Here is a 71353-nt window from a genome sequence, read left to right on the forward strand (position 1 = left end):
AAAAAACAAAAGCTAAATGATAGAACTTAAATACGACACTGGAACACTCTGTGGCTCACAGTCATATGCCATAGAAATGATTCCTTTTTCTTCCATGTCATAAATCAGGACAGTTCTGTGTTCATTTTACATTTCTGGTCTTTTGTTCATTCATTTGACTATTTATTAAGAACCTAGTATGTATCAGGTAAATTCTTGGAGCTCTGAAATAAACAAGATAAATATAGTCTTACTCCCATGGGGATTATATTCTAATGGTAGAGAATCAACATAAAGTGAAAAATAAATTAATACATTAAGATGTAAACAAAGAAGGTCCTTTAACTTGTCCCGCATTTTAGGTTTACCCAGACCCCTAGAACACATGCACTCTTCTAAGAAAATGCATGGGACTCTGTGCAGGGTAGCACTTAACATTTCCTTCCATCTCTGGGTCTCTGAACCCTTGTTCTCTTGGGCTTTCATGTGGGACATTGTTCTCTTCTGTCCACTCTCAGTTTCTTGTTTGTTAATGCATCCTCCAGGGGAGTACATCTGACCCTCCAGCAACAGCCACCCTGCTCTTCCAAGGTCAGGAAGAAGGAGCCTGGGGCCCCTTCTTAGATCCACACCTTTTTCTCTTCTCCCTGGGGTTGAGCGTGCCTACCTATGCCAAGCTGGGCTGACAGTTAAAGTGGAAAAGACACCATTTATACCCTTCAGGAACCCTCCGTTCAAGGATGCAAGAGGCTTCTTCTCTTGAGATTTCTCCAGGGTGCTATGAAGAACCACTTCACAGAGGATTCACAGCTGACTGCTCCAAACTCCAAAATAAATCAATGCCTCTATTCACCATGGATCTCCCAAGCTCCAAAGAAAAATAAATGCTTAAGTGAGCATCTAAAGCTCATGAGTCCAGGAGTTCCCATTGTGGCCAGAGGTAACAAATCCAACTAGTATCCGTGAGGATGCAGGTTTGACCGCTGGCCTCACTCAGTAGGTTAATGATTTGGTGTTGCCATGAGCTGAGGTGTAGGTCACAGACACAGCTTGGATCTTGCGTGGCTGTGGCTGTGACTGTGGCCTAAGGGCAGCTGCAGCTTACATTCGACCCCTAGCCTGGGTGCGCCCTAAAAAAAATTTTTTTTAATGCGCTTGAATTCAGCCCCACCCCTCTGAGCGCTGCTCTGTCGAGAAGCTTCCTTTCCTGATCTTGGCAGCCCATCTGGATGTGACCCCAGGAAACCCCTTAGGGTCAGAAAAACATCTGAGTAAGAAAAGGCAAAGCGTGGGAGAGGGAGGATGAGCCTCACCAAGGAGCCCCTTGGGATTCCACCTCCTATGGCAAGAAGAACAAGGCCAAAGAATAATTTGTTGCTGCCCAACATCAGAAATGCTTCTTTTCAGGACAGCTCCATGGGCTGACACCCAAAAGTGTGTCTCTGTGAAGCACCCAAAGATGCCATCAGGCCCTCCAGAGTTAGCAACCACGTGGAGCACCCTGAAGCGCCCTCATAGGTCCAGCCAGACTCCTCTTGACTTTCACACATAATAGCTTTTCCCAGTGAGTCATAGTTTCCTGCTTTGCAATGATGAGCCCTCGATGTAAACTGTTCTGAGAAAGAGAGAAGCTTTGACTTTTTTAGCTTTATTTTGTTTTAATCTGGGAGGAGGGAGGGTACATTGGTGACCAGTCCTTAAAGGACTTCCTCTCAGCTCTGAGAGGACTCCCTGGTGGCAGAGTCCTGAGATTTTTTTGTCCGTATCTGTCGTCCATGTCATCATGAACTTTGGGATTTATCAAATTGGAGTGATAACACTTGTCAGTCTTTATCTTACTAAATAATTTATAGAGGTCCACATGGGTGATTTTTAATGACAAGAGAAGAAATAAATTGAAACGACAGGACAGGATAAGACTATTCAAGGGGAATGGAGTTCCCGTTGTGGCGCAGTGGTTAACGAATCCAACCATAAGGAACCATGAGGTTGCAGGTTCGATCCCTGGCCTTGCTCGGTGGGTTAAGGATCTCGAGTTGCCGTGAGCTGTGGTGTGGGTCACAGATGCGGCTCGGATCCCGCGTTGCTGTGGCTGTGGTGTAGGTCAGTGGCTACAGCTCTGATTCGACCCCTAGCCTGGGAACCTCCATATGCTGTGGGAGCGGCCCTAGAAAAGGCAAAAAGACAAAAAAAAAAAAAGACTATTCAAGGGGAGGAATCACTTTAGGAATGATTTTTGGAGGGAGAAGAGGACACATAGACGGTATGGTTTTAGTTTGTTGACTGAGTATCTTTATCCTATGAAGGAGGTTACATTCCATCCCTTGTGGGCTAAGAGTGTCTTGATGACTATCATTTTACAGGAAATTTTGAAATCAACAAGTGAAAGTCTTACCCACTTTGTTTTTTTTTCAAAATTGTTTATTTTTGTTTGCCTTGCTGTATAAATGATAAGATCCGTTTGTCAATTTCTGAAAAACATCCTGCTCAGATTTTGATAGGGATTGTGTTGACGCTACAGTCAACAGAACATATAGAGATGTTCAAATTCACTGGTCATCAGAGAAAAGCAAAGCAAACTAACAATTATGTTGGTAAAATTAGAAAACTGAGTAAAGGCCCATGTTAAGGAATACAGTAATGTGGGAATCTTCAAACACTGCTTTTATTTTACTTATTTATTTATTTATTTTGTCTTTTTAGGGCCACACCCACAGCATATGGAGGTTCCCAGGCTAGGGGTCGAATCAGAGCTGTAGCTGCCAGCCTACACCACAGCCACAGCAACGCGGAATCCAAGCCGCATCTGCGACCTACACCACAGCTCACAGCAATGCCGGAACCTTAACCCACTGAGCAAGGCCAGGGATGGAACCCTCGTCCTCATGGATGCTATTCGGGTTAGTTAACTGCTGAGCCACGACAGGAACTCCTATGCATGTTAATTCTGAGTCAGAATGCAAGCATAATTTGTTTTGGTTAATTTTGTTTTTGAGATTGAATAATTATAAACAAACTCCTCTCTAAAATATATCGTATCAACTTAAAATCACAGGGACAGTACATAGCTGTCCTTGTTTTGCCTCACCTTTGCCAACAGCACCCAGAAGTGTATTTTTAAAGACTGGGAGCTAGTCTTCTAGGTATTCTGTGAGTATTCAGGAAATTTATGCAGTAGCCAATCAGAAGATCTAGACAAATCTGTTTGCCCTGCTGGCAGAGATTTCTACTTTATCACCAGCCCACTGCCCAGATTCTGATCTCACTTGAAGTCTAATAAAGGTTGGAGCTCCAGGCAAGTGACACAGTTAGCTCTGTCCCACTGCACTCTCCCCAGGCATGTCCCCACACTTCAGGCATGAAGTTCTTGCCTCTGGCTTTTGCTGCTGTCTTGTTCTGGCCTCAATAAAACTTAAGTAACCTGAAATTCTCCATGTTGAAAAGAGTAATGGAAGGGAGAAGAGACAGAATCAAAAGCACTAGATAGAGCTATTTTTATGGGTTTTTTTAATTACTCAATGAATTTTATTGCATTTATAGTTGTACAACAATCATCACAACCAGATTTTATACCATTTTCACACCAAACCCTCAGTGCATCCCCCCCACCTTCCAACCTGTCTCATTTGGAAAGCATAAGTTTTTCAAAGTCTGTGAGTCAATATCTATAGATACAGCTATTTTTAAAAGGAAGGAAAGGAGTTCCCATCGTGGCGCAGCGGAAACGAATCCCACTAGGAACCATGAGGTTGTGGGTTCTATCCCTGGCCTCATTCAGTGGATTAAGGATCCAGCATTGCCGTGAGCTGTGGTGTAGGTCGCAGAGGCGGTTCTGATCTGGCGTTGCTGTGGCTGTGCTGTAGGCCAGCAGCCGTAGCTCCAATTAGACCCCTGGCCTGGGAACCTCCATATGCCGTGGGTGCAACCCTAAAAAGACAAAAGACAAAAAAAAAATAGATCTGACTTTGGAATTATTTAAATATTTTACTTAAGGTAAATAGGCAAAATATGTATTGAATTGATGGCATAATCACAAGTAGAAGAGCTATCTGAGGTAATAGGAAATAATTTCTCCCATTTAGCTTGTAAAAGGAAAATATTAGAAAAAATAAAATACAAAGTAAAAACAAAATTAAAACATAAAAAACTCCATCAATAGGGCTTAACTAAAGTACTGTATATTCTATATGTAAAGCTATATAAAATTAAAAAAGAATAATGGAGATCTACATTTTTGGAAGTGAGAAAAAACTCTAAGATATTAAATGTTAAGAAGGAAGCCGAAGAACCATAAGTACAAGATTATACAATTATTTATTTTTTTTATAAATTATTAATATCATAGAGTAAATTTGGCTTTTTTTTCCTTTCAGTGTATAGTTCTGATTTTGGAGAGACAGCAGTGGATGTTGGCCTGAAGCAAGATCTTAATTCGCTCAGGAATTGAACCTGGGCAGCCTGGATGAAATCCAGGAATCCAGAGGCTAAAAGCAGAGTTGCCCTGACTCTCACCCCCTGCTGAAAGCAAGAATGTTTCAAGGAGGCAAAGATTGTAAAAACAAGTATAAGGTTTATTGTTAGAAACCCAGCACAAGAGGAGTTCCTGTCATGGTGCAGCGGAAATGAATCCAACTAGGAACCATGAGATTTCGGGTTCGATCCCTGGCCTCGTTCAGTGGGTTAAGGATCCAGCATTGCCATGAGCTGTGGTGTAGGTTGCAGATGTGGCTCTGATCTGGCGTTGCTGTGGCTGTGGCGTAGGCCGGCAGCTGTAGCTCTGGTTAGACCCCTAGCCTGGGAACATCCACGTGCCGCAGGTGCAGCCCTAAAAAGCAAAAAAAGAAGAGAAAAGAAAAGACAAGACAGCACAACAGGTGAGAAAACACACAAAGAATTTGTCTATTTACCTAAGACAGAAATAAAGCAGTAATATACTCCCAAAGGAGGGAGGGTGCAGATGTCCCCTGAATGAAGAGCACACCAGAGAAATGACTTAAACCACTTCTATGGGACAGTTCTGGGTCTTCGCCGTCCTTTGGCCAATTATCTTGTTTTATCTTTCACACCTGACCAGATCCGGGGCCCTCCCCCAATCTGCCTGCACATCTTTTGGCCAAGATGGATTCCAAGGCAAAGCATGGTGGGAAGGTTATCTACACTTATCACGGCCTGGCAGCCCCTCTCTTTTTGACCCAGAGCAGTCTCTCTGCACACATGTAGTCAGGGTCTCCCTGACCCTGAGGATGGGGAGTACATCTTGGTCTTCTGTCCCAGCACAGCTCAGCCCCTCTTTGGATCTTGTCATTACCATTGTTTCACAAGGGCACAGAGACAAATACCAATTATTTGTCTTGTGCCTGTTGTTATTTCTGTCTTGAAGTATAAAGAGGTGGCTGGTTGTAAATATTTGTCCCAGAGCCCAGCCTCAGGAAGCATAAATAAGAGGCTAGTTGGACCAATCTCCTGCCTTAGGAAGTGTAAATAAAAGGCTGGTTGCAAATGTCTATCCTGGAGCCCATCTATCTCCTGTCTCAGTTCTTTGAATGTTCACATCTTTAGATTCATGTAACTGATAGGGATGGGGTAAGAGAGTTACACAGGTAGTTGTAGAAGTCCCAATAAGGGACCATAGATAAGAGAGGGAAACCTAGGGATTTGGGAGATGACCATAAATTAATAATCACTCAAGAGGGCCATCAAAATGAGGCAGCCTTGCTTGACAGGCAGCATGAGATATGCTTCAGGTTATTGGGGGGGGGGGGTGAAGCCTGCATTCAGGTTGAGACCAAGGGCAGGAGTTTAAGGACCACCCTTCTGCTGATTTGAATAAGCACCAAGGCAGTCCTCGTTTGACCCTATAGGGTCAAAATACTCTCTTAGCAGATACCAAGGAGGAGCTACTACTAGAAGAAAGAGGAAGAGGTGGTCTTTTCCGACCCCCACCCCCTTGGATTATAAATCTGTAGCCCACCCAATCCTCACAGCAGAGCCTCCTTGCCTGCCCTCTTGCATCTCTCACAAGTGTCCTATCTTAATGAATCTATTTCTTGCCTATCACTTTGTCTCTCACCGAATTCTTTCTGTGCGGAGACACGAAGAACCTGAACCTCCCTAAGTCCAGACACCAGATGAGGGATTCTAATTCAAAAACCATGGGTTCAAGTCCCAATCTGGGTTCTGGCCAGGTTCAAGTCATAAGTGCTGTCAGTTTCATAACCAGCACCACAAACAGAGCATTAAATAGTTTCATCACCCAAAAACGTACCAATTTCTCTTCAAACTCTCATCCTACCGTAACTCCTGGCAACCAATGATTTATTTTTCATCACTATAATTTTGGCTTTTCTGAGGCTGTCACATAAATGGAATGTTTGAGACTAGCTTCTCTCACTCAACGTGCCTTTGAGGTTCATCCCAGTTTCCACACATATCAATAACCCACCCCTTTTTACTGCTAAAAGTATCATATTCTAGGGATATAGCACAGGTTTTTTTTATCCTTTCATTCCCTGAAGGACATTTGGCTTGTTTGGCTGACACAAGTACTGACTGTAGTGGAGTTCCCATCATGGCTTAGCTGAAACAAATCTGACTAGGATCCATAAGGATGCAGGTTCCATCCTTGGCCTCATTCAGAGAATTACAGATCTGGCATTGCTGTGGCTGTGGTGTAGGCCAACAGTTACAGCTATGATTTTACCCCTAGCCTGGAAGCCACCATATGCCACAGGTGTGGCCCTAAAAAGACCAAAAAAAAAAAAAAAAGAAAAGAATCTGACTGCTTGGGTCACTGCAGAGGCATGGGTTCGATCCCCAGCTGGGCACAATGGGTTAGCAGATCCAGCGTTGCCACAGCTGTGGGGTAGGTGGCATCTCTGGCTCAAACTCAGTCCCTGGCCTGGGAAATTTCATATGCTGTGGAGTCAGCCATTAAAAAAAAAAAAAAGTACAACCTGAGAATTGAGAGTTAAGTTTTATTTGGGACAAAATGAAGACTTAAGCCTGGAAGGCAGCATCGCAAGAAACCACTTCTAGGAGAGGAGGGTGTTAGCTAAGATATACAGGAGTTTTGTAACAGAGGGCAGGGAGTCAGAACAAAAGAGTACTGTTAGTCAAAGAAAACTAGACATCTCAAGTTCAAAAATGTAGTGCTTTTCTGTGTATGGGAGTATTGCAAGGGGCTAGGCTCACTGAAATCCTTCCTTTGAGAAGCATCTCAGCTCTCTGGAGCAAGTACCCTGTGCTTTTCACATCCTGAGGGCTCACCATCACGAATGACTGCAGTCCGATGGCTGCTGAGACGGCAGGTATTCTTTGTTCCTTCCTGAGTTCCCTCAGGGCTCACCAGCTCAGAGGTGGCTGCAATTGCTGAAGACTGTGACATCTTTATTTACTGCTATAGGAGGCAATATTGTATTTCTCACCAGCAATTTGTGTTGTCAGGAGTTTTTGTTTTAGCAACTCTTATCAGTGTGCAGTGATTTAATTGTTTTTCAAATTAACAGAATTTTAAATGTATATTATATAATGAGTGTAATTAAAACAAAATACCAGTGCATAAAAGGAAGATATGTAAAAATATGCAAGCAATTGAAGAAGCTATAAAAGGAACACCAAAATTAACTTTTTTTAATTTAGAAAGCATAGACAAAATGAGAATAGTTTGCAACAGCCCCAGATTCCTCCCTGAAGGGAACAGCAAGCAGGGTAGTGTAAGGGGAAATCATATACAAATTTAAATAACAGCTTTACACTGGGAACTATGTTGGGTCACTTATGATGAATTATGATAATGTGAGAAAAAAGAATCTATGCATGTATGTGTAACTGGGTCACCATACTGTACAGTAGAAAATTGACAGAACACTGTAAACAAGCTATAATGGAAAAAAATAAAAATGATTATATATATAAAGAAATAATAAAATAACAGCTTTAATTCTCCCTGTTGAAAACAAGGGAAGAGACTTAGCCTCCCCTTCCTTTTCTTAGAGCATTTTCTTTAGGAAAGTTGCAAATTTTTTTTCTCTCTCTCTCTTTAAAATGAATGTAAATCTTTTTAAACTTTAAATGGGCCCCTTGAATACTGTAAACCAGCTATAATGGAAAAAAAGTAAAAATCATTAAAATAAATAAAGAAGTAAATAAATTGACCTCCTGACAGATTTACGACCCAGGAATGTCTTTCTTAAGGACCTGGGAGCCATCCCATTGAAATGTAATCATCAAGGAAGACGGTGCCCTAACACCCCTTTTTTGTGGGAAGGTAGGAGCCTTCAGCACATTCCTTGGGCTCCTCACTCCAAACTGCAAAATACCTTTGGCCACAAAGATATGAGAATTTTGTTTTTCCTTTGGATGAAGCAAATTAGCAAACACAGATGGCCACTCTAATTATCAGGTGAATCTAGGATAAATTATGCGTGGAAAATGGTGCTTTCAGCTCCTCTAACTTCAGGGCTAGTTACCATTTATCTTGAGAACATGTATATAGTGGGTTATATCTGCTTGGCTGCATAAATACCTAAGATTCCTGTCTTTGCAGTCTCTTAGCAGATTGCCACATGCTTCACATTTTGTTTTAATGCTTACTCAGTGACAAAATTGTTTTCTTTCTCTTCTACCTTTGTGGAAAGTCTTCTGGGATGAGAGGAGGTTTTGTTTTTAATTATATTTCCCCCAACAAAAGCAAATGCCATGGACTGTGCATGCAGGTCAGAAAGAAGAATTTTCCAGATTCAGAGCAAGATGAAGAAAAGACAAGTTTATTGAGGCAAGGAACACTGTTAACACAGTGGGCTGACTTCCTGATAATGAAAGAGAGCCTCGAGATAAAGAATAGTTTAAGATGAGAGATGTGGGAGTTTTCATTGTGCTTAGCAGGTTATGAAAGCAACTAGTATCTATGAGGATGTGGATTCAATCCCTGGCCTCACTCAGTGGGTTAGGATCTGGCATTGTCGTGAGCTGTGGTGTAGGTCACAGATGTGGCTCAGATCCTGTGTTGCTGTGGCTGTGGCACAGGCCAGCAGCTGCAGCTCCAATTCAACTCCTAGTTTAGGAACTTCCACATGCTGCAGGTGCAGCCATAAAAAGAAAAAAATTTTAATGTACTCTCTGTTTACTTGAAACAAATAGACTGTCAAGATGGGTTTATTCAGTTTCAGCACAAAATTGCAATTCAGAGCCTGCAGCCATGGTGATTCATGTACAAGTCCACCCCCAGCAAGGGAAGGAGAATGCTTTTATAAAGGAGAAAAGGAAGTTGGGAGGGCTATAGTAAACAAAGGATCATGGCTTTTCACTGGCTGAGCCCTTGCCAGGAGAAAAGAGGAAACTTTCTTCTACCTGTTGGGCTCTGCAACAATCATAGGGCACGAGGGCTCCCCCTCCTGGTCTCCCAAATCTATTCAACTGAGTTCTCTATTTTTTTTTTTTTTGTCTTTTCTAGGGCTGCTTCTGCTGCATAAGGAGATTCCCAGGCTAGGGGTCTAATCGGAGCCATAGCCACCGGCCTACACCAGAGCCACAGCAATGCAGGATCTGAGCCGCATCTGCAACCTACACCACAGCTCATGGCAACGCCGGATCCTGAACCCACTGAGCAAGGGCGGGGATCGAACCCGCAACCTCATGGTTCCTAGTCGGATTCGTTAACCACTGCGCCACGACGGGAACTCCTCTATTAATTTTTTACATATCTGAACCATCAGCATCAACATCACCTGGGAATATTTTAGAAATGCAAATTCTCAGGCCTGCCCAAGACCCAATTTGTATTTTAACAAATCTTCTGGGTGACTCCAGGGCATGCCAGATTTTGAGAACCACTGGATTAGGCAAACAGATGAGAGAACCATCAGTAAAATCTAAAGGGACCTTACAGGAGAATGCATATGTAAGTGGGTGGAGAGAGAATTACTGCACTAAACTGATCACTCAAGTGTCTCTGAAATAGCAAATTAAAAACTCCTTAAAGAGACAGTGCTTTGGAATAGTTGTGTGAGAAACCCATTGGACCCTCTCCATCCTTATCATTTCATTGGTGAAAATTTTTAAAACAATCACTTAAAGTCTCTGCAGGGAAAAAAATTAAACAAAGTCCCCAGAAATTTACCTAAGGGTATGCATTCAAGAAATCCTCTTTAATCTCAGAGAGACAGTGAGACTATGACAATGGGGATAGCATTTACTCCCTACACACACATAGGTCAGGTCCAAGTACTCCTGGCGGGGCAGCTCAGAAGAGAGTGACCTTTTTTCCCCACCAGCCAGAGTCGTAAGGTCTGGTGTCACAGTTTCACCCAGAGAAGGGTGCCTCTCATCCCAGCCTTCACCTCAGCTCTATTCAAAGCAAGCACAGTCAAGATGTTTGGGCCTCATTGTAATGTATTAGCATCCTAAATGACACACCTACCAGTGCCATGACAGTTGATGGTTGCCATGACAACAACCAGACTAGCCCATTCAAGGACAGCAGAGGAGTGCAGTATCTGACCTGGTCCAAACCAAAACCCCTGTTCTCAGATAACTCATGAATATTCCTTCTACTCTTTCCAATTCCCTCCCTTTTACCTCAACCCTCCTAAATATTTAGTGTCACTACCAAATTGGGTTGGGAAGTTGATTTGCAAACAAGATTCCCACATCTCCAGTCTTTGGCCATTGAATAAAGCTTGTGCTGTCCCAGTTTCAATATTGGCTGCATGAATCCAATGGGGAGAAGAAGTCTCAGTCTGGACTAGGACACTTGTGTGTCCCATCAACTAATTCAGTACCAGTCTGTGTGTGTGTATGGCTTTCTGTATTTAGGTTACTGATATCCAACTAGATTTGGACTTTTGAATGGTTATCTTATAAGTGGAAGTTCTCAGGCTAGGGGTCAAATCAGAGCTGCAGCTGAGGTCTACGCCACAATCACAGCAACGCAGGATGTGAGCTGCATCTGTGACCTATGTCGAAGCTCGCAGCAACACTGGATCCTTAACCCACTGTTTTTTATTACAGGGGGTCTCAGCCAAAAACTGAAAAGGGTAGAGGGAAAATTCTCTTTCAACCCCATAGAATAATCACAGATGAGTTAAGACAGAAAGCAAGTTCTGAGGCCGGGGCCAAACCCAGGCCACAACAGTGTCAATGATAGATCCTTAAGTGCTAGGTCACCAGGGAGCTCCTATGATCATTTTTAACGACTGCATAATGTTCCATTATATTCTTTAGTCTATTGCAACCATGTTTGACCATCCATTAAGTTGCTTTTGGTTTTCTGCTATTGCAAACAATGTTGAGACAAACCTCTCTGTATATTCGTTTAATTATTTCCATCATACAAAAGTCCAAAGAACAGGGTTTCTGAGTCAAATGGCAGACATTTAAGACTTCTGATGCCAAACTACTCTCCAAAAGCAAAATTCCCAACAATGGTTCAACAACATTAAAGCACACTAGCTTCCCCACACCCCCACCAACACTGGCTGGAAGGTATAGTTTCAAAGATGGGTGCTGCGTACTGGTGCTCTTTGCCTCTTTCTCCACTGACAGCCTAGAATACAGGTGCTTGATAAATCAATCCAGGCTACAGTCTAGTAGATGCTCTGATCCAATATGACTGTTCTGGGTGTCAAAGAACTCTCCTTCTGGTTCACTGCCCTGGATGCTGGCATCGTGTAGACCCTATAAAGGCAGTAGCTCCAAGCACATTACACAGAAGGCCCTCACTCTATCAAACCACCATCTGCTCCCAGGCCATCCATTCAGCCAGGAAGCTTCTGCTCCTGGTCTGTACAGCCCTCGGATTCCTGGTGACCCCAGGTAAACTGGATGAGGGAGAAGACAGATGGGACTGGGGGCCAGGAACACTAAATCTTTGCTTGGCTGACAGACAAGCCAGGTTGAAAGCAGACAGGGCTCATCTCAGTGGGTTCCAACCTAAAGTTGGAATCTCCCAACATCCACCACTGGCCTCAATACCCCATACCCAGCCACCACCTTCTACCACCCTGTACAAAAACACAGTTCCTGGAGTTCCTGTTGTTCCTGTTGTAGCTCAGCAGGTTAAGAACCCGACTAGTATCCATGAGATGTGGGTTCGAGCCCTGGCCTCGCTCAGTGGGTTAAGGACCTGTCACTGCTGTGAGCTGCAGCATAGGTCACAGATGGGGCTCAGATTTGGCATTGCTGTGGCTATGGCGGAGGATGGCAGCTGCAGCTCCAATTCAACCGCTAGCCCGGGAACTTCCACATGCTGTGGGTACAGCCCTAAAAAGACCAAAAAAAAAAAAAAACCAAAAACAGTTCCCAAAACTTTTTCCCTGTTCTAAAACAAGAATCAGCCCCAAGGAGTTCCCGTCGTGGCACAGTGGTTAACGAATCCGACTAGGAACCATGAGGTTGCGGGATTGGTCCCTGCCCTTGCTCAGTGGGTTAACGATCCGGCGTTGCCCTGAGCTGTGGTGTAGGTCGCAGACGCAGCTCGGATCCCGCGTTGCTGTGGCTCTGGCCTGGGCCGGTGGCTACAGCTCCGATTCGATCCCTAGCCTGGGAACCATCATATGCCACGGGAGCGGCCCAAAGAAATAGCAAAAAGACAAAAAAAAAAGAATCAGCCCCACCCTGGTCCAAAATATCTTCCTTCACTTTACATGTGCTCCCTACATCGAAGCCCCTAAGGTGCTAAGAAAGTGTCTCTCTTGACCATTTTCATCCTCTGAGCTCAGGCCGGGGGTAGTGCTCAGAGAAGAGACTAAGCCCTAGGGGAAGACACTGGGGCTCCATCCCCATGCTCATCGGAGGGCCGGCAGGGAGGACGCAGAAGCCTCTTAGAGGGCAAGTTCACACAGGGCGGCAAACAAGGTGCTCAGCTCAAATCTTGGGGCGAGAAGAGACTGAAGAGCCAGAGAGAGAGAGAAATCAGAAAGCCAGGCCAGGAGCATGAAGAAGCCAGAGGAGAGAGGAGTGGAGGGGTCTGCTCAGAAGATGCCTGTGCTGTGGGCCCAAGGCAGACACAGAGCACTGAGACAAAGCCCACTTTTGACCAGAAGGTGGTCCCCCGTAACTGTGTACAAATGCAAAATATGCTGTCAGTAGCAACCACCATTTTCCCTTTGATGCTTCTGGAGAATGAGTTGGCTTTTTCTTTTTTTTTTTTTTTTTTTTTGCCCCGGGTTGACTGACCTTTACAGTTTTATATTCCCTGAGAACAAATGCAGCAGAAACCCCATTAAAAGGAGAGGATGCAGGATGAGTAAGAATAGCCCTAATTCCAGGAGTTCCTGCTGTGGCTCAGTGGTAACAAATCAAACTAGTATCCATAAGGATGCAGGTTCGATCCCCAGCCCCACTCCAGTGGGTTAAGGGTCTGGTGCAGCAGCAAGCTGCAGTGTAGCTCGAAGACAAGGTATGGTTCTGGCGTTGCTGTGGCTGTAGCAGGTGCAGCGTGAATTCAACCCCTAGCAGGGGAACTTCCTTGTGCTACAGGTTCAGCCAACAAACAAAAAAAGAATAACTCTAATTCCCCTTTCAAGGGTTCAAGCTCCTCCTTGACAGTGAAGGGAGGCTTCCCAGCCTGTATTTTCAATCCACACATTTTGTGGGTACCCACGATAGCAACATTACAGTTCTTAGCTGGCTGCAAAGATGCAGATAGTGGCAAAGACAAAGAGCTCCTCAGCGTTACCAGGGCCGTCCAGGGGGTGGGGGCCGGAGGAGGGGTTCTGTCGCCTGTTCAAAGTCTTTCTCAACCTTCATTTGCATGATTTCTCAAGCTCACATCTGAGAATAAAAAGCCCCAGCCGCACAGCCATCCCTAGATTGTTGCTAACCTTGAATTTTCCCTCTTTTCCCCTTCCTTGCAGCCAGTGGGGGTGGGACAAGTTGTGGGCGCAAGGTCCCAGGACACTGCAGGATGCACTGTGACCCCCGGGAGAAAACCATGTTCATGCGTGACAGGAACAAACAATGTTGTGTCAAAGACTTCTTCATACCAGAGCCCATGGTGCCACCACCTGTCCACAGACCTAAGAAGCCATGCAGAACGGGCACCACCAGCCAAACCCAGAAGTAAAATGACACGGCAAAAAAATAATCCCTGTCATCTCCAAAGATTCAAAACACTATCACTTCCCCATAAATTATGAGGGCATCCTCCTTCTGGGGCTTCAAGTTATGACCAGCCTCAAAGCTCCAGTTTTTTATATCACTCCGTCATTCACTCAATAAATAGTTCGGAGTGCGTAGCTAGCCTAGAGGAATGACTGCCATGGGGACTCATCCGTGGGGTATGTGTCAGCCTGGGTCTTCCAAGAGACAATGCCAAGACAGAATTAGACTTGCAAAGATTTACGAGGGGAAATGGATTTATCCGGGATGGAGGAAGGTGAGAGGGAGCAGGAGTTGGCAAGAGCAGGCAGGGAGAGGCTTCAGACTGTGGTGCTGGTGTGATACCTATAAAAGGAGAGATCGACAGGAGTTCCCTCATGGTGCAGCAGGTTAAGGATCCAGTGCTGTCACTGCAGCAGCTTGGGTCACTGCTGTGGCACGGGTTCGATCCCTGGCGCAGGAACTTCTGCCTGCCATGGGTGTGGCAAGGAACCGAGGGAGGGAGGGAGAAAGGGAGGAAGGAAGGAAAGAAGAGGGAGAATTGGGTAGTAGAAGAAGCCTGAGGCTGCAGATCTAAGAAAGTCTCAGCCAGGCCTGCAGAGAGGCCCAGAACAGGAACTGCTCTTCAGAGGAGCCCCACCCAGGGCAGCGCTGGCCAGGCTCTTGAATCCCACCTGGTTCAGTCACCAGCTGGGAGCAGCCCCTGGAGAACATGGCCTTGGGGTGAACACCACTGCAGCTCTGGAAGCATGGCAGCTGGAGGCTCTCCACCACCTGCCCCGTCAAAGCAGCGCTCCTCAAGGGAGATCTGAGAGATGCCACCCACGGCGGCCACCGAGCACAAGGAGAGAGAGAAAGGAGCTGAGGTCTGGCCTGGCGCGTAGCCTGACTGATGAGATACTCATTTACCCGTTGATGTAATAAAAAGGACAAAAGACATGGATCCAGCATGGGTAATACTCTGACAGCAAGGCTGCAATCACGCTGGTGACACAAACGTGCCCAGTGTAAAAGTAGGATAAGCCTTGTTGGAAAGCCAAGTGGAAACAAGTACAAAGAAACAGGGCCTCTTTTTGTTTAATCCCGTTAACACCACTTCTGGAACTCTAGCCGATGTGAGTTATTCAAAAGAAGCAAAAAATGAAGAGTGTGAAGGTCTTCAATGCAAAGTTATTTTTGGTAGTTACAAGGGCAAGACATGGGGAAATTCTAAATGATGAACTGTTATAAACTAAAAACATGTATAATATGCGCAAATGAAAATGTTTATAGAATAATGATACGGACTAATAGCTTTATTCGAAATAGTTTATGGGGAGTTCCTGTTGTGGTGCAGCAGAAACAAATCCAACTAGGAGCCGTGAGGTTGCGGGTTCAACCCCTGGCCTCGCTCAGTGGGTTAAGGATCCGGCACTGCTGTGAGCTGTGGTGTAGGTCGCAGATGTGGCTCGGATCTGGCATTGCTGTGGCTTTGGCGTAAGCTGGCGGCTACAGCTCTGATTAGACCCCTAGCCTGGGAACCTCCATATGCCGCTGGGTGCAGCCTTAAAAAGACAAAAAGACAAGAAAATAAGAAAAAGTTTATGGAGTTCCCATTGTGGCTCAGCTATAACAAACCCAACCAGTATCCATAAGGATGCAGGTTCCATCCCTGGCCTTGTTCATTGGGTTAAGGATCCATCCAGCACTGCCTGAGCTGTGGTGTATTCCGGCCGCTTCAGCTAGGATTCTATCCCTAGCCTGGGAACCTCCATATGCTCCAAGTGCGGCCCTAAGGAAGAAAAAAAAGAAGAACTTCAGTGAGTCTGGACACCAGTGATTCTAATTAGAAAACTGGGTTCAAGTCCCAATCTGTCTTTTGGCTGGGTTTTCAAATCGTAAGTGTTGTCAGTTTCAAAATGACTCAGGACTGTGAGAGCTATGTGTTCTGATTTGTTCTGAATTTAAAATTGTTTTTACAGTAAACATTTTAACAGAGAAAATTATTTAGCCAATGTTATATACCTGCATTCTCACTGACTTGTTCAAAATAACTGCCCATAACTATGCACATCTACATTAAACTTTAGTTATTTAAACACATATTTTTAATCTATAATTTTAATCTGACTCTACAAAAAAAAAAAATCCACCCCAGCCCTAAAATGTTGACTAGCAATAACCAAACCATCTTCAAGCAGAAAGAGATTATATCTGCTTATTTCCCATCTTGCATTGTCTCCCCTATTCATCCCTCGACACAAAACCTAATTTGCCTAAGGCAGAAGCTTTGCCTAATTCCATGTATGCAAGGGCCAATTTTCATAGGTAATAACAATGATGAAGGTTCTTGGGGAGGTGGAGGTAACTGAACCCTGCCCAGGTTAGGGTGGGGAAGGAAGTGGGGGGAGGGGAGAGAGTGAGGCGGGAAGGGGGAGGGAGTGGGGGGGAAGGGGGGAGGGAGGAAAGGAAGGGGGCACTAGTTGTTGCTTCCTTCTCTGGAGGTAATTTGTAGGTGCAATCCAAGCATGGAAAAGCTGCACAAAAAAAAGATCCTGCCATGTTTAACACAGGGACAGGCCTCTGTGAAGACAAGGGTCAGCTCAGGGTCACAAGTGTTCTCAACACAATGGGGACATGGCCAAGTACCCACGGCCCGCCATCACAAGCTCACAGGCTGTCCATAGTCCTATAAGGCAGGAGGGCTGGCCATGTACTCCATTTTTGCCTCATTGCTGGATCGTTTTCCTTAGGTAGGGGCTTCATTTCTACAGCCAGGTGAGTGTCACTGCAGAAACCTAGCTTTACAACAGCTAGGCATTCACCCATTCGAGAATTTATTAAATACTTAATGAGCACCAACCATGGGTCAGGAACTGCTTCCCCACACCGCAGTAGCAGGGAACGTTCAAGCACAAACTCCTTACTTTCAAGCAACGGACATTATGGTTGGGGAAATCAAACAACAAACACAAAAAGAAGGAATGTATAATACCAGATCGTAATTGCTGCCGTAAAGAAAACACAGCAATTCGATGGAAAGAAATACCTTTGACATGGTGGTCAGGCCAGACCGGCCCTGAGAACAGCCTTCAGAGCAGCGGACCAAGCCGTGCAGAGGCTGAGCAGGCGTGAGCTTGTTTGGCGGGAGGAAGGAAGGCTCCTGGGACTAGAAATAAGGACAGAAGGAAAACGGTGACAGGTGAGCTTGGAGGCCAGCTCCCATAGGCAAGCATTAGCAATGGGCACATAACAAAGGCCTCCCGCTCGTCACGCTAACGGCCCAAATCTCCAATTGCGAACGCTACAATAAAGCGCGCCTTTGGCGATTTACAGGCTGTGGATCCTTTCACCCGGAGCCCGCCCGCCCTTATAGGCGTCGACCCGTTTATTTTCTTGGCCCTTTACCGCCATCTGCTGGCGATATTCGGAATACCCACGCCGTGGTCAACACAGGGGCCTAAGGCCAAGGGTAAAGGGGACACTCCCGGTGGTAGCCACTGTCCAGGACCTTAGCAAAGCCTTCCTAATTCCTACTGCTGCCCTAAACTAAATTCAGATCAAGGTTCACAATGCACTTTACGAGATACACAAAGATGAGCCTTGGGGCATGCACACCCACAATCCTTCCTATTCTCAATTCTCCAGCTTCAGGGCGTTCTGCATCTTAGCAAAATGCTCTGGAAGCAGCCAAATGGCCTGTTCTGCCATCAAAGGTGTCACCACCTCTTCAGATCCCTATACACCTATTCTTTCTCACTCCTGACACCTTCCAATACTCCAACAAGGCGGGTGGACAGACAATAGAGCAGGGTTCTTTCACTGTCCAGTGCGCCCCCTACCGCACTGCCCCAACTGAGCTGATTTGGAATCCTGATCATCCTAATCTGCCTAAAGCAGTAGCTTTGCCCAAATTCCAGGATTCAAGGGCCAACTCTTAGCTAATAATAAGGATGAACTTTCACAGGAGGTGGAGGTAACTGTACCCACCCCTGCAGACTGTATGCTGTGACTGGTGATTAGGGGACAGAGTAACTGAAAACTGACACACATGAGAAATACCCTCAAATAATAGGATCTGGACTCTCCCCACAAAATGGCATCACCCCAGATCTGCACTCCTGCTGAGCCATGGGTGACTTCCCTGGCCCCTGGCCCCCGGCCCCCTCCCATCCACCTGACAACGGTGAGAGAAGGAGGAATTCCCCTGCAATGGCCAAGACCATGAAAATGCCTTTAGTTAAGGATCCTGTGTTGTCACTGCTGTGGTGTGGGTTTGATCCCTAGGCTGGGAACTTCCACATGCCATAGGCTCAGCCAAAAAAAAATAAATTAATTAAACAAATAAATAATTTTTTTAAAAAAAGAAAATGCACTGCTGAATAGCACAAGGAACTATATCCAGTCACTGTGATAGAACATGATGGAGGATAATGTGAGAAAAAGAATATATACTATATATATGTATGGAGTTCCCATCGTGGCACAGTGGTTAACGAATATCTGACTAGGAACCATGAGGTTGCAGGTTCGATCCCTGGCCTTGCCAAGTGGGTTAAGGATCTGGCATCGCCATGAGCTGTGGTGTAGGTTGCAGATGCGGCTCGGATCCAGCGTTGCTGCGGCTCTGGTGTAGGCTGGCGGCTACAGCTCCGATTAGACCCCTAGCCTGGGAATCTCCATACGCTGTGGGAGTGGCCCTAGAAAAAGGCAAAAAAAAAGTAAATAAATAAAATAAAATCCAATAGAAACCAAAAAAAAAAAAATTGCCTTTTTTTGCTATGCTTAGCTGTACTGGGGTCCATTTGGCTCCTGGCAGTCCCAAACCAAGCTGCCAAGGTCATCCTTGTTTGCCGTCAGGTTTTATTGAGCCAGCCACTCTGAAACCAATTCTACCATGTAGTTGGGCTTCTCCCACCCACACTAGGAACTCCATGAGTCTGAATGCAAGGCTTGAGATAGATACACCCACTAGGAGCCACCTCCCAGACAAAGGGGAAGGTTATTAACGTGCAGAGTAAATGTGCCTGGGTCCTCAACTCCCTAGCAAGGCTCTATGCCCCAAGGTCACTAAGCAAGCCAGTTCCCACTATAGCTACACCCTGGGCTCAACCAGGCCCTAATGGCCTCAATTCAGGACTTGTCCACCCTCGCACCTGAGATGAGGTCCCCTCTCCATAGGATTTCACCTAAGGTGCCATCACCCTTCCAGAAGACTCCACAAAGAGCCAGCATCACCTAGGACCCCACCATGAGCTGGGACCCTAATTTGGACATGGGCCCAAAAGAGACCCTGCTTCATGAGCGCCCCATGCAAGCTCTCTCCTTCCTCACAGGATCGTCTGTCTGCCCATTGCACTTCCCGCCAGCTGACACCCTAGGACCACTGCAGCAATTAGACTTCGGGCGACTCCAGCGCTTCTTGGGAAATTGGGAGCCCCAGAGGCGGTCAGCACTGTTGCCCACCCTTTAACTCCAGACAAAGTCCATTCCTACCGCGGCTTCTCAGGAAACTCCTGGGCACTGGCCAAGAGCAAAGGCAAACCCAGCTTTATTGGAAAAAAAAAAAAAGAATTGACGAGGAATCCCTACCTGGCCCAAGCAGTAGCACCAACCAGGGAGGGTGGGGGGAGGGAGGAAAAAAAGAAGGAAGGAGGGAAAGAAGGAGGAGAGGAAGGGAGGGATTACAGACCAGGGTCTTGGAAGGAGAGAGCTCGAGGCTCCAGGGTGGGGAGGAGACCGGGGAGGGAGAGGCGGCTCATCTAGAAGGGCAGCAGCTCCTCCACAGGGATGTTGAGGATGACGTCCATGTCTGGGGTGCACCTGGAGGGAAGAGCAAAGAGGGGTGTGAGAGCCAAGCAGACGCACCAGAGCTGCGGGCTGGGGAGCCCGCCCTCAGGGGGAGCCCTGCTTTTTGGAACACTGGTCCCCACTTGTGGAGCCCCATTCCAAAACTCAACCTGTGACCTCGCAGTGTGAACACCACACACACGAACGCACACATGCACGCACGCACGCACATCACAATGGAAAAGGAATTGGTTGGTTGGGACTCCTGTTCCCCTACAGAGGTCTGAGGTCAAGAAGGAGCAGGAAGTCAGGTCTGAAACACTGGACCCCTCGAGTCAAGCACACTCTTTGGAGCCAGAAAGACTGGTCTGGAAGCCTGGCTCGATGTCACCTTGAGCACATACACTGCTGCTCCTCTCTGAGCCAGAAAGACTGGTCCGGAAGCCTGGCTCGGTGTCACCTTGAGCACATACACGGCTGCTCCTCTCTGAGCCTCCCTCCTTCAGTCAGCACATGCGTAACAAGCGACAGACCCCCAGTGAGGCTCAGTTTCCTCATCTGTCAAATGGGGAGGGTCCGCCCTCAGTCATGGAGGGGAAGATGAAATGAGACCAAGCTGCCGTGTGATAAGTGCTTCGTAAATGAGAGGCGTTATTCCTGCCTAAAAGTAGCAAGAGCAACAGGTTCCCAGCTACACTATTTTCCCATCTCAGTGACCAGCACTTCGACCCCTAGCCTGGGAACCTCCATATGCAGCACGGGTACAGCCCTAAAATAGCAAAAAGAAAAAGAAAAAAAAGGAAAAATGAACAAACAAAAACCTGAGATATGAAATGTCAGGAAATGAGCAACTTGCAGCACTTCAGAAGAAAAAAAGGGAAGAAATGAAGATGAAGCCAACATGGCAAAAATACAACAATTTTGGAGTTCCCGCTGTGTCACAATGGGATCAGCAGTATCTCTGGAGTGCTGGGATGTGGGTTCAATCCCCAGCCAGGCACAGTGGGTAAAGGATCTGGTATTGCCACAGCTGAAGCGTAGGTTGAAACTGCGGCTCAGATCCCAGGAATTCCAAATGCCACAGGACAGCTAAAAAAAGGAAAAAAAAAAAATACAACAATTTCTAAATTTAGGTGAGTAACTGGGGATTCATTACAATAGTCTCTCAACTGTTCTATTTGAAATTGTTCAAAACAATAATAAAAAAAAAAGGCATCTCTGTCCTGGCAATGTCCAAATTTCCATCTGCAGCTATTATCTGTCTTCTGAGGTCTGCACTCATGCCCCCAAGTGCCTACCTGACAGCTCCACAGTGATGTCACCAAATCAAACTCAGTGTCCTGGCCAACTACTGATGGACCCGCAAATGCATCCTCCAGCCCCCAGCCCCAGCCTTCCCTCTCTCTGGATTCGGCACCACTACCTACCCTGTTACAAAAGCCAGGAACATAGGGGTCAGGCTTGATACCTCCCTGCCCTGTACTTCCCACAGCCAAATGTCCCCAAGTCCTACAGATGTACCTTCACTCCATCCACCTCTCCTCTCTTCTACCATCCACCTTGGCCAAGTCACCCCCAACCACCTCCTCCAACCCATCTGGACTCCCAGCACCGGCTCCGGCTCCTCTCCAATATCTTCCCCACAATCTCTTTTTTTTTGTTTTTGTTTTTGTTTGTTTTGTCTTTTTAGGGCCACACCTGTGGCATACGGAGGTTCCCAGGCTAGGGGTCGAATCAGAGCTACAGCTGCTCTGCCTTATGCCACAGGCACAGTAACGCTGGATCCGAGCCAAGTCTGCGACCTACACCACAGTTCACGGCAATGCCGGATCCTTAACCCACTGAGCAAGGCCAGGGATCAAGCCCGCATCCTCATGGATACTAGTTGGGTTCACTAACCACTGCGCCACGATGGGAACTCCCCCACATTTTTTTCAAAGGGATTTTTTTGCAAATGCTAGTCTGATGTCACCACTCGGCTTAAAAATTCTTTGCTCTCAGGATCCGGTACCAATGTCTACCCTGGGCAACAGGGAGCCCTGCAGGGAGGTCCCTGGGGGCTGGGCTGTCCTGCTTCCTCCCCATGACTCTCCCCACCCGCTCTGCATTCCAGCCTCAGTCAACATCAAGTTTCCTCCTACCGCCCACCCTGTAGAGCCCCGCTGCTCAGCTGCTGACCCAGGGACCAGCTGCATCACCCAGGAGCTTCTTGGAATGCAGAATCTGGAGCCCTACTTCAGATTCTTCTTTTATCAATTCAGAATCTTTTTTTTTTTTTTTTTTTTTTGAGGAGGGGATGAACTTACAGCAAATGGACATTCCCAGGCTAGGGGTCGAATCGGAGCTCCAGCCACCAGCCTATGCCACAGCCATGGCAACACCAGATCTGAAGGGCGTCTGGGACCTACACCACAGCTCGCAGAAACGCTGGATCCTTAACCCCCTGAGCGAGGCCAGGGATCGAACCCGCATCCTTGTGGATACTAGTCGGGTTCATAACCTGCTGTGCCACAGCAGGAACTCCCAGCATCTTTTTTTTTTTTTTTTTTAGAACAATTTATTTATTTTTATTTTATTTTATTTTTGTCTTTTTGTTATTTGTTTGGGCCGCTCCCACGGCATATGGAGGTTCCCAGGCTAGGGGTCAATCGGAGCTGTAGCCACTGGCCTACGCCAGAGCCACAGCAACGCGGGATCCGAGCAGCGTCTGCAACCTACACCACAGCTCACGGCAACACCGGATCGTTAACCCACCGAGCAAGGGCAGGGACCGAACCCGCAACCTCATGGTTCCTAGTCGGATTCGTCAACCACTGCTCCACGACAGGAACTCCCAGCATCTTCTTTTTTAACAAGATCTCCAGGTAATTGTGGGGCCTGTTCCGGTCAGAGAAGCTCTGCTGAGGAGCCGCCACTCCCGCATTCGAGGGGGAAGGCGCATCTTCCCACTCCTGCTGTTGCCCTGCTGGCAGAAGGGCATCAGCACACATACGGCCCCTGCCTCTCTTTGCCCCAGACTCACTCTGCCCAGAAAGGGGCACGAGGACCTGGACAGTGAGAGAGGAATGGGGCAATGGGCAGCCCCGCCCTGTTCTCTCCCAGCAGCAAGCAGCCTGCAAAGACCACACTCTCCTCTGCTCCGACGCAATGGACCACGGAGCTCAATTTGCCTAATTCTGGATTCAGAATTCACAAGCCAACATGCCTGGAGATAGAAGCAACCATCTCTAAAATCAGCTCTATCACAGTAAAAGTGACCATCTGGCTCATGTCTGCCTTACCCCTTTCAGTGTGATTTCAATGCGTTCAGAGCCCAGGTGCCTCATCACACACACACACACACACACATACACACCCCGCCCCCAAGACCAGCCCAACCACCTAGAAACCTTCCTCCTTCAGCTTCCCCTTCCACACCTTTGCCTGGTGATCGGCTATGCCGTCTTCAGACTTTAGTTCAAAAATGTCACATTTGGAGTTTCCATTGTGGCTCAGTAGTTAAGAACCTGACATAGTGTCCATGAGGATGTGGGTTCAATCCCTGGCCTCACTCAGTGGGTTAAGGATCTGGCATTGCCGTAAGGTGCAGCATAGGTCACAGAGGTGGCTCAGATCTGGTGTTGTTGTGGCTGTGGTGGAGGCCAGCAGCTGCAGCTCCTATTCGACTCCTAGTCCAGGAACTTCCATATGCCGCAGGTGCGGGCCATAAAAAGAAAAGAAAAAAAGTCGTATTCTCGGGAAAACATTCCTTGACTGCTCCAGATGCCTCTCTGTCCAGGACATGCTCTCCAGGGGCCACATCCATACCTCTCCTTCAGCAGCTCTTGGCTCAGCTGTGACGTGACATTTATCTGTGGCTCATTATCAATTCATATCTGGGCCCCTCCTTGGCTCTGTGGTGGCAGAGCCAAGAGCTGTTTGCACTCTGTAGGTACTTTGTAAATTTGACAGGTTTTTTTTTTCTTGCCACACCCTTTGCATGCAGAAGTTCCCAGGCCAGGGATTGAACCCACACCACAGCAGTGACACAAGCCACTGCAGTGACAACACTGAATCCTTAACCCCATATGCCACAAGGGAACTCCTGACAGTACTTTTTAAGGAAGAGAATGAAGTGGAGGAGGTAGAGGAGGAGAAAGGAAATGGAGAGGAAGAGAAGGAGACAGACACAGAAACGAAGAAGGAAAACCATTTGCACGTGGCAGGATCTGCCCCACGTGGAGAGGCGTGGCCTGGTGGGATCCCCACTCCCAGACCTGGGGGCGGGGGCGGCTCCTGACCCAAGGAGAGCAGGCAGAAAACTGGTTTGGGAAAGAAAGAAGATCTTCCTTTGGGCTCAGAAGCCCACCCGCAGAGAGAACCCCCTCTCTTCCTGCAGTCTTCCCTGGAGCCAACCAGTCCACCCAACACCATCTTCCTAAATGACCCAGGAGCTTAAGGGGGCTCCCCTTAAACATGAATCATGGAATCTGGGAACTGGAAGTGTCCATAGAGCCTCAGTCTACTGCACAGAGATGGGCCGCTGAGGCCCATAGATTGGAAAGGTCATGCCTGCCACGGGGTCAGTGGCACAGCCAAGCCCCAAACCCTCCCTTCGCAGGATGCTGCCATCACCCCCAGGCCGCCTGCCCTGAGAACACAGAGCTTCTTCAAGGTCGGAGCACAGCTAGTGCAAGACGCAGCTGCACAAGAACCACATACTTGGATCTCCGAAGCAGGACGTCCGCAAATACGATCTCTCGGGGTTCCCAGATCTGAAATTGGAGCTGTTCCATCTGGGCCCTTAGGAGGGGTATTTCCTCCTCGAACTGGTCCATAAACTGAGGAGAGCAGGAGAGAGTGAGAAGCCAAACAGCCCCCAACCAGAAGGACAAAAGAGCAAAATGGACGAGGAATGAAGACATCTAGGGAAGTGGCCTGGGCTTTGTCACCAGGACTTCCAGACTCCAGAAGGGGCCTCTCCGTGCAGCGCGGGGCTGGCTCACAAGTTACTGACAACGTCTAATGGTGCTGAAAGGCTGAGGGGATCGTGCAGAAGGAAGAGAGGCTGGAAAGGGGTGGCAGTGCTTGAGAATGAGAATTAAGGGGGGAGCTGGTGGAGAGGAGGAAGGCCACTCACACAGATAACCGATGAAGGCGCAAGAGAACGAAAATTATCGTGAGAGGGTGGTGACGGTGGAGTCCCTTAACACTGGTCCTGAGAGATGGTTAATAACAAGCATTAAGAGGTGAGGGCAGGGTGGGTAGTGATAGTAACGTGATGGTTGTGTGGGTGATGCCTGGTGATGGCGCCAACGGGTCCCAGCCAGTGGTGTTGGTTAAGGAGGCAAGGCCCAGGCCAGCACAAAGCCCCTTGTCAGATGAAGGACGAGTGACATGAATGGCACAGCCAAAGGGGAAGCCAACACCAGAGTCAGAGGCTTTGTGAGCACCAGATCAGGACAGGCCGGACTCCCACAGATCCTGGGGACCCCCCACCCTCCTGCCCTCTCACAAGGGGACCTCCACCCTTGCTGACCACTCACTTTCTGGACCTTGTCCATGTATGTCAGCATGGCCTGGCTATCCAACGTCTTCTGCAGGAGTGCCTCCTGATGAGCGTGCTGGATTTTCTGCAGAGGAAGGAGAGGTCTGGCCCCGAGGTCTGGTCCCAGTCTCTACCGTGCACTGGGTAGCATGGCGCGGGGGAAGAAAGCAGGGCTGGGGGCAGGACCTGGACTCCTACCCCAGTAGTTGGCCACTCACCACCACCAAAGACCCCAGAAGGGCTTTTTTCTTCTTCTGAATCTGGCTGGAAATAGACGCCAGGACCATTCTGCACATCTCACCAAGGTCATCCAGCTCATCCTGGGGGTCGGCAGGAGGGTGTTGGCCACTGGCCCTGCCCCCCCAAAGGCCCGTGAGGTTGGGCCAGGGGCTCACCCACCTGCTGGCTGTCCTTCGTCTGCTGCAGCTGGCGCACAAGGCTGGCAACCTGGACCGACTTGATGGGATACTCGTGGTCCTTGTAAGTGCTCACGAAGCTCACTTTCTCGTGGACCTTCTCAATCTTGGCGTTCAGTTGCTCCACCTGCTGTTCCAGGCCTGACGAAGTCAGGAGGGACAGAAAGCAGGACCCTCCCTCAAGGACCCCTCCAGGGTGATCGGAGAGGCAAAGCTCTCTTTGGCCAATGGACTGGAGTCTGGGCTGCATCGAGTTCATACCAGGCTGGGAGCTGGTGAAAAGTCAAGCCCCCAGAGAGTTCTTTCCCTTCCCAGGAGAAGAGGCAACAGCTGCCCTATCCCGTGCGAGATCCCAAGACCAGTCCCACCTCTGCCACTGACGCACTGCGAGACCCTCACCAAGACCCTCCCTCTCGGGACCTCTCTCTCCTCATACACACATTCCCCAGACGACAAGCCCAGGGACATGGGGCGACACCGGCTCCCATGACACGACCAGGGCAGGATTCAGACATCCTCCCCGGAGGGGATCCCCGGCATCGAGGCCGCCTGACCCACCTCCCCTCCCTCGGAAGGCTTCTAGTCTGCTCAGGGGAAAGAAACCACAGGCTCGGCAGGTGCCAGCCACTGACTCCCAGAGGGACCCTGGCAAGAAAGAGGCAGGCTAGGATGGGATTCTGGCACCTGGCTGTATTACCTTCAGCAGTGAGCTCACTTCCCTGAGCCTCAGTCTCCTCATCTGTAAACCGGGAGAAAAGTCCCTGCCTCACAGGTAGTTGTAGAGACAGAGAGTGTGCCCAGAAAAACCAAGCGCACAGGGCCTGCCATTGCGAAGCGCTGCATAAATAGGCTGTTAGCTCTGCCTCTTAGCAGTTCCATCTGCCTCAGAAGGGAGGAGATGGGCCTGACAGTTTCCAAAAGGGAGGAGGTGCAATATTTATATTTATATAAAACAAAGACTATATCGTACAATACATTGTCTCATAATTTTCCTTTCACACTAACATATTGGTTTTTTTGTTGTTTTTTTTTTAGGGCTGCACATGTGGCATATGGACGTTCCCAGGCTAGGGGGTCGAATCTTAGCTACAGCTGCCAGCCTACACCACAGCCATAGCAACGCCAGTTCCAAGCCTCAAATGCGACCTACACCACAGCTCACAGCAACGGATCCTTAACCCACTGAGTGAGGCCAGGGATCCAACATACATCCTCATGAATACTAGTCAGGTTCTTAACCCTTTGAGCCACAATGGGAACTCCATTTTCTTTTTTCTTTTTTTTCCTCTTGCAGGGATTCTTACTGTGCATCTTGGATTCCTTCTTCTCCTCCCACTCCTGAAGCTCGCGTTCCATCTGCTGCAGCCTCTTCTTGTTTGAGTACTCCAAGATGCTGATGATGGTCTGGGGGAGGCGGGGGTGGGGGGGGTGTCAGCTCAGGCCCAGCCTCCATGCCCTGTTGGGGGGCCTGGGCACTTCCTCGGAGGAGCCTCCAAACCCAGCCCCACTCCCAGGGCCAGGAGCCTGAGCAGAGGCTGGAAAGCAGTTGCCTGCTGCCCCGCCCCAAACTTTCCCCCTGCTCAGCGGGTGACGGCACCAGGCAGTCAAGCACACAGGCCAAACCAGGCGTTGGTCCCTCCTCCCCCTTCTCCTCCAAAATGTTCCCAAGGGGTATGAGTTTGCCCCCCAAACAGCCTTCGAAGCCTTGTCCTTCTTCCATTCCCATCGCCATCATCTCATTCAAGTTCTCTTCATCTCCTGTCTGAAATACTACAGCAGCTACTCCTAACTGCTCCTCCTTTGAGCTCTTCTCTACACAGCAGTCAGAATGATTTTTTTTCCTTCTTTTTTGCGTTTTAGGGGCGCACCCATGGCATCCGGAAGTTCCCAGGCTAGGGGTCAAATCAGAAATGCAGCTGCTGGCCTACACCACAGCCACAGCAGTGCCAGATCGCCGACCCACTGAGTGAGGCCAGGGATCAAACCCACATCCTCATGGATACTAGTTGGATTTGTTTCCGCTGTGCCACAACAGGAACTCCCTCAGAATGATCTTTCTTTAAAAAAAAAAAAAAATTTTACTTTAAAAAATTAAATTTAAAAAATTTTTAATTAAAACAAACAAACAAACAAACAGGAGTTCCCATTGTGACTCAGCAGGTTAAGAACCTGACATAGTCTCCATGAGGATGCAGGTTCGATCCCTGGCCTTGCTCAGTAGGTTAAGGATGTGGTGTTGCCACCAGCTTCAGTGTAGGTCACAGCTGTGGCTCAGATCCGGTGTTGCTGTGGCTGTGGCTTAGGCCTCAGTTGCAGCTCCAATTCAGCCCTAGCCTGGGAACTTCCATATGCCAAAGGTGCCATAAAAAGAAAAAAACAAAACAAAACAAAACAGATCACCACATCCTTCTCACTATTTAAAACCCTCCAACATCTCCCCTCTGCCCTGTAAATAAGATCCAAACCCCTGTCCTTGGCTGACAAGGCACCCCTCAACCTGACCCAGGCCAATCTCATCTCTCTCAGATCCCTTCCTCACACCTTACTGTCCAACCACACTAAGCAACATGTGGCTCCTTGAGCCACTCATACTCACTTTCACCCCAGGCCTCGGGTACCCACATCCCCAGCCTGGAACACTCGCCAGCTCTCAACCAGTTAGCACCTACTTCTGCAGGTTTCAGCTCAAGCATCACCTTCTCCGGGAAGTCTTCCTGATCCTCCCGTGTCTGTGTTAGAAGGCCCCTCCTAGCTCCCCAAGTCCCCCCTCGCCATCACAGTCACACAAAAGGCTTTCTCCCTGCCTGTCCCTCCACTAGAATAAGAGCTGGACAGGGATGACTGTCCTTCTGACCCCTGTTTCCCCAGGACCCACAGGAAACACTCGGGATGAACAATAAATGTATAAATAGAACAAAGGAGGCAAATCAGACAATGACTTTGTCTGGGTTTGGCAAATATTCTAGAGTTTCCTTGGACTGAAGGAATAACTCTGAATGTCCCTGGTCTCTGTTATAGACGGAATTGTGCCCCTTCCCAAGTTAATATGCTAAGGCTTAACCCTGTCCCCTACGTGACTGTATTTGGAGATACAGCCTTTAGAGAGGCAATTAAGGTTAAATGAGGTTCAAAGGATGGGGCTCCATTCCAGAAACTACTGTCCTTCTAAGAAGAGGAAGCAACACCAGGGATTTTTTTCTCTCTCTCCACACACATGCAGAGCCAAGGCCATGTGGAGACACAGCAAGAAGGAAGCCATCAACGGCCCAAGGAAAGAGGCTTCAGCAGACACCAACCCTACTGGCACCTTGACCTTGGACAGCCTCCAGATCTGTGAGAAAATTTATGTTTGTCATCCAAGCTACCCGTCTGTGGTACTTTCTTGTGGCAGCCCAATCACACCAACTAAGGCTCCAAGGTATCAGAATTTTTGTTTCAGGCTCCAAGTAAACTCAGTTCCTCTCCTCCTGGGCAAACTGCAGTCAGAAAGGAGTTACTTCTCCATGAAGCCATTTTCTTTGATTCTTCTTCAGCCTGAACTCCCGGTCCCCTGTGAACTTTCCGCCCTCTCCCAAAAACATCACCAAGCCTCTCCTACAGGAGGCAGGGGATGCTCCCTGGGCTCTCAGCAGTCACCCTGACCAATAGACCATAAGTGCCAGCAGTGGATGAAGGTGGTAGTCACAGCATGGAGGAAGGGGCACAGATCCCAGTGCGAGATTGTCTGGGTTCAAATCCCAGCTCTGACCCTTGTTAGCTGGTTGACCTTGAGGGTGACCTTGAGCAGGTCACCTAGCCTGTCCATGTTTCTGTTTCTTCATGCGTAGAATAAGGAGAACAGTAAAGCCCAAACAGCTGTTGTAGGGTTATGTGAATACATATACAGTATTACACTGTATAAGTATTTGCTAGTGATGTTAGCTAATTTCTCTTGCACACCTGCTGTGTGCCAGGCCCAACTTCTCTTTGGAGTGGGCGCAATTGTCCCCCATTTTATAGGGCTCAGAAGTTAATTCAAAGTCTTCCATTCCAGGGAGTTCCCGTCGTGGCTCAGCGGAAACGAATCTGACTAGGAACCATGAGGTTGCGGGTTCGATCCCTGGCTTCACTCAGTGGGTTGAGGATCCGGCATTGCCGTGAACTGTGGTGTAGATCGCAGACGCGGCTCGGATCCTGCGTTGCTGCGGCTGTGGCCAGGCCGGCAGCCGTAGCTCCCGATTAGACCCCTAGCCTGGAAACCTCCATATGCCGCGGGTGTGGCCCTGAAAAAAAAAAATGACCCCCCAAAAATAAAATAAATAAATAAAGTCTTCCATTGCAGCTAATAAGTGCTGGTTAGGATGTACACCCTCCTCTTGATTCCAAAGACGGGCGGGTAGTATGTAAGAGATTAATCTCTCAGATGGAGGAAGCAGCTTGTGCAACCCGCCTGGAGAGGTAGAACGAAAGCAGCAGAGGGCGCCCGAGCGCTCAGGAGGGCGGTGTCTAGGGCTCGATCGCCGCACAGAGGGCAGAGGCGAGGCTGTGGACGCTCACCATGAAGACGTCGTGCTGCTGCAGCATCACCCGCACTTTCAGGGCCGAGCTGTCCTCCGTGTCCTGAATGGCCTTGATCAGCTCCCGGTTGAGCTGGGTGAGGAAGTCCTCGTGGTTGCAGAGTTCCTGGTGTGAGGCTTGCCGGTGTCTGAGCATCGTCTGCGAGTGGAAGGACAGGGAAAAGAGGTCGCGGTGTGCGTGGCTGGCCAGAGGCTCCCGGAGCCTAGGGACCACTTCCCTCCTGTCGTACATCCGCCCCCTTGTGGCTTCGACTGGTAAATACCACCCGAGCCGGTCGGCGGTTCCCCATTGTCTGCGGGTCTGAGCACGTTGAAATATTCCATCCATTCTGAAACATCCATTTCCTCCTAATTTTACATCTCTGAGGTGAGGGTGTGTCACACATCCACATCAATGGGTGGCCTGTCACAATCTAATGGACACATATTTTATTAATGGGTAATTAAAACAAAAGGGCGCCGCCTTATCTTTATTAGGCAGCGTCTGGAGAAGAAACAGCAGAGGCAGACATGGCTACCCTTCATTTCTCCTCTGACAGCGGAGTGAGGACTCCCTCCTTTCACCCAGGGCCCCTGGGGAGACAATGAGCATCTCACGGATTAAGTGACTTGCCTAAGGAAAAGCAGGTTACACATCATCTACAATAATAATAACAACAATTGCTAAGGCCGCCTCACTCAGCACAGGGCGTGTTATCGGTTCACCCTCCAACAACCCTGTGTTTACCAGTTCTATTTTTCTGAGAGGTGGAAGGTCAGACAGGTTAGATGACTGCCCCAAAGTCACACAGCCTGGAAGTAATGGCACCAGAAGTCTAAAAGCAGACTCCTGACTCCCGATGTCTGTCTGTCCATTACACTAAGAGTAGGAACTGCTACGTGGAGGAGTTCCTGTCGTGGCTCAGTGGTTAAGGAATCTGAGGAACCATGAGGTTGCGGGTTCGATCCCAGGCCTTGCTCAGCGGGCCGTGAGCTGTGGTATTGGTCGCAACTTGGATCCGGCGTTGCTGTGGCTCTGGCGTAGGCTGGCAGCTACAGCTCGGATTCGACCCCTAGCCTGGGAACCTCCCTAGGCTCCCTAGGAGCAGCCCTAGAAATGGTAAAAAAAACAAACAACAACAACAAAAAAGACAAAAAAAAAAAAAACCTGCTACGTGGAGCAGAACCTCTCAGAGATCAAGGCTTTGGATGTTAGGCCTTGACACACCTTGGTTCGAATCCCACCTCTGCCATTAGCTTCCCAGGTTAGCGTCCCAGAACCTGCTATACTCCTTCTGCAGGTTAGGAAACGAATACTCGCTTCAGAGAGCTGCTGTAAAAAATAAATGAGGTAACGTTCACAGTCAGGCCGCCTCGCACCCTAGGCCTCCGCCTCTGCCGGGCCTGTGTGCTCCCTTCTTCATTCCTTCTGCTTGTTCTTTCTCTGTCCTTTGCTAGAAATGACCCCTCCCCAGCCCTCAGCCCCCATGTTCCTCACAGGAGAATACGAGTAAGTGTGCGAACACATGGAGACTGGAAACCTCCAGTCTAAGTGCAAACCTCGGTGTGCACCACCTCCAGTGCAAACTTCGGTGTGCACCACCTCACCTGGCACTATTATTGGCCCCCACTTTAGAGAAGCAGGACTGGAGGGTCAGAGAGATCCAGGACCTGACCCAAGATCACACAGAGCAGAGCTGCTATCTTTGAAGTCTGGACTCCGAGCTCTACTATCTTGTCGTCACCAAAATATCTCCAACATGGCCCACGGGGACCAGAAGCATCTTGTGAGAAATGCCAGCTTCCAAGTCATGGACCCCTTGAGTCCCACTCCCGGGTGATTCTGATAAAGTGTAGCATTCATGACTCTGCTCTAGAAATGGACCCTTCCCTAACGGTCCTGAGGCTGCCGGGCAGTCGGGATCCTACTCCATGTCCAAGAACAAACCAACTGGGTCATCTCTGTTTTCTTGCTCTGTCCCCTCTTCCCTCTTGTCCCCACAGACCAGTCTGCACAGAGCAGCAGCAGCCCAAGGACCCCTATGGAAACCTAAGTCAGATCACATCCCCACTCTACTCAGAATCCTCCAAGGTCTTCCTGTCTTACTCAGTATAAAAACTCAAAGCCTGGAGTTCCCGTCATGGCTCAGTGGTTGGTGAACCCGACTAGCATCCATGAGGAGGCAGGTTCGATGCCTGGCCTCGCTCAGTGGGTTAAGGATCCAGTGTTGCCCTGAGCTGTGGTGTAGGTCACAGACACAGCTCAGATCCCATGTTGCTGTGGCTGTGGCTGGCAGCCACAGCTCGGTTTTGACCCCTAGCCTGGGAACCTCCATGTGCCGCTGGTACAGCCCTAAAAGACAAAAAGACAGAAAAAAAGAAAAAAAAAAACTCAAAAGCCTAATCATGGACCACAGGCTACATACAAGCTATCTCCTTCCCTCCACAGCCCACCATCTTTCTTCCTCATCACCTGTTCCATCAAACCAACCTCGCTCCAACTTCAGGGCCTTTGCACTTCTGCTTCCGCTGCCTGGAACATTCCCCCTTCAGATGTCACCACCTTAGCAGCCTTCCCTGACCACTCTCCCAACACAGTCACGGTCACTCCTTCCCCTGTGCCTCTTTAGCACCCTAACCTTTTTTTGGGGGGGGGGGCGAACTTGCAGCATATTGAAGCTCCCAGGCTAGGGGTCAAATTGGAGCTGCAGCCAGCCTTGCCACGGCCACAGCAGCACAGGATCTGAGCCATGTCTTCGACCTATGTAGCACCTTGCAGCAACGCTGGATCCTTAACCCAATGAGCGAGGCCAGGGACCGAACCCACATCCTCACGGATGCTGTGTTGGGTTCTTAACCCGATGCGCCACAACAGGAACTCCTAGCCCCCTAACCTTATCCTTGCACTTCTTCATAGTACTTATCCTCACTACACATACTATGCACTTATTTGGCTTGTTTATTGTTTATTTCCCCCAGTAGAATGTGAGTTTTCTAAGAGGCCACATCACTGGTGAGTCCCCACACTTAGAACAGAGCCTGACACATAGTAGGTGCTCAATAAACATTTGTGGGCTAAGCAAATGAATGATTACAAGAGACGGTATTAGGAACTGGTTAGGAGCACAGGTTTTGAGAGCTCATTGTCCAAGTTCATGTTTCGTACCAAACAAAAACACATAAATCCTTCTAAAGTCAAGATAAAAATAACATCAGAAATATGACTTCCTCCTTTAAGAATGCTGGGCTGCCTCTAAACCGTTTGTGCAAAACTGAAGATGAAAGGGGGAGAAAAGTTTTCAAGGCAAACACATTTTTCCCTATTTCTTTGTGTAATAGTCATTGTTCCCTGAGCTATTAAAAACTTTCTTGAAGAAGTTAAGAATTCTTCTATTGTATTTTGTAGTATTTATAGCATTGGGTATTTTACTTTATGCTATGGATACTAAAGCCCCCTCTTATTGTAGTCATTTCAAATATTTTGAAACAATGTTCAGAAGCCATAAAAAACAATGGATGGTGAGAAAACCAATTATCACAAGTTCTATCAGTTGATGTGAAAAATTTTAATAGTAAGCTCCTAAGCCTTGCTTCAAGATGCACTATATTCCATGAAAGGTTACTTTACTGGAAATTGTTAAAGCCACAAGATTCTGTCCATATTGCAGTGAAATAAAAGGGAATTCTGGAGTTCCCGCAACGGGATCAGTGGCATCTCTGCAGCTCCAGGACGCAGGGTTTTTTTGGTGGGGGTTTGTTTGTTTGTTTTGCTTTTTAGGGCTACACTCGTGGCACATGGAGGGTCCCAGGCTAGGGGTCAAATTGGAGCTACAGCTGCCGGCCCACGCCACAGCCACAGCAATGCAGGATCCAGCTCCGTCTTCAAACTACACCACAGCTCACGGCAATGCCAGATCCTTAACCCACTGAGCGAAGCCAGGGATTGAACCTGCAACCTCATGGTTCCTAGTCGGATTCATTTCCGCTGCGCCACAACAGGAGCTCCAGGACGCAGGTTTGATCCCCGGCCAGGCACAGTGGGTTAAGGATCCAGCATTGCCACTGCTGCAACATGTCGCAACTGTGGCTCAGATCTGATCCCTGGCCCAGGAACTCCATTTGCCATAGGACGGCCAAACAAAAAGGGATTTTGATCACTCTCCTGAGTCTTAGACACAATGTTTAAGTGGCTTTGACCCCCAGTCCTGCATTTTCTAGCTGTGTGATCTGGCGCAAGTCATTTATCTCCCTGCACCTCAGTTTCCATACCTGTAACATAAGGATGATGAAAAGGGTGCCCTGGGGGTTGCCATGAGGAGGAAAAGAGTCAAGTCAGGCACCAATAAGCACTCAGTGCATATTTGCCATTACTCCCCCCCCCCGCCCCCCACGCCTCCTCAACCCCGCTCCCCCTCTCCTCCCCTCCCTGGGCCCTGGGGCCTGTAGGAGGGTGCTCCTCATACTCTCAAGAGCCGGATTTTGTTGTGTGTCTTCCCAGAGTCCAGCTTCCCTCTGCGCAGTTCCAGTGGATTCCTCGGCTGGCTTGTCATCCACAAGGTGGGCCTGGCCTGCACCCCTAGGGCATGGGAGAGGGCAGAGAGAGCGTGAGGGTACAGGCAAGGCTGGAGTCATGCACCAGCCATGAGAGCAAACCCAGGCCCCATGCCCATCCACTTGTGGCCTTATAATGTATATCCATGAGACTGAAGATGAAACTCACTTCCATCAATAAGCACTCAGGCCCCACTCCCAGCCTTGTTAAGGGATGGAGAAGCCCCGGGGACATCCACGTACCACAGCGACTGTGGTTTGAACAGAGGGGAGGGGAGGGGTAGCAACAGGAAATGAAGAGACCCCTAGTCTCTCCCACCAAGCCGGCCCATGGGAGGGTCAGAGGGGTGGGAGTTAAGAGCAATAACTAGTGAGCCAGACAGCCTGGCTTTGAGTCTGGGTTCTGCCTTGTACCAGCTGTGTGACCTTGGGCAGGTCACATGACCTCTCTGTTCCTCGGTAAAATAGGAATAAGCATCATGCCTACCTCACAGTGTTGTCATGAAGATTAAGTAAGAAGTTATAATACTTTAGGTGTTCCCGTAGCAGCTCAGTGGTAATGAGCCCAACTAGTATCCATGAGGATGCGGGTTCGATCCCTAGCCTCGCTGAGTGGGTTAAGGATCTGGTGTTGCCATGAGCTGTGGTGTAGGTCACAGACTCAGCTTGGATCCTGAGTTGCTGTGGCTGCGGTATGGGCCGGCAATTGAAGCTCCAATTCAGCCCCTAGCCTGGGAACTTCCATATGCCGCAGGTTCAGCCCTAAAAAGCAAAAAAAAAAAAAAGGTTATAATACATTAAAGTATTTGGAATAGTGCCTAATATATATTCAGTGCTAAATATATAAATTATTAGTTGTCACTGTTACTACCATTGACCTGAAAATGGAAAACGCTAACTGGCTGTCTCTGAAATACCTTGGAAAAGCTGGGGTCCTGCGAGCTAAGGGATACATGAAGATAATTCAGATCAGAGCAAGGCATGTGGAGGACAAGTTCTGAGAATCCCTGCTTCCTCTTAGCGTGCCCTGAACCAGCATGAGACAGATCACCCAAATATCACAACTGCCGTGGCCGCTTTCCCGGCCCCCACCAAAATCCCTGTGGGAGATACAATCCAGCTGATTTTTTTTTTTTTGTCTTTTTGCCTTTTCTAGGGCCGCTTCTGCGGCATATGGAGGTTCCCAGGCTAGGGGTCCAATCGGAGCTATTGCCACCTGCCTACACCAGAGCCACAGCAACACGGGATTCAAGTTGCGTCTGCAACCTACACCACAGCTCACGGCAATGCCAGATCCTTAACCCACTGAGAAAGGCTAGGGATCGAACCCGAAACCTCATGGTTCCTAGTCAGATTCGTTAACCACTGCGCCACGACGGGAACTCCACAATCCAGTTGATTTTTGAAAAAATATTATTTCTGGAGTTCCCAGGTGGCTCAGTGTGTTAGGGATCCTAGCATTGTCACTGCTGTGGTACAGGTTTAGTCTCTGGCCCAGGAGTTTCCACATGCAACGGGCACGACCAAAGAAAGAAAGAAGGGGGGGAGCGGGGAAGGGAGGGAGGAGGAAGGAAGGGAGGGAGGGAGGAAAAAAGACAGAAAAATAGTATTTCTTTTATGGATCAATACCCTTTCTCTGGAAAATTTTAGTATTAAGTACTGAATGATGAAGTAAATTAAAATAATTTCGTGTTAATGTTATGAATTATCTGCATCAGGTATTTAATTGTATTCTTTGAGAGATGGAGTGATTAATCTTCTGATTCTAATTTAAAATATGTAAATGAGGAGTTCCTGTGTGGCTCAGCAGGTTAAGGATCCAGAAATATCACTGCTGTGGCTCTGGTTACAGTTGTGGTACAGGTTCGATCCCTAGCCCAGGAATTTCTACATGCCACAGGCGTAGCCCCCCCAAAAAAAATGTGTAAATGAGATTTTGATTTAGATTTGTTTTAATTTGAAAGGTTTAATATACTCTTACTAAATGTGTATAAGTTACCAAAAGTTTTAAGAGAACATAAGATTACCCATATTTAGAAGTTTATTAAATATACAAGAATTACTTAAATACCCAACGGCTCTGTTAATCAGAATTAGTGAACTATTTGAAAATGAAAATGAATGTATTAAATTTTAAAACGTGGCTTAAACGATTTAAGGGAATTTAATTAACCAAGTTCCAAAGCCCCCTTTACAAGGATTTTTTTTTTAATTATAAGATTTGTAAGTGAACTTAAAATACTTAGGAAGATTTATTGCTTTAATAACAAGCATTTCTTTTCATTGGTAGTAGTAGCCCTGATTTGCTTCTTTTTTAATTAAAATTTTATTTAGAAGTTCAGGTTACATGCAGTTTTAAGAAATAATACAGAGACATCCTATATTCCTTAACCCAGTTTCTCCCAACTTGCCCAACTAAGTGCAATAGCACAACCAGGACACTGAAAGACAGCAAGCTACGGGAACATTTTCACAACCACAAGCATGGCTCCTCGTGTCTTTTATGGCCACACCCACTTCTCTCCCCTTCCATCCTCCTCTGGTAAACACCAGTCTGTCACTCCATTTCTACAATTGTGTCATTCCCAGAATTTTATACAAATAAATTATACTGGAGTTCCCACTGTAGCTCAGTAGGTTCAGAACCGGACAGAATATCCATGAGGATAAGGGTTCAATCCCTGGCCTCGCTCAGTGGGTTAAGGAACTGGTGTTGCCACAAGCTGTGGCACAGGCTGCAGATGCAGCTTGGATCTGGTGTTGCTGTGGCTGTGGTGTAGGCCGACATTTACAGCTCCGGATTCAACACCTAGGCCAGAAAACTTCCACATTGCTGAAGGTGCAGCCCTCAAAAGAAAATAATAATAATTTTTAAAATTTATGTTTTGAGTTAATTTTTGTATAAGTTGTGAGACAAAGTTCATTTTTTCACCTATGGATGTCCATTTGCTCTAGCACTATTTGTAGAAAAGGCTTTCTTTCCTCTACTGAATTGTCTCTGCACTTTTATCAAAAATCGCTTCTGTAGGCGTTGTCATTATGGCTGAGTGGTAACGAACCTGACTAGTATCCATGAGGAAAGAGGTCTGATCCCTGGCCTCACTCAGTGGGTTAAGGATCCAGCGTTGCCGTGAGCCGTGGTGTAGGCTGGCAGCTGCAGCTCCATTTTGACCCCTAGCCTGGGAACTTCCATATGCCGCAGGCGCGACCCTAAAACAAATGAGAAAAAAAATCACTCAGGTATATTTGTGTGGTTTTATTTCTGATTTCTCTACTCTGTTCCATTGATCTATGTGTCCATTTCTCAGCCAATTCTACCCTGTCTTTGTTACCATAACTACAAAGGAGACATTAATATCATTCCCACATGTTCTCCTTTGTAAATTGTCTTATCTGGAGCTTCCCTCGAGGCTCAGCAGTTAATGAACTGGACTAGGATCCAGGCGGATACAGGTTCAATCCCTGGCCTTGCTCAGTGGGTCACTAATCCGGCGTTGCCATGAGCTGTGGTGTAGGTCGCAGATGCGGCTTGGATGTGGCATTGCTATGGCTGTGGCTCTGGCGTAGGCCAGCAGCTGTAGCTCTGATTCGACCCCTATCCTGGGAACCTCCATATGCCAAGGCTGCAGCCCTAAAAAGAAAAAATAAAATAAATTGTCTTATCTATTCTAGGGCCTTGCTTTTCTACATAAATATTAGAATAAACCTATACAAAAAAACCTTGCTACAAAAAACCTTGCTGGGATTTTGATAGGAATCACATTAAACATATGGGTCAATTTGAGGAGAAACTGAGCTCTTTACTATACTAAGTCTTCCAATCCATGAAATATTTTTCTCCATTTATTTAGGTCTTCTTTGACTTCCTACATCAACAATGTAAATTTCAGTGTACAGATCCTGTACCGTTTTGTTTAGTTTATACCTAAATATTACATTTGCAGTGATTGTAAATGTATTGTGTTTGTAATTTTGGTTTCCACATACTTATTGTTAGTACATAGAAATGTGATTGAGGGAGTTCCCGTTGTGGCACAGCAGAAACAAATCCAACTAGTATCCATGAGGATGAGGGTTTGATCCCTGGCTTTTCTCAGTGGGTCAGGGATCCGGCATTGCCTTGAGCTGTGGTGTAGGTCACAGCCGTGGCTCAGATCCCACGCTGCTGTGGCAGTGGCGTAGGCCAGCAGCTGTAGCTCCGACTCGACCCCTAGCCTGGAAACCTCCATATGTTGTGGGTGCGGCCCTAAAAAGCAAAACGAAACAACAACAAAAAGTAATTGACCTTTCGTGTTGTGCTTGTATCCTGCAATCTTGACAAACTCACTTATTACTTTTAGTTTCTTTTAGATTTAGTAGATTCCTTGAGACTTTCTATGTAGACAGTCATGTCATCTATAAATAAGAAGAGCCACACAATTTTATCTGATTCACCTCAGTGTTGGTGTCAACCTTCTCTCATTCGTGTTGTGATTCTCCTCGTTCTTGGGAGGAGGAGTGATTCTGAAAGTATCCTGGATATTTTAGATATTTTAGATATTACTCTGGAAACTATTTCATCCTAGATATTTTAGATATTACTCTGGAACCTATTTCATCCTCTTTTTAGCAGACAGCCCCCTGTTAAGATGCAGCATAAAGGCCAAATGATGGTATATGCCCACCACTCTGGCAGCCCACCTTTCCAGGCTTCAGGATCTATGTTTCTTTGTTGTGTTAGGTCCAGGGTTTTTTTGTATTATTTTTTTGGTTGTTTGTTTTTTCTTTAATCCTACACCTGTGGTGTATGGACATTCCCAGGCTAGAAGTTGCATCGGAGCTGCAGCTGAGGCCTATGCCACAGCCTCGGCAACGCCAGATCCAAGCGGCATCTGTGACCTATGCCACAGCTTTCGACAACGCCGAACCTTTAACCCACTGAGCAAGGCCATGGATTGAACCCGAGTCCTCACAGACACTATGTCGGGTTCTTAACCCACTGAGCCACAATGGAAATGCCCGCGTCCAGGGAGTTTTAGTTGCAAAAGAGAGGACCAGGAAGAAAGGGGGCTACTCTGTCTTGGGGAAATCGGCTGATTTATCTTTTCAATATACAAAAGCTGCCCTCAAGGACATGACTTTGCACAAGGCATGTTACCAACCTAAAATTCAGTTTCCTCATCTGTCAGATGATAAGGACTCCATCTCCTAGGAGTCAATGAGATGATGCTCTTCCTCACTTTCAACTGCATCTCAAGTTTTGGGTGGTTCCATGTTTGGGGTTGGGACTGTGAACTCTAGGCAGCTAGAAACCAATCTTTCTCCTTCACTATGAGTCAACAACACTCAGCCCAACGCCAGCTACACAGGAGCTCCGGAAGTGGCTGCTGCCAAATGGATATATGAATGAATGAATAAGTGAATGAATGGATGAATTAACAAAGGAGACCACCACAATAGAGCCTGACACAAAATAAGTCCTCAGCAAATGGTAGCTAGTTTCATCACTGTTTTTTTTTTTTGGTTTTTGGTTTGTTTGGGGGTTTTTTTGGTATTTTCTAGTGCCTCACCCATGGCACATGGAAGTTCCCAGGTTAGGGGTCGAATTGGAGCTGTAGCTGCCGGCCTACACCAGAGCCACAGCAACGCAGGATCCGAGCCGAGTCTGCAACCTACACCACAGCTCTTGGCAACGCCGGATCCTTGACCCACTGAGCGAGGCCAGGGATCCAACCCACAACCTCATGGTTCCTAGTCGGATTCATTAACCACTGGGCCACGATGGGAACTCCTCATCATTGTTATTTATAGATTACTGCATTTGCACAAGGCAGGAATTTTTGTGCCCATTTCCACAGGGAAGGAAACTGAGGCTGTGATAGGTAACATAAATGGCATTGCTAGCAAGAAGGGAAACAAGAACACCAGCCCAGGTTGATGTTTCTCCATTGCCTACACTCACCATCTATATGTGGTTGATTGTAGGTCCTGGAGCCAAACTGCTGAATGCCACAGCCTGGCTAGGCCCTCTCCCACCTGGGTGACCTTGGGACTTACACCTGTCTGTGCCTCAGGCTCCTTATCTGTAAGAGGAGGTGACAATAACAGCACCCACCTCACAGGTTTGTTGGCAAAATTATACGAAGTGATACATGTAAATTGCTAAGAACGGTATCTGGCACATAATGAGTGCTTGGCATATGTTAATTGCCCTTGTTCTGGTTGTGGTTGTGTCTGTTACATGCCTCACTGCTTCCCTGGCAAAAGAAAGGGCCAAGAGTATCCTTGCAGATGCTATTTGAATATGGTCTAGGGCCAAAGCCAAAAGTTTTTTTTTTCTTTTTTGGCTCCCCGAGGCATATGGAGTTCCCAGGCCAGGGATGAGATCCCAGCCACAGATGCCACCTATGCCACAGCTGTGGCAACGCTGAATCCTTTAACCCACTGTGCCTGGCCAGGAATCAAACCTGCATCCTGGTGCTGCAGTAGTTATATACTTTCTCCTGTATTCTAGTGGAGTCCACTCTGAGCAGTTACATATTGAAACATATGTTATTTAACTATAAATAACTTTTCTTTTCCTTTACTTTACAATTGGGGCATTATATTAATTTTTTTAATTATATACAAAGATAGGTTATATTATCTGTGAAGTTTATTTCACGATACTAAAGGAATACTACAAAGTATTCATATTAAAAGTCTGATAAGGTTGAATAACAATGCTTCATTAAGATCTTCTCATTTAATTCCCACAACAATCCTATCAGGTAAGTATTAGTGTTCTCATTTTACAAATGAGAAAACTAAAGCTCGCAGCGATGAATGAATTCCCCAAGAGAGTAGATGGCAGAGTCAAGATGGGAACCAATGTCTGCCTGAGCCAAGGCCTCAGAACTTCCCTGGCGGAGTTGCCACTGTGGCTCAATGGGTTAAGAACCTGATGTAGTGTCCACGAGGATGCAGGTCTGATACTTGGCCTTGCTCAGTGGGTTAAGAATCCAGTGTTGTCCCAAGCTGTGGCATAGACTGCAGATTCGGCTCAGATTCAGCATTGCCTTGGCTGTGGCGGAGGCCAGCAGCTGAAGCTCTGATTCAACCTCTGGCCTGGGAGCTTCCAGATGCCACAGCCATAAAAAGAAGGAGGGGGGGGAAGAACTCCCCTGGAAGACATGACAATGATATGGCAGAGATTATCCCAAGTTCACCAAATCCTGTTTTCTTTTCCTCCTTGACACACAGCTGGACTACATTTCCCGTCTTCCCTTGTGGTTGGGGGGGTCATATGACTGCATTATGGCCACTGGAATAAGAGTGGGTGTGACATGTGTCCACCTCAAGTCTGGGCCCTGAAAGATAACTGACCACAGAATCACCTGTATTCCTGCTCTCTCTCTTCTCTCTTTGATGGATGCAAAATATCCAGCAGAGAACTTCAAAGGCTTACAAAACATCATTGCCACAAGGTTGAAGGAGTCTAGATTCCTGAATGATCATGTGAAAGATTACCTCTTTCCCACCTCAGATCCACAAATGTACTTTGACATAAATGAGAAATAAGCCTTTGTATTAATACTTTAAATCCGAGGGTTGTTTATTATAGCAGTTAGCCTATTCTGATAAAAATGGTGTCACTAAGGGTCAAGAGCATCCACTCTATCCTGTCTCCAACACCCACTCCAGCGCCCACATGCCTCTGCCCACCTGGCTGGACAGTAGTCAAAATCTTCATTTTGCTTTTCTTAGTGTCGGTGGTTTGTGAGATTGGAGGCAGACTAGATGTCTTGGCTTTCGGCTTGGACCGCTGCCATGGAACATAATCCTACCAGACATAACACAATCAGTCACACAGTCTGGTGGGTTCACATCCCAGCTTCACCTGTTACAGATATCTGTAAACTTGACCAGGTGGCTTTACCTTTCTGAGCCTCAATTTTCTCATCTGTAAACTGGATCTAATTATAAAACCTATCTCCATAGGCTGGTACAAAAATTCCAAGAGGTGATATTTGTAAAGCATGTGCTAAGTGCCCCATAAATGTTAGCTATCACTTTTTTATCAGCCAGCCAGAATTTGCTAAGCACATCCAGCCTGGGAGGTGCTAAGTACTGTGAGGAACAGAAGGCATGGAAAAAACCCAGCAAGAAGCAGAGTAGCAATCAGAGATAAATAAGAGAGCAGCGTAATATACCCTTACATCCTGATAAGGTGGTGAGAAAACCGAGCTTCAGACGCCCACCTCGGATCCCACACCAAATGTGTGATAAAGGGACTGGAATTCTGGTCTCTGGATTTTATCGCCTGGGACAGTCACCGTCGTGGGGATTGAGGACAGGCGGTCTGCAAGCCCAGGGTCAGCGAACCCCCACACCTGCCCAAGCACTCCTGGACTCACCAGAATCTGGAACTGGTGGACTGTGGAGCAAATCCCATCGTGGTCGGGTCTGGAAAGAGTGGGGGCGGGAAAGAACTTCCATCATTCCCAACCCTTGGGGATGCAAGCGGCAGATGTGAAACAGGTATGGGGCCTCGAATCCGAAACCGCAATTAATAGGGACAAGCCAAGGCGGAGTTGGAGAGCGCGAAGGAGAGGCGGGGCTAGGAAGACAGGGAGGGAGAGGGCGGGGTCAAAAACCGCGGGCGGGGGCGGGGGGCCAGCCGGCGAGGGCCCAGCCCGGGCAGGGTTGGGGCACGCATGCGCACTCCACCGCGCCTCCATCTCCATACTCTTTTCACCTACTTGGGAAAGACGCGCGCCATTAGGGAAAACGGAAGGAGAGTCCTCAGTGCTTGGGGCCCGGATCTTTGGGGATGCCTATTTATTTGGCCTCTCCAACTTCCTTGTCTCAGCGTGGGTCGCGCAGTAACCAAGGCCACTCAAACTTCCCAGACAGACCTGACGCTTTCTCTCAGGTCGCAATCTCCAAGGCAACGGACGCAGATTACCGAGCGCCTAGAAGGACTAATATCGCGAGGCAAAATGCTCTCTCCACATTCTTTAAAACGTGGTTTCAGATTCCCCTCAGCTAGCCCCACCTATCATCCTAAAGAATTATGTCGTATTGTTCCCCATCACTTCCTTTTCCACCCTCTTTGCTAATGATGTTTCTTATTTCACTAAGTCGTGGGGCTCAGTAAACTCACAAGTTCGCATCACCTCATTTTCCCACCTACATGCCTCCCTCCTGAGCCTGTATAAACTGCCTCCTGACACAATTCCTACAGCTGTGCACTGAGTCCTATCCTCTCATTTTCTCTAAGATATTCCCCCAGCAATTTACCCCCGTTTCCTCCATTACCTCTGTATTATTCTCATCACATTACTAACATATTGTAACTTTTTCTATTAAAACAAGCGACCACTTCCCATCCAGCTACCCTCCTCTTTTTACTTCTCTTTACAGCAAAACTTCTAGAGAGGTTTGCCTACTCATTTTCCATTCCTTTCCGCCTCTTCAATCAGGCTTTCAGCCTCCACTGAAAATGCCCTTGTCAACACTGCAGTGACCTCCACTTGACTAAACCACAGTCAGTTCTCAGTCTTCATCTTACTCAGCCTGTCTGCAGCATTTGACACAACAAATCACTCCCTCCTTGACACACTTTCTAAACATGGTATCCAGGAAACCACTCTCCCGTGTCACTTCCTACCTCCCTTTCTTCTCCTTTGCTGGTTCCTCCTCTTCTCCCTTTATTCCTGGGCTGCGGCAGAACTCAGACCCTGCCCTGGCTGTTTCTCGCTCCGTCCTCACTCCACTCATGTACGCTGCCAGTCTTGTGACTTCAGACGCCACCTGTACCCAGATGTCTCCCAGACTCACAACTCCAGGCTTTCCATTGAATTTCAGCCACATATGTCCAACTGCCTTCTTAGCATCTCCACTTGGGCAACTAACAGGCAACTTTAACACTTGATTTTTCCCCAGAAATATTTTTCTCCAACTCAAAATAGCAACTCTCTTCCTGGAGTTACAATTATCTTCTGACTCATCTCTCATCCCACATCCAAATCTGTGGGCAGTACCTTCAACGTATATCTGGAACCACCACCCATACAGATGTATACCCCATTTTTCTCTCACGCTGAGTCTACAGTAAAGCTCTGCCAGGAAGCCACTAAAAAGAAGGAGGTAGCAATATGTGGTAGAACTGGGTGGCTATCGACTCAAAAGCCGTTCTTCCCCTTCATCCCAGCTAATGGACCCTGATCTCGTTGAGGTGCTCACTTGCTTTAAAGGAGGTAGGTCCCAGCCCCAGTCCCAGCCCCAGTCCCAGCTCCAGTCCCAGCTCCAGCAGTCATGATTAGTCTGAGCTCGGCTCGGTGGACCCATTTCTCTTGCCTTCACAGGTTTAGTCATAGACAGGAGATGAAATTCTGGCCAGCAAGACAGGGTAAGAGGTCTACTCCAAGTCTTGGGGAAAGATTTTCATCGCACTTTAAAAAAAAAAAAAAAGACATTGCAGAAAAACATTCCTTTGTCTGATCCTAGACATTGTCATATCTGTGTGACACTGATGGAGCTATGGGACTATGGGGAGAGTTAGCTGAAGAGGACATTCTGGAAAGAGAAGATGCTCCTTTGTTAGCAGGGTCTGCTGAAGGTCCAGTACTTCTGTGATGTCAGCCTTGGCCTCCTTCTCCTGGGCCAGCTGTCTATACTTCTCTTTGGTGAAGAGGTTGCAGTTTGTAGGGTTGCTTTCCAACATCTGTTGCAGATACTGAAGGAACAACTCACACACATGGCCCCACTGCACCCAATCTCTTCACATCCACCGTCTTCTCTCTCAAGGTCAGGATCATAGTGCCAGAGAAGAAGCAGGGAGGTAAGTTCACCGCCCAGAGAGTGTAGACACCTGTGCTCACAGTGTACTATTGAGAAGGAAACAAAAGAGAAGCAGCATAGCTCACAAAGGAAAAATATCACCGGGTAGGGTATAGAATGGGGTGGATCAAACGTGAGCCAAGATTCCAATCCCAGCTCATCCTTAAGCAAGTTGCTTTCTCTCTCTGAACCTCAATATATTCATCTGTAAAATGGGCACAAAAATGCCTACTTCACTGTTTTGTTTTTTAAGACTGCTAATGGCCTCCAATATTCACTCTACCCTTCTTCTATAGTATTAGAATTTGTACTGGGCTCATGTGTTGCCCATTTAATGATCTCATTTCCCAGCCTCCCTTGCAGCTAGGTATGACCACGTAAACTAGGGTTTGAGCAAATGTGATATGAGCAGAAGTGTGTACAGGTATTTGGCCATGCCCTTGAAAGGAGCCTTGCTTGCGTGGTACTAAAACCATGAATGTAAGTTGTCAGTAAATTGTAACCTTGATGTGGGCATCATCACCATTTTTTTTCTTTTCTTTTTTCTTTTTTTTTTTTTTTAGGGTCGCACCCCTGGCACGTGGAAGTTCCCAGGCTAGGGGTTGAGACGGAGCTGTAGCTGCCAACCTACGCCACAGCCACACCAGATCTGAGCAGTATCTGTGACCTACACCGGTCTAAGGGCAACCCCAGATCCTTAACCCACTGAGTGGCACCAGAATTGAACCCACATCCTCGTAGATACTAGTTGGGTTTGTTATCACCGAGCCACAAAGGGAACTCCTGCGTTATCTCCATTTTATAGGCATGAGGCAGAAGCACATAAGTGGCTAGGCATATATGCCTAGTTGGGTTGACAGGAGTTCAGATTTTGTCAATCACTGAGCCACTACAAGCTTTGGGACCCTGAGCAACTCACTTTCCCTGACTAAGCCTAGTTTCCTCATCTGTGATTAGGAGCAATAATTCTAACCCACAGGTTTTTTTTTCTTCTCTTGCTCTCCAAAACCGCTTCTTCTTTCGAAGTCCACCTCAAGGAACGCCTCCTCCTAACTAGCCTTTTAAAAATAGTGCACATTCCAGGAGTCCCTGCTGTGGCACGATGGAATTGGCATTTCTGGATCGCTGGAATTCAGATTCAATCCTTGACCCAGTGCATTGGATTAAGGATCTGGTGTTGCTGCAGCTGTGGCATAAATCCAAACTGCAGCTGGGATCGGATCCTTGGCCCGAGAACTCCATGTGCCTCAGGGCAACCAAAAAAGAGAGAGGAAAAAAAAAGAAAAATAGTGCACATTCCAAAATTCTGTCAATTAAGAACCCAGACTAAGCTACCAAAAATGACCAATTCTGATAACCCTCTGCAGCAATAATCTGCCAGGAATGAGTAAAGGCTGCCCTCCTTAGATGGCCTTGGTGCCCATCTGGACTGCTGTGCTCACCAGGCACCCACCTGGCCCCTGCAACTCCTGGTTCAGTAATCTCTACAATAGGACAATCTGACTGCCAGAACACTGCTGAGAAGAATGGCTGACAATTTTTAAATAAATTCAGTGAGAAATAAATGTAGATGTTCAGGCTTTTATTCAATTCAGAGTGCTGATAGTGATCAACAACAATAAATGAAACTTTAAAAAAAAAAAGGGCCCAAAGAGAATACAGAAAACTTGGATCTGCAGAATTTGACTTCAGAAAAATGGCTTTGATGGAACAAATGGCCATACACATACCAACAGAATCTTATGATGGAATAAGATACAGTTAGTAAAGCCAAACTCCAGTCCACAGGTCAAATATTTTCAAAATATAAACAGATTTCTTAATAGAAACAAAAAAAAGGGGGGGGGGAGCAGTCGAGAAAAAAGTGCAGCCTTGGGGCGGGGTCCTGGTTCCTCCTCAAACTGTAGATATAGATATAGATTAGTATTTTTGAGTTCTTCTGCAGAACTAAAACCCCCAACAAATGAAAGATGTTAACTACTTGATGGAGCATTTTTCATTCCAGAAAGGAGGACCACCAGAACCAGTCCTGGGGCTGCTAAACACCAGTATGAAGAAGAATGAAAATTTGCAACGACTTTGATCCTCATCTGTGGCCCTATTTTCTACTCCCCAAACTATAAGACCACCTCCTACTCTCTCTCAAAGAAGGGCGCAGTCTTTAGGGCATTAGCCTGCTGTGACCTCCTTTGCCTGGCAAAGCAATAAAAACTATTTTTTCCTTAAAAAAAAAAAAAAAGCCTAATATATATATATAGCCACACACACACACACATATTATGTGAGGGGTCCTGGGGTCCTGCCTAGTGCAGTAAAACAAAAAAAAAAGTATAAGATCTGAACAGAAAGAGGGAAAAAAACCTTCATTATTTACAGACAATGTGATTGTCAACATAGAAAAGCAAAGTGATTCCAAACGCCATTGGAAATCTTAAAAGATTTCAGCCTTATTGCTAGATATGAGTTCAGTACAAAAAACTCAGTTGTATTGCCTTTAATTTTTTTTCCTTCTTTTTCTGATGCACCCATGGCATATGGATATTCTTGGGCTAGGGACTGAATCCGAGCCAGACCTGAGCTGCGGCCTAAACCCCTGCTGCAACTGTGTGGAGCCAGGGCTAGAGTCCACGTCTCCACAGAGACAAACTAGATCATTAACACACTGCACCACAGTAAGAACTCCTTGTGTTTCCTTTAAATACTAATAACAAATATGTAGTTTCTAAAGATACCATTTATAGGAGTTCCTGTTGCGGCTCAGCAGGTTAAGAACCCAATTAGTATCCATGAGGATGCAGATTAGATCCCTAGCCTCACTCAATGGGTTAAGGATCTGGTGTTGGTATGGCTGTGGCATAGGCTGCAGCTGGAGCTCAGATTCAAACCCTTGTCTGAGAACTTCCATATGCCACAGGTGCAGCCCTAAAAAGACAATAAACAAACAAATAAACCATTTACAATAGCAACCAAGGTACTTTGGAATAAATCCCTCCAAAAAAAATTATTCAAGAACTTTTTGAAGAAAACTATAAATGCTATTGAAATTCATAAAATAAGACAAATAAATGAGAAATCCAGTAGGGTCATAAATGAAGAGATTCGGTATCACAACATGGCAATTCTGTATAAATGCAAAGCAAGTCCAATTAAAATTCCCAAAAGTGGTTTCCTGGCACTTACTAGTCTGGTTCTAAAATTTATACAGAGGATCCAAATATAGCCAAGACAACTGTGAAGAAGGAGAAGAAAGACTGTTTCCCATTTTAAAAAGAAACTGGAGTTCAGGCTTCTCTTAAAAACAGGAAGATCTGGCCACAGCGGGGACTGGAGTTGACTAGCAGCTGCCCGTATTCAGATAGAATATGTGCCCACCAGTTCCCTCCCCCCATTTCCTTATTTATGGTACCTTCCAGATCCTTATAGATATTTGATTGTATGCTGGAGTGGGGGTGGGGAGAGGGAGTTAGGGTATGAGGAATAAAAGGGATTATTTAAAATACATAGGTTCTGTTTGGTTATGCAAACATCGTCCGCATGGAAAGATTTTAGCAGGCAGGCAGAAAGAACAAAAGGGGGGAATGCGTGAATCTAAGATTTGACGTTTCTGGTTAATGGGCACGGACATGTGCGGCGGAGAAGGGATAGAGGAAAGCATGGCAGAGGTTATAAAGTGAGGGAACTGGAAGATTCGCACGGCACAAGAGTTGGAGAGGCTGGCTTCCTGAGACCATACTGGAATTGGGGTAAAGGGATAGATCTTAAGAAAACAACTCACGGGGCTCCTAAGAACTGCAAGAGAAATAGGAACGAATCCAACACAGGCAGAAAGGAAGAATAACTTCTCCTGGAAACCCATTGTGGACCAAGCTCTTCCACCCAGGTTATCTCCTGAACCCCCATGTTAGTCCTCTGAGAGGAGATATTAATATCTTTTTGTTATGGATGAGCAAATTGAGCTATGAAAACTGAGGTCATTGGCCCCATGCGACAAAGCTGAGCTCTGAAGCAGTCAGATTCAAACCAGGGTCCCTGACTCCACAATCCACCTTTTCTTTCACTAAACCCAGAGGATCACTGGAACACCCTGAAATGCAAGTGCAGCTATGGCAAAGAAAACAACATGAGGGAAGGTGCTGTTAACCTCACCCCCTCAATCACCCAAATTTTATCAGTGCTTCCGAAGCACCAGTGGACACAGATGAGGGAGGAATAAGAGACTGTGTCCCCTGCTAACTTCAGTTAGGGAACCTGTGTTTTAGACGGGGGTTCCTGGAGAATCTAATCCAAACAGTCCTTGATCCACTATGTCAGAAGCAAAGAGGTAGAAGCCCCCCCTAGGCATGGGGCTGCCTATTAATTCTGCCCCTTGACCAAGTGATTTAATCCCAATCTCCAAGCCCCTGCCGCTGGTAAAACGGGTATATTCACGGGATTGTTTTGGAAGACTCCGTGTGATAAAGCTTGCAATGTGCTTAGAACAGTTACTGGACACTTCAGCGCTCAACGTCATCGTCATCATGAATATGATGGAAGTCTTTTTTAAAAATAAGGCAGTCTGACTTACTTGGAAAAGTATCAAAAAACAAGAGGTGAGGAGGGATAGAGGTACTGTGATAAGGTCTATTAAAACTTTAATGACAGAAAGTTAAAATAGTTAAAAAGTTAAAGTGCACAATTCTTTCAACTTCTTATAAGTTTGAAAATGTCCATGATCCAACGTTGGAAAAATAATGTAGTGTGACCTGCTTTGAGAGGAGGGGAGAGCTAAGTTTTGTTTTTGTCTTTTTTTTTTTTTTTTTTTTAATAGAAAAGGTACAAAAACGAAAACAAAATGGGCGAAATCTTCCTCAACCCCGTCCCGCCTTCGGGCTGTGGGCCGTTTGTAAAGCTGCTTGAATGAAATCATCGAGGACCGCTTGCGAAATACCAAATCCTCGAGAGCGAGACCCAAGGCTGCCAAACTCTCGCAAGGGGCAGGGACGCGCTCCAAGCGCCCCATCCCGCTTCGATGCCGAGGAGGTGGGGTTGGAACGAGCGCCGGCGGAAACGCGGCCCGGCCGTTACCAGGGGGTTCCCGGCTCGCGGGGCCACTGAGCGCTGCAAGTAAATACCTTCGGCGGGGCGGGGGAGAGAAGCGTCGAATTTCAAAAAAAAAAAAAAAAAAAAAAAAGCCCAAACCCCCACAGCCCCGGGCGGGCGGGCGCGCGCGATGGGCGCCCTTTGGCTGAGGGAGCGAGTGGAGGATGCTGGGAAGGAGGTAAAATGGCCACCGGCGGCGGCGCGGAGGAGGAGAGGAAGAGGGGGCGGCCGCAGCTCCTGCCCCCTGGGCGCCCGGCGCCCAGGGCTGAGGAAGCTGAGGGCGGCCGCGAGAAGATGGGCTGGGCCCAGGTCGTGAAGAACCTGGCCGAAAAGAAGGGCGAATTCCGCGAGTCGCGGCCGCCGCGGCGGGAGGAAGAAGGCAGCGCAGGAGGCGGGCTTTGCGCCCCCACGGGCCTGGCAGCGCCGGGCCTCGGCGACTTCCCCCCGGCCGGCCGCGGGGACCCGAAGGGTCGCCGAAGGGACCCGGCCGGCGAGGCGGCGGACGCCCGCAAGAAGAAGGGCGCAGCCGAGGCAGGCAGGAGGAAGAAGGCCGAGGTGGCGGCCATGGCGGGCCCGAGCAGGCCCGGCGCGGCCGAGGACGCGGCCGAGCGGCCCCCCCAGGACGAGACGGCGGCGGAGACGGGCCCCGGGGCCGGCCCGGGCAAGGGCCGCTTTCTCGTGCGCATCTGTTTCCAGGGAGACGAAGGCGCTTGCCCGACCCGGGACTTCGTAGTGGGCGCGCTCATCCTGCGCTCCATCGGCATGGACCCGAGCGACATCTACGCGGTTATCCAGATTCCCGGCAGCCGCGAGTTCGACGTGAGCTTCCGCTCCGCGGAGAAACTGGCCCTGTTCCTACGCGTCTACGAGGAGAAGCGCGAGCAGGAGGACTGCTGGGAGAACTTTGTGGTGCTGGGGCGGAGCAAGTCCAGCTTGAAGACGCTCTTCATCCTCTTCCGGAACGAGACAGTGGACGTGGAGGACATCGTGACCTGGCTCAAGCGCCACTGCGATGTGCTGGCCGTGCCAGTGAAAGTGACCGACAGGTTTGGGATCTGGACCGGGGAGTACAAGTGCGAGATCGAGCTGCGCCAGGGGGAGGGCGGGGTCAGGCACCTGCCGGGAGCCTTCTTCCTGGGGGCCGAGAGGGGCTACAGTTGGTACAAAGGGCAGCCCAAGACGTGCTTTAAATGTGGCTCCCGGACCCACATGAGCGGCAGCTGCACACAGGACAGGTGCTTCAGGTGCGGGGAGGAAGGGCACCTGAGCCCTTACTGCCGGAAGGGCATCGTCTGCAACCTCTGTGGCAAGCGAGGACACGCCTTTGCCCAGTGTCCCAAAGCCGTTCACAATTCCGTGGCAGCTCAGCTAACCGGCGTTGCCGGGCACTGAACACCCGCCTGCCTGCCAAGGTGAACACAGAGCCAGCTTACCCCTCTTAAGTGCCAAAACTTTTTTTTAAACCATTTTTTATCGTCTTCGAAGGAGATCTTAAACCTGCAAGAGACGTCTCGCTCTGCCTTCCTAAACCGAGTTTACTCCATTTCAGCCTTTACTGAATTTGGTGACTGTTGTCACTAACGATGACCGAGAACTGTAGCGTGCAGATATGTCGCCCCTCCCTTTTTTAAACTTTGTTTTCTGTTTTGTATTCGAGGATTTTTTTTTTTTCTGGTACTTTTTATTCCCCACGCCTTGTCTTCTCCCTGGATATCCACCCTTTGGGCTGCCTTGCATATCTTTACGCCCCAGCGCTAGGTAGGGGCCCAGCACATGGTAGGCACTCCATCAGTGTTTGTTGAACTGAGAACATTGTTGACTGTGGCTTTTGTCAGGGTGTCTATCTTTTGCAGCTCTTCCCTTACCCCTTTTAAGTTGCTGCTTCTAATCTGTGTGGTCTGAGAATTTGTGAAACCAGTGTTGTTAGAAGTGTCTGTAATCTGAGTCAATAAGCTCTGCATGGTGGCCAAGGGCCTCTCTTATGGCATTAAAATGCGTGGACTTGGTGACAGCACTTTCAGTGGCTCAGAAGCCATTTTTCACAGAATCACGGAATCTAGAATTTTCCTGCTGGAAAGGACCAAAAAATTGGTTTTGACCGATCCCCTGGTTTTCCAACAGATGAAACAAGGCCCAGAGAGGTTAGAAGACTGGGTCAAAATCACAGAGCTGTCAGGTGCCAGAGCTAGCCTAGAGCAGAGTCCCCTGACCCCAAGCCCGGTGCTCATTCTACTACCTCTCACACTTCACAACATTTTCCTCAACACTTGAGGGCCCAGAAAGTCTGCTCTCTCCAGAATGATGAGCCCAGAGGAAGGCTAAGAACTCATGTGGGAGAGGAAGCAGAAGATTTGGCAGGGGCTTCTCAACGCTTGGGAGATAGGGAAGGACAAAGAAACATTATGACCCAGGGTGCATTCATTGCTCCCTGGGATACCGGCTCGGGATTAAAGTGGGCCAGGACCTTTGTGGCCCTCCCCTTCCCCATTCATTGCCGTCTGTGAGAAATAGAGGTGCTCCTGAGCAAGGAAACCTGCCAAAGGTTTATATTCGCACCCCAGCCTCGATAGCTAGAACCCCCAGAGAAGCAGCTAACTGGAGCTCATCTGTAGCCTCCTGACTCTCAGGAGAAAACCGGAATTATTAACTCTAAAATGTACTTCCGAAATAGGCCAAGCCAGAGGGCAGTGGGTCAACTAAGTGTTAATCAAGTTAAAGTAGAAAAGACAGTACACTGCTTTTCTTTTAGTTGTTGTCTTCCCTTTGCTTCATGTTTCGCTATTTCCATGTGTCTTAGAATGTAAAATCGATTGTTTAAAGTTTTGTTCTGAATAAATATTTATCTTTTGTATTGCTAACACCGCTGAACTATTTCCTTTCAAAGTGTTAGATGCCTAGGTACACAGACCCTCCTTCAGCCCAGGCCTCCCACACACCATTTGTTTACCCTGCAAATACCTTTCCAGCCCCTGCAGGCAACACTTAACACCTACTGTGTTGTCCCAAGTCCTTGGGAGTTGTTCCCTAAACCTGTGCATCACAATCACTTAGCACACTGTTAAAATTCAAGTTTAAAGTCCTAACTCAGCTCTGAGGAATCCGAATCTCTGCAGTGACACAGTTCTGTTTGGTACTAAGGCGAGTAAGGGGGACTCTTCCCTCCCCCCCTCCCCCCCAGGAGATTACAAACCAGTGGGAAAGACCTAGGAAAGATGTCACCTTCCTCATTTTACAGTTATTGTGGGAGTTCTGAATCGAATACAAAATATTCATAGGCTTAAAAAAAAAAATGCCGTTTCTTCCCCATATAAGGGAGGAAGAGAGGAAGAGTCTAGGAAAATTGCTGGAGCTGACTCACTCCTCCCTAGCCAGCCCTGGAGACCCCAGACACAACCCTCCGAGGAAGATTCTCTAGCTCAGAGATAGGACGATCTGATCCCAAGGATTAATGTTCTCAATGAATTGATTCTACGACTGAGTGATTTTGAGGGTATTGCCAGAGCTGATCTGCTGCAGTCGAGGCCTGGTTGGCTCCTGGGAATCCTGCCTTTCAGAGCCAGCTCAGCCCTTTCTTCCCATCTCCCAAGGCAAACACATTCTTCCCTCCTCCTCGCTCCCTACCTCCTGTCCCCTCTCCCTACTCTGCCAAGGGTTTCCCTCCCTCACTGCACTAGAGGCCCGAAGCCGGGAAAAGCCTGCATTCATCATAGTCCCCGCCCCCCTTCCTCCTAACCGGCCCTCTGCCAAGGAGCCTCCTGGGACGGAATCTTCCCTCTCTCTGCCCCTCCCCCCCAACTCTACTGGAGAGAGCAGAGGAAGACGCCGTTTCCCTGCCCATCCCCCCCAGGATCTGCTCCAGGGCCTCCTGCCTGGCGGTCTGGGGACTGAGCCACTGGCAGGAGCAGAACAAACCTCTCCCAGCTTCCTCTCCTGATCTTGCAGCCCCCAATTTACAATCCTTCACTGTTCGGGGCTCCTGGGGAGTGTGTGGAGATCTCCAGACCGAGGCAGGCTGACTAGCTGACATTTGTTCAGCTTTCAACAATACCAAAGGCCATTAGAGCCAGGCCCCATGCAAGGCACTCTACATACACCCATGAGTAAGACAGGGTACTTGCAGAGGGACCTACAGATAAGTAATAAGGAAGCAATTTTTAGAATAATAAGTATGTTTAAAGGTTCTGGAATAGGGTATAGAGTTGCCTCGAGTACAGATCTAGAAGAGATGTCTGGATTGAAAACCTGCAAGATGAAAAAGAGGTGAAGAGAGAAGAGACATCCAAGCAACAGAAACAGCCTGTGGAAAGACCCAGCGCCTAGAGTACAGGGCATGTGCAGGCTGGCTGGAGAGTCACAGGAAGACGTGGATGGAAAAGGCCAAGAGAGGATGATACTGGGCTTGTCAGTATTATAAGAGACTTGATTTCATCCTAACACCCTCCACTCTAGCCACCTCCATTCCATTCACTCATTTAACACATGTATGGTAAACACTAACTCTTCCAAGGCAATGGAATATAGCAAAATAGTCAAGTCCCTTGGGGCTCAATTTGTAAAGTCACACAAATACATAATTATATCTATAATAATGCATTGAGGGCAACATACAGATGTAGAACAAGGAAAACTGATCTGTTCTTGGAGGTCAGGGATAACTTCCCAGATAACATATTTGAACTGAGATCAAAAGAATATATAAGAAGTTAATTGAGAGATGGGGGTAGGGGTTAAGCGGTGGTAAGGGTGTTAGCTTAGGTTTGCCTAAGGATAACAAGTAACACAACCCTACAGTGGGAGGAGGCGTGGTGGATACCAGAAACCAAATGAAGTCCAGTGTTTAGAAACAGAAACCACTCCAGGTATTGAAGAAAGTGATGGACTCTAGGCCAGATATTAGGAATGACTCTTGGAACACCACAGAACTGACCTACAGGGGGAGCTACTACCTCTCCCAGTCAGAAGGAAGCCAGGAGGCCATCACCAGAAAGGCTGAGTCTAAGGACACACTGCGGAAGCTGCCACTCAAGGACAGGATGCCACAGTCAATGCTACTGCTAGTATGGTGAAATGTCAAGTCCTTGAAGCCCGGGACCATATACTAGTGTCTCCACAACCTTACAAGCAAAAAGAGCCAAAATTGACCTCTGCCTACTTCTACCTTCTAAATCTCATGCAAGTACACACCTAATTGCTGGAGCCCTAGCTGCAAGGGAGTCAAGAAATGCTTTCACTTTCCAGCATGCATAGCACAGAAGGTGCATAAACAGTGGGAATGGAAGCTGTCTGTCAATGGACCACATCTGGCACAGCAGTGTGGCTACAATGCAGAGAGGGGAGGGAGATGATGGTATAAAGTAGGACTGGAGATCTCTTGGGGGGGTCTGGTCAGCCATGTTTAGAATTTGAGTCTAAGAACAATGAGACACCATTGAAAGACTTTTAAGCAAGGAAGTGACATGATCAGGGTTGTTTGGGGTTTTTTTGCTTTTGTTTGTTTGTCTTGCTTTGCTTTTGGCTATACCTGCAGCATGCTGAAGTTCCCAGTACAGGGATTAAAGCTGTGCCATGGCTGTGACCCAAGTCACAGCAGTGACAACACAGGATCCTTAACTCTCTGGGCCACCAGGGAACTCCCAGGGTTATATTTTTAAAAGACTATTCAGGATACTTTATAGAGAATGGGTCAGAGGGAAGCCCAAGTGTAAAGAAAGCCAGTTTACCAAGTGACAGATGAGGATACCTCGGACCAGGATGAAGGAGATAGAGAAGAACAGACGAAGTAAAGAGATTTTTAGGAGTTTATGTCAACAAGAGTTAGACATGGGCTGGAGAAAAAGTAAGTACCAAGAATGACACCCAGGATTCCAGCTTCTGCAATTGACTAGGTGGTGGGGCCATTCTCTGAGATGCAAGACAGAGGAGAAAATCCAAGTCTGGGATGAAGGTCTTGAGTCTCATTTTGGCTGTATTGAGTGTGAGGGAGTCACAGAGGATGTCTAGGAGAAGGTGTGAAACAGGTGGTTCTATAGATGGGTCTTAAATTCTAAGGAGAGTTCTGGGCTTGAGAAATAAACACAGGTGTCCTACAGCAATGGTTTTCAAACTCTTTCTTCTCCCCTTCCTCCTCCTCCTCTTCTTCTTTCTCCTCTTCTTTTTTTGTCTTTAGTCTTTTGAGGGCTACGCCCCTGGCATATGGAGGTTCCCAGGCAAGGGGTTGAATTGGAGCTGTAGCCACAACCTCAGCTGGATCCTTTAACTCACTGTGCCAGGGATTGAACCTGCATCCTAGAGCTGCAGAGAGGCCGCAGATGCTGTTATACCACAGCTGGAACTCTGGTTTTCGAACTCTAATCATATCCCACAGTAGGATATACATTTTACATTACAGCCATCCAACACATACATATGTATACATGTGTATACTTATATATAAAGAAACAAGTTTATATATAGGAAGAATATTATCCCTGACCGTGGTGCACTGATGTTTTCTATTCAATTGCTTCACTCTTTTACACATGCTTATATGACCCATTCAATTGATTTTACAATCTCCTAATGGGTCTTGAGAAAAAGCAGAGGGGAGAAAGATTATCACAACTCAGATCATACTTTATGCAACCCTGACACGTGAGGATTTTTCCTGATGGAAAAGGATATCGGATTTCTTGACAAATGTGACAAAGGACAGCCAGAAAGAGAGAAGGAAAACAAGAATGTAGAGACAGGTAAAGACAGGATAGTTAACAAGCAGCAGGAATTATTGTATTGTATGTATTGTGTTGTACTGTATTGTATTGAGTGTACTGTATTGTACTGAGTGCTGTGGGAGGTCAAGTAAAACTGGTCATGAGAAATGTCAAGATTCAGAAGTCGGAACTGAAGAGTGCCCGGTGGACATCATTGGTGAGGCCTTTTCGAGCTTTGGGAGAAAGGTAGACTAAGAAAGAAATAATCTTCCTGAGATGCCAGTCTAGCCCTCTGACCCTTTTACTCCCTCTGTGGCTCCCCACTGCTCGAGGGAGCCAGCCTCGCATACAACTCCTCACTCTTCACGTATAAGTCCCCAGGCTAGGGGTTAATCAGAGCCTCCCATGCAACTCCTTTTGAAGTGGTTTCTGGGCTGCTTTGGGACCTTATGCTCAGCCAGAGTGCCCATGACATCGCTTCGTGTCAACTCCAGGTGTGGCTGACAAACAGCAACCAGAAGTTCAGGATGGTGGAATGTGGAGTGGTACACGGGGAAGCTAAGGGTGTGCAAGCCAAGTTAAAGGTGGAGTTCCACGAGAGCCAGGCCAGTGCATCCACACTGCACCCCTTGCTGGCTTGTCAGTGGGATTAAGAATATTTGGGGCAAGAGTTCCTGTCGTGGCACAGTGGTAAACAAATCCAACTAGGAACCATGAGGTTGTGGGTTCGATCCCTGGCCTTGATCAGTGGGTTAAAGATCCAACGTTGCCGTGAGCTGTGGTGTAGGTCACAGACGCAGCTCGGATCCCGCATTGCTGTGGCTGTGGCGTAGGCCGGTGGCTACAGCTCTCATTAGACCCCTAGCCTGGGAACCTCCATATGCCACGTGTGTGGCCCTGGAAAAGGCAAAAAAAAAAAAAAAAAGAATATTTGGGGCAGGACATGTTTCATGAAAATAAACAGCTATTTTACGGAGGAGAATGCAAACTTTGCAGTTTTAAAATAAACATGGACCGACATCTTTGCAAAGCAGTTTGTTTGGCACTGTCTATCAAAATTTTAAATTCACATCATCTTTAACACAGCAGTCATTGATAGGAAATGAATCCATGGCTAAACCTGGACACAAAGGTTTAACATGCGCAAAGATGTATATATGTCTTAGGATGTTCACTGAGACATTGCTTAAAGTGACAAGGAATAGAAGCAACCTGATTATTTATCAAATTTCTCTCAATAGTAGTTAAATAGGCTATGGCCCATCCAAATAGTATAACATTATGCAGCTGTTAAAAAGAATAACTATTAAAAACAGTTTAAGACATATTTCAAAGTGAATAAAGCATGAATTCCCGTTGCGGCCGAGCAGTTAAGAAACTGACATAGTGTCTGCGAGGATGCAGGTTCAACCCCTGGCCTTGTTCAGTGGGTTAAGGACTTGGTGTTGCAGGCCACAGATGCAGCTCAGATCCAGTGCTGCCTTGGCTGTGGTGTAGGCCAGCAGCTGCAGCTCTGATTGACACCTCGCCTAGGGAACTTCCGTATGCCCTAAGTGCAGCCCTAAAAAAAAGGGAGGGAGACAAAACAAGTTATGGTATGTCACTTTACATTTTTTTTTAGCTTTATTGAGGTATAATGGACTAAATTGTAAGATATTTAATGTGTACAATGTGATCATTGATATACATATTAAAAGGATGGACTAAATATACACATAGGTTTATTTAGGTATAGAATAACTCTGGAAGGATATAAGTGAAATTGGCAACTGTTGTGGCTTCTGAGAAGAACTGGGTATTTGAGATGTGGGATAGAAGGAAAACTTATTTTCTATGGTATATCCCTTGGGACTTTTTTTAACAAAAAAATGTGCAAAACACAATGCTGTACAAGACTTCAAAGAAATTACTCTAGACTCTGTAGGAACAAAAGTCTGTTTCCTCTATCTTTTAAAATAAGATATTTTTAAATGTCTTATTTAAAGACTCTAGCATTTAAGACTGTAGAGGAGCCAACTCCCTGGTCTCCTGCCTCCAAACTGGGTCTCCTTCCACCCAGGAAAACTGTCCCGAAATGAAATTTGATCACATGAAGCCTCAGCTTACAGACCTTCAAAGACGTTGTGTCCTCCCTGGAGCCTACCCGGCCCTACCCAGCTGCCCAGCCTCCTCAGAGCCTCACCCCCTCACCCTGGCTGGGCTCCTGCTGGTCATTCCAGGAATTCACCCTCCCAGACCCAAGGTTAACCCTTACCTTCCCAGGCGTTCAGCTCTAATGCCACTTCCTAAAGGCGGCTTTCCCCAGCCTCCTAGACCAGATCCTTTTGCCTTTTAGCGGTCACTCTAGGTACAATGCTTTGTTTATTTATACAATGGTTTGGTTAGTACCTGCCACTCTTTCTCAATGTTGAGCTCCCAGAGGGCAGAGACCATGACTTTTTTGCTCTTGGTTGTAGCGCCAACATTTTGCACTGTGCCTAGCACATAAATAGTAAGAACCCAATAAACAGTTATTGCATAAATGATCTAGAAATTACTTGGCTGAGGTTACAGATCAGGATATTGCCTCCTTGTCCTTTCTGTTTTTTTTTTTTCTATTGAAGAATAGTTGATTTATAATATTATGTTAGTTTCTGTATATACATATATTTTGCTGTACAACTGAATATATATATTCTTTTACAGATATATTCTTTTATAGATTCTTTTCTATTATAGGCTATTACAAGATATTGATGAGTTCTCTGGCGGCTGCTGAGGGATCTGCTGAGATTAAGGATCTAGCATTGTCAGTGCTGTGGTTTGAGCCTCTGCTGTGGTGAGAGTTCGATCCCTGGCCCCAGACCTTCAATATGTCACAAGTGCAGCCAAAAAAAAAAAAAATGGACATTGAATACAGTTCCCTGCGATACAGTAGGTCCTTGTTTTTTTATCTATTTTATGTATAGTAGTGTGTCTCTTCTTTGTCCTTTTTTAACAATACAATCTCCCTTAGCACACATGGCATTGACTTTCTACTGAATGTGGGCTTATTCATTCACTTTTTTTTTTTTTGCTTTTTAGGGCTGCACATGGAAGTTCCCAGACTAGGGGTCAAGCAGAGCCACAGCCGCCAGGCACAGTCACAGCAACGTTGGATCAAAGCCGCATCTGCAACCTACACCACAGCTCACAGCAACACCAGATCCCTGACCCATAAGTGAGGCCAGGGATCGAACCTGCATCCTCGTGGATATTAGTCATGCTCACTACAACTGAGCCATAAGGGGAACTCCCCTTTTTCTTATTCTTATTAATCTCTTTTTTTAAATATGTAATTGATTATTCATTCATCTTTAAAAAGCAAACTCAAATTTTGGTATTAACTGATACATACTACTATATATAAAATAGATAGACAACAGGACCTACTGTATACCAGGGAACTATATTCAATGTCTTATAATAACCTATAATGGCAAACTATCTGAAAAAGACTATATAGACATATAGATATAACTGAATCTATATGCTGGGAACTATAAAACATTAATCAAAGAAATTAAAGAGGATTCAAAGAAATGGAAAGAGATTCCATGCTCCTGGGTTGGAAGAATATCATAAAAATGACCATAACCACCCAAAGCAATCTACAGATTCAATGCAAGCCCTATCAAATTACCCATGATGTTTTTCACAGAACTACAACAAACAAGCCAAAAATTTATATGGAACTATAAAAGACCCAGAAATGCCAAAGCAATCCTGAGGAACAAAAACAAAGCAGGAGGCAGAACTCTCCCAGACCTCAAGCAATATTACAAAGCTACATTAGTCAAGGCAGTGTGGTACTGGTACCAAAACAGACATACAGACCCAATGGTACAGAATAGAGAACCCAGAAATAAACCCAGACACCTATGGCCAATTAATCTTCAACAAAGGAGGCAAGAATATAAAATGGGAAAAAGACAGTCTTTTCAGCACATGGTGCTGGGAAAACTGGACAGCCACATGTAAATCAATGAACCTGGAACACACCCTCCCACAACATACAAAGATAAACTCAAAATGGCTTAAAGACTTAAACATACGGCAAGACACCACCAAACACCTAGAAAAGAACGTAGACAAAACATTCTCTGACATCAACCTTACAAATGTTTTCTTAGGTCAGTCTCCCAAGGCAACAGAAATAAAAGCAAAAATAAATCAATGGGACCTAATCAAACTGACAAGTTTTGCACAGCAAAAGAAACTATTAAAAAAACAAACAAACAAAAAACCAAAAGACAACTTATGGAATGGGAGAAAATCGTTTCAAATAATGCAACTGGAAAGGACTTAATCTCTAAAATGTACAAACAACTTTTACAACTCAATAGCAAAAAATCCAACAACCCAAATGAAAAATGGGCAAAAGACCTGAACAGACATTTCTCCAAAGAAGATATATGGATGGCCAACAAACACACGAAAAAAAACGCTCAACATCACTAATTATTAGAGAAATGCAAATCAAAACTAATATGAGGTACCACCTCACACCGTTCAGAATGGCCGTCATTAACAAGTCAGCAAATAACAAATGCTGGAGAGGGTGTGGAAAAAAGGGAACCCTCCTACACAGTTGGTGGGAATGCAAATTGGTACAACCACTATGGAAAACAGTACGGAAGCACCTCAGAAAACTAAATATAGAACTACCATATGGCCCAGCAGTCCCACTCTCGGGCATATATCTAGACAAAACTTTCACTGAAAAAGATACATGCACCCGTGTGTTCATTGCAGCCCTATTCACAAGAGACAAGGCATCGAAACAACCTAAATGTCCATTGACAGATGAATGGATTAAGAAGATGTGGTATATATACACAATGGAATACTACTCAGCCATAAAAAAGAACAAAATAATGCCATTTGCAGCAACATGGATGGAACTGGAGACTCTCATACTAAGTGAAGTAAGTCAGAAAGAGAAAGACAAATATCATATAATATCACCTATCTCCAATCTAATTACAGCACAAATGAACCTTTCCACAGAAAAGAAACTCATGGACTTGAAGAACAGACTTGTGGTTGCCAAGGAGAGGAAGGGAGAGGGATGGACCAGGAGTTGGGGGTTAATGGATGCAAACTATGGCATTTGTAATGGATAAGCAATGAGATCCTGCTGTACAGCATAGGGAACTATATCTAGTTACTTGTGATGGAACATGATGGAGGATAATGTGACAAAAAAGAATATATATGTATGGCTGGGTCACTTTGCTGCACAGTAGAAATTGACAGGACACTGTAAATCAACTATAATGGAAAAAATAAAAATCATAAAATAGATAAATAAAAAGATATAATTGAATAACTTTGCTGTACACCTGAATCACAGTAAATCAATTATATTTCAATTTGAAAATAATAATAATAGTATTTTTTAGGAGTTCTCACTGTGGCACAGCAGGTTAAGGATCTGGCCTTCTCTCTGTGGCAGCACTGGTCACTGCAGAGGCACAGGTTGGATCCCCAGCCTGGCACAGTGTTTTAAGGATCTGGCATTTCTGCAGCTGTGGCATAAGTCGTAGCTGTGGCATAGATCACAGCTGTGGCTTGGATTCTATTAATGGCCTGGGAACTTCCATATGCAACCTGTGCTGCAAAAAAAAAAAAAAAAAATTTTTTACAAAGTGAATTCACTTCTTGGTCTTCTCACCTTTGGTAAAGATTCCCTCCAGTCTGGAGGTCAGGCCCCTATTTCTCTGAGGGCCTATCTTTAAAACTTAGCTGCTGCAGCCAAAAAACAAACAAAAAAAACCACTGTCTTATCCCTGACAAGAGTAACTTGGCCCTGAGCCCTGTCCCTCCCGCCCCAGGGGGTGAGGTGGGATTCTGCAGGCACTGGAGGAACTGCCCACTCAGAATCTGTGTCCTCCCTTTCCAAACCATTCTGTGAGACCCCAGAATTTCCTTTCAAAATATCCCTAAGCTGGAGTTCCTGTCGTGGCTCAGCAGAAACAAATCTGACTGGTATCCATGAGGATGCAGGTTCCATCCCTGGCCCGACTCATTGGGTTAAGGATCCGGTGTTGCCATGAGCTGTGATGTAGGTCACAGATGTGGCTCGGATCTGGTGTTGCTGTGGCTGTGGTGTAAGTGGGCAGCTATAGCTCTGATTTCAACTCCTGGCCTGGGATCCTCCATATGCTGCAACGGCGCTAGAAAGACAAAAAATATATATGTACATATTTATTTATTTATTTATTCCTAAGCTCATTTAGAAGCTTCGTGGATCTCATCCCTGGGTTCAAATCAGCTGAGGGCAAGCTACACTGCCTGATGCACTTCATACAGGCCTGATACTTAGGTGTCAAAGTAGCTGTTTGCAAGTGACAGCTGGATGGGGGGCCAGAAGTGTCCGCTCATGCATGCCAGGACCCTCGCTGATGGGATGGGAGGTAGCCAGAGGAGGGCTGGATGCAGGATACAGAGGGTAGTCCTCCTTGGGCCAACACATTCTGACACAGAACTACAGGAGTCCTGGAATTCTAATTCGAACCTGGCCTTTCCAGATTGTTGGAAAAATAGATCCATCAAGGAGGAGAACAGAATTAGAATGTATTTCATTGAACACGGTAGATTGATGTGTCACTTTTTTTTTTTTTTTTTGCTTTTTAGGGCCACACTCTCGGCATATGGAGGCTCCCAGGCTAGGTGTGGAATAGGAGCTGTAGACACTGGCCTACGCCACAGCAACGCCAGATCCAAGCCCGTCTTCGACCTACAGGTCATGGCAATGCCAAATCCTTAACCTGCTGAGCAAGGCCAGGGATCAAGCCTTCATCCTCATGGATGCTAGTCAGATTCCTTTCCACTGAGCCAGGACAGGGAACTCCTGTATCACTTCTAACTATAGAAACACATGCTATATGGGCCTCCAATTTCACTCTTGTCCTGGGTACTACAAAAGTCCCCCACTGTTTGTGTCATTTCTTAGCTCAGACAAGCCACGTCATCTTTCTGTCATCTTAACCAGAAAAATTGGTTTAGTGGTAACTGCCTTATCAGGGCTGATGAGAAAATGAAATAAAAATTCATGTAATGGGCTTGGCCAAGTGCCAGGCCGTCAAGAAACAGTAGTTTATCATTGTTATTTTTTCCTTTTTGCCCTCTTGCTAGCATCTCTTGATTTTCTGTATGACATCCAAACTGGTCTCTTTCGTAAGATTTCCACACTGCTCCTGCCTCCTTACCCACACCGATAACCCCCTATTCTCTCCACCTAGTCAACAACCGCTTCTTCAGTTATGGTAATAGCCGCTGGTGACTGCAGTTTACTGTTTCAGGCATTGTATTAAGAGCTTGACAAGCATTATCTCAACTCAGTTCTGACATCAACTCAACCAAGTGGGTACTATTTATCACTCCCCAAACACAAAGACCCTGGGATCTGGAGAGTTGAAGCACTGGCATCTGGTGAGTGGCAGAGCCAGCGAGAATGCGAAGCTGGAGGTCTTAACGCAGAAACAAGTCTCCCAAATGCCTATTCAGGATCCTTTTGCCGCCCACCTCATCTTTCCAGTGCGCCTGGCGAGCCCTCTCTCCGTCTAACTCCCAGACTCAAGGCTGTCATACCCCATCGGGTCTGTCTGTCGACTTTCAGCCCCAAAGGGCGGGCACTCTTTCTCACGCCACGTTGCCTACAGCGGGGATCCTCCCTCTCTCTCTCTTCTTCTCTTCTTTTCTCCCTCCCACTAAATACCGCTTTCCTACTCAGTGCCAGGCTTTATGTTTGTTCACATGCAAAAGTTACCCATGGAGAAATCAAGGGAGGATGGATTATATGTCATTTTTTCTCTTTCGTCTTTATGGCCTTCTGTTTGGCTGATTTTTTTTTTTCCTCCTCCCCCCCCCCCCCCCCCCCAGTGAGTACGCAGGCCGGGTTCCTCGAACCCAGTTCAAACTTTGCTTTGCTAGGTTGGTGTGGTCGAGGAAAGCCCTGTCCCCTTAATTCCCAGCCCCCATGTCTCCTTCATCAGCCTTCAAATCCAGGCCGCCCAGCCCCCGCCGGAAGGGGGGAGTTGGGAACGATCGCCGAAATCTGAGTGGCTCTTTCAAGCCTCGGTTGCCGTAGAAACTAGCTGCACAGGCTTTGGCGGTCCTTTACACCAGCCTCCAACGACGCAGCCAATGGGGGGCGACCTCCATCCCGGGCGTCCCCGCCCCATTGCTGCCGGCAGCCCACCAATGGGCAGGTCCCTTGGCTTAGAATCCTGCCCCCGCCCAGGCACACCGCCAATGAGCTTCGACCTTGCTCTCCCTCCAGCTTCAATGTAGCAACGACTCGATTTAAAAAAAAAAAAAAGGAATTCTCCAAATTAGAAGGAACGAGCAGTAACGCCTCTGTCCGTTGTTGCAGCCTGAATAATCTTTGGCTGGTATCTTATTTAAGGAGAACAAAACTGTTCCAATTACACAATATATGTCGTTCTCTACTAAAATAATTTTAGGCAATGGGGTTGATAGCTGCTCTCTGTGGATTATTTCATTATAGGCAATTTTCTTTTAATTTAAAATGATCAAGAAGCTAGTCGTCTTTCCTTGCTTGTTTTTCAAATACATACAAATTAAAGACGCTGAGGTTTTGATGCTGAATTCATGAGATTGATCTAGTAATTGGTAGCTGACTTTTACTGGACAATTTAACTCCCAGAGTCAAAGCATATTAAAAATATAGGACAAATGAATATTTTTCTTAATCCCTTGAAGAAGAAATTCCTTTTTTTTTTTTTTTTTTGCTTTTTACGGCTGCTTAATTGGCATATGGAGCTTCCCAGGTCGAATTGGAGCTGCAGCTGCAGTCCTAAGCCAGAGCCACAGCAACAGTGGATCACATCTGTGGCCTACACCACAAGGCCAGGTCCTTAACTCACTCAGCAAAGTCAGGGATCGAGCCCGCATCCTCATGGGTACTCTTGGGGTTCCTTAACACTGAGCCACAACAGGAACTCCCAAGAAATTCCATTTTTAAGGCAGACTATGTAATTGCTTTAACACTCTAAAACCTAAATAAACTAAACGTGTTTTTAAAGCTTGTGCCATCTTTTTTAAAATAAAGTTTATTTTTTAGAACAGTTTTAGATTTATGGAAAAATTGCAAAGATGATACAAATTCCTATATTCATCCACCATCCCTTTCCTCTGGTATCAACAGTTTACATTAATATGGTGCATTTATTACAACTAATAAACCAATATTGATACATTATTATTAGCTAAAGTTCATAGTTTATTCTGATTTCCTTAGTTTTTACTTAATGTCCTTTTTCTATCTCAGGATCCCATCCAGAATGCCACATTGCATTTATCTCATGTCTCCTTAGATTCCTCTTGGCTGTGGCAGTTTCTCAGACATAATCAGAACTTACCACCATCAGTGTTGACCTCCATCACCTGATAGTGTCTGTCATATTTCTCCACTGTAAAGTTCCTCTTCTTTTACCTCTTTTCCTGCTCTCCTGTTTGGAGGGACATGACTTGGCTATGCTGAGCCTACACTTGAGGAGTGGGGAGTAGTGTTCTACCCCTTGAGGGTGGAGTATCTACTTAAATTATTTGGAATTTTTCTAAACTGAAGATGTGTTTCTTTTCCTCTGTTTGTTTATTCAGTCATTTATTTACAGCAGTGGAGTCATAGATATTTATTTCATACCTTAGGTTATGATCAGTACTACTTAATTATGATGCTCAAATTGGTCCAGGTTTGGCCTTTGGGAAGCTCTTTTAGTTGGCTCCAGTGTCCCTTTGACATATTCCCATCTTTATGTGTCTTTTTGTTGTTCTTGACACTTTCTTACTTTCTGACACTATATGATGCCCCAGACTTTTCTTTTATATTCCCTGTCCCAGTTCTGGAATCAGCTGTTTTTCAAAAACCCACATCCCTCCTACTGGAGAAGAACATTAGCAACCACGATCTGGCTCCTAGGTGTGCTCATTGCTACTGGGATGCTGTTTCTTTTAAGTCTTCTCAACTAAGAGAACAAAGAAATATGTGTGTATGAGGTACCCTGTGTAGAAACACATATCTATGAATATATCCGTATGTAACCATGTATATCTATATTAAGCTAAACATGAGATCCTATTTATATTTCCAACTCTAATCCACGTGATCATTCTAGCCTCCTCCCCTTGTGTATCTGCAAATTCCCACTCCAAGAGTGAGGAACCTGGCTTCCACCATTCACCATCCGTTCCAGTACACATGTATAGCGGCATCAGCACTAAGCCATACCCCTGTGGGAAACTTTATCGTCTAGAGTTCAGTATTTCTGTACCCTTTCTTTTGCTTTTTTTTTAATTTTTATTTTTATTTTTTTATTTTTTGTCTTTTTGCCATTTCTTGGGCCGCTCCCGCGGCATATGGAGGTTCCCAGGCTAGGGGTCGAATCGGAGCTGTAGCCACCGGCCTACACCAGAGCCACAGCAACGCGGGATCCGAGCTGCATCTCAACCTACACCACAGCTCACGGCAATGCCGGATCCTTAACCCACTGAGCAAGGGCGGGGACCGAACCCGCAACCTCATGGTTCCTAGTCGGATTCGTTAACCACTGCGCCAGGACGGGAACTCCTCTTTTGCTTTTAGTTTTACAGACTCCACTCATTTCTAAAGTTACTTAAGTCAGGATCCTTTCCCCCATTCCCTTCAGCGGGGTTGTTTCTTACTTTTGTAATACAGTTTGATTGTTTTGTTCTATTCTGAATTCTACTTTGGAATTCTCCCTATGTCCTAAATGATTTTTTTTCATGCATTAAAGTTCGCTCTTTCTGTTGTAGAGGTCTATGGGTTTTGACAAATGCATAAAGTCTTGTATCCATCAATATAGGATCTTACAGAAGAGTTTCACTGTCCTAAAAATCCCCTGTGCTTCACCTATTCAACCCTCTTCCCACCAAACACTGACAACTATTAGATCTTTTTTGCTGCTGCCATAGTTTTGCCTTTTTGTACATTTTTTAAAGAGAAGATACACACTAGAGTACTTTTTTGTTGTTGTTGCTCTTGTTAAAACTCATTGAATCTTTACCGTGTTCCATGTCCTGAACTATTATGGCTGTCCCATTTTGCAGATTAGAAAACTGGGGCAAATGAGTTGAAGTAATCCCTAAAGACTCATAACATTGTACGAAGTTTGACTTCAAATCCTGGATGCTTTGATTGTTAAAAGCCCCAGTATTTCCATGCTTGACTTCTGAGTCATCTATGAGAGTCTGCTATATTTAGCCAATGGGATAAGAATTACTTACTTCCCAGTTTGCCCAGGCAGTCTAAGTTTATTTCTGTTGTTCTAGCATAATTATTACTAGTGCTTCCTTTTGTGATAAAGAATGTGGTCAAGGAGCTACTGTCATGGTGCAGTGGAAATGAATCTGACCAGGAACCATGCATGAGGTTGCGGGTTCAATCCCTGGCTTTGCTCAGTGGGTTAAGGATCTGGAGTTTCGGTGAGCTGTGATGTAGGTGACAGACGTGGCTTGAATCTGGCGTTGCTGTGGCTGTGGCATAGGCTGGCGGCTGTAGCTCTGATTCGACCCCTAGCCTGGGAACCTCCACATGCCCCAGGTGTGGCCCTAAAAAGAAAAAAAAAAAGAATGCAGTCAACCCCCCCCCACCCCAAAATGTAATGACTTTCAGAGTTCGGCTGTGGGAGTAAGAATTAGTCTAGGAAATATGGGGAGGTACCAATGTGGTGTGATTTGAGTCACCAGATGGGATCCACTATCCAGATAAAGTTAGCTTCTCTATCTAGTCATCTTCCTCTTTTTTCTCCCAATAATCATTGCTGAGTTCCATCAGTCCTGCTGGTGCTGCTAAAATGCCTCTGATGCTGTCCTCTTCTCCCTGTGATACATGTCGCCAGTTCTGGCCTCTCCTACTTTGTGCTTCTCTGAGTCTGGCAACCCAGAATTCCATCAGGATCTTTGAGACTGGGATTTCACAGGGAAGTTTAAAAAAAAATCCCCCTCCCCTAAGAAAAAGAAAAACCAACATATTTTAAAATTTGGAGACAGACAAAAGATTGCCAACATTTTATTTTGCCAAGTAAAGATAAGAAAAACCTCCCTCTCTGTATTAGTACTGTTTATGAGAAATATAATGCAAGCCATAAGTGTTTTTTGTTTTTTGTCTTTTTGCCTTTTCTAGGGCCGCTCCTGTGGCACATGGAGATTCCCATGCTAGGGGTCTAATCGGAGCTGTAGCCACCAGCCTAAGCCAGAGACACAGCAACGCGGGATTCGAGCCTCACCTCGACCTCATGGTTCCTAGTCGGATTCATTAACCACTGCGCCACGATGGGAACTCCCCTAAGTGTTATTTAAATTTTTCCAGGAGTTCCTGTTATGGCTCAGTGGGTTAAGAACCCCACAGAGTATTAAGAACCCCACATAGGATCCAAGAGGATGCCGGTTCAAACCCTAGCCTTATTCATTGGGTTAAGGAGCTGAGTGGGTTATGTTCCCGGCGTTGCTTGGAACTTCCATAGCTGTAGGTGTAGCCACAACAATAGAAATAAAAGGAATTTCCATTGTGGCTCAGTGGTTAACGAACCCAAGTAGTATCCATGAGGTTGCAGGTTCGATCCCTGGCCTTGCTCAGTGAGTTAAGGACCTGGCATTGCCGTGAGCTATGGTGTAAGTCACAGATGCAGCTCGGATCCCTTGTTGCTGTGGCGAAGGGCCAGCACCTACAACTCTGATTCGACCCCTAGCCTGGGAACCTCCAGGTGCCGCACCCTAAAGAGACAAAAAAAAAAAAAAAAAAAGGAAATAAAATAAAATAAAGCATACCAAAAGCCACACTTTAAAAGGTAGATAAGGGAGTTCCTGTCGTGGCGCAGTGTTTAACGAATCCGACTAGGAACCTTGAGGTTGTGGGTTCGGTCCCTGCCCTTGCTCAGTGGGTTGACGATCTGGCATTGCTGTGGCTGTGGTGTAGGCCGGCTGCTAGAGCTCCGATTCGACCCCTAGCCTGGGAACCTCCATATGCCGAGGGAGAGCGGCCCAAAGAAATAGCAAAAAAAAAAAAGACAAAAAAAAGGTAAGTAAAAGATACAGGTGAAATTAATTTTGACGTGTTTTATTTAACCCAATATATCCAAAATGTTATAATCCCAACATATAATCAACAGAAAAATATTAATGCAATATTTTATGCTAAGTATTTGAAAACCAGTGAGAATTTTGCATTATAACACATTTCAATTTGCACTAGCAAAATCTAAGTGCTCATGAGTCACATGTGCCGTTGTATGCCATTATTCAGAAAGAGAGCCCTGTAATGTACACACACAATGTACACGCTCACACTCACACATGATCATCATCTCTGAATTTTTTAAAGACATTTAGATGAATCAAAAAAATGAAATTGCTTGTTTTTATTATTCTCTCTATTGTGAATGTCTCTGAGGACCGGGCCAGCTCAAAGACTGATGTTTCAGAGCGAGACACAGTTGGGGTGGATGAAGCTGCACGGTGGTGTCTGGGACAGCCCCACCACACCCGAGTTGGCTCCTTCCTCCCCTGACTGAATGGATATGGAGTCTCTGTTGCGCCCCGATCTGCTGGGTGCTGTGGAGAGTGGAAAGCAGGTGGGTCCTCTGACCTGATGGAGCTCCTGCTTGGCTCGGCTGTGGTGTACCAAGCAGGGCTTTGCAGGCCATGAGAGGGTGTACTGTCTGCAGAGAATGTGAAAACAGTAAGACGGATTGAATATCAGTCTGTATTTTATTACCATGTGCTCACAATTCTAAACCAGGTCAGTGATAAGACACTCCTCCCTGAAAATCAAGTTACTGGTCTAACTCGAGGCCTAATGATATATTTGTATGCTTCGAATCAGTGTATTTGAATCACTTGTAC

At 46.7% G+C, this 71353-nt stretch overlaps 2 protein-coding genes across 4 annotated transcripts; one reads left to right on the forward strand and one right to left on the reverse strand.

Annotated features, from left to right (window-relative positions):
- Positions 1-19583: 19583 nt before the first annotated feature.
- C3H20orf96 (chromosome 3 C20orf96 homolog) lies at positions 19584-43833 on the reverse strand. 3 transcript variants are annotated; one of them, XM_047771398.1, is made up of 11 exons: positions 43595-43833; positions 43250-43298; positions 42558-42675; positions 34787-34899; positions 30325-30483; positions 27093-27192; positions 25772-25929; positions 25591-25692; positions 25371-25457; positions 24547-24665; positions 19584-19878 (listed from the first exon to the last, which is right to left on the reverse strand). In XM_047771398.1, exons 1-11 carry the CDS (start codon positions 43612-43614, stop codon positions 19818-19820), a joined length of 1086 nt encoding a protein of 361 aa, XP_047627354.1. In that variant the 5' UTR covers positions 43615-43833; the 3' UTR covers positions 19584-19817. The 3 variants fall into 3 exon arrangements, with proteins under 3 accessions (XP_047627354.1, XP_047627356.1, XP_047627355.1); XM_047771400.1 differs by lacking the exon at positions 42558-42675 and having other exon boundaries at positions 43595-43826; XM_047771399.1 differs by lacking the exons at positions 42558-42675; positions 43595-43833 and having other exon boundaries at positions 43250-43426.
- Positions 43834-50527: 6694 nt separating this feature from the next.
- Positions 50528-53614, forward strand: ZCCHC3 (zinc finger CCHC-type containing 3). The gene has a single exon (XM_047771401.1). It carries the CDS (start codon positions 50940-50942, stop codon positions 52146-52148), a length of 1209 nt encoding a protein of 402 aa, XP_047627357.1. The 5' UTR covers positions 50528-50939; the 3' UTR covers positions 52149-53614.
- The last annotated feature ends 17739 nt before the right edge of the window (positions 53615-71353 follow it).

This window comes from Phacochoerus africanus, chromosome 3, assembly GCF_016906955.1.
Source record: "Phacochoerus africanus isolate WHEZ1 chromosome 3, ROS_Pafr_v1, whole genome shotgun sequence".
NCBI classification, from domain to species: Eukaryota; Metazoa; Chordata; class Mammalia; order Artiodactyla; family Suidae; genus Phacochoerus; species Phacochoerus africanus.

Coding starts and splice junctions, on each gene's coding strand:
- C3H20orf96 (XM_047771398.1), bottom strand. CDS start 43,614: ATGGCGCGCGTCTTTCCCAA. Junction 25,930..27,092: donor GAAGGAATCCAAGATGCACA/GTAAGAATCCCT, acceptor TGACTTCGTCAG/GCCTGGAACAGCAGGTGGAG. Junction 24,666..25,370: donor ACATGGACAAGGTCCAGAAA/GTGAGTGGTCAG, acceptor TGCTCTCCTCAG/TTTATGGACCAGTTCGAGGA.
- ZCCHC3 (XM_047771401.1), top strand. CDS start 50,940: ATGGCCACCGGCGGCGGCGCGGAGGAGGAGAGGAAGAGGGGGCGGCCG.